The 60,948-nt window shown below is 39.8% G+C and overlaps 2 protein-coding genes across 2 annotated transcripts in view; one reads left to right on the plus strand and one right to left on the minus strand.

The window, feature by feature from the left end:
* rnf7 (ring finger protein 7) overlaps positions 1–3,946 on the minus strand; it is a 5,474-nt gene extending 1,528 nt beyond the window's left edge. Inside the window, exons 1-2 of the mRNA XM_017701966.2 lie at positions 3,712–3,946; positions 1,121–1,168 (exon numbers count right to left, since the gene is read on the minus strand). Of these exons, the coding sequence (XP_017557455.1) occupies positions 1,121–1,168; positions 3,712–3,901 (238 nt within the window). The 5' untranslated portion in view covers positions 3,902–3,946. The remainder of the gene's footprint in view (positions 1–1,120; positions 1,169–3,711) is intronic.
* An 11,264-nt stretch (positions 3,947–15,210) lies between these two features.
* trpc6b (transient receptor potential cation channel, subfamily C, member 6b) lies at positions 15,211–52,301 on the plus strand. Its single transcript, XM_017701947.2, has 12 exons — positions 15,211–15,441; positions 23,616–24,381; positions 31,489–31,674; positions 31,869–32,033; positions 34,988–35,204; positions 36,742–36,969; positions 38,653–38,917; positions 40,232–40,427; positions 43,156–43,359; positions 47,312–47,368; positions 47,477–47,552; positions 51,446–52,301. Exons 1-12 carry the CDS (start codon positions 15,308–15,310, stop codon positions 51,580–51,582), a joined length of 2,631 nt encoding a protein of 876 aa, XP_017557436.1. The 5' UTR covers positions 15,211–15,307; the 3' UTR covers positions 51,583–52,301.
* The last annotated feature ends 8,647 nt before the right edge of the window (positions 52,302–60,948 follow it).

Raw genomic sequence — 60,948 nt, forward strand, 5'->3', positions numbered from 1 at the left:
TATTAAACAAAGAACAAATTATGCTGGTGTTTATAAACTGACCAACCCAGGGCTCAGACTTGTGAGGAGCAATGAATGCAACCAACTTCTAAGATTGAACTTTCGAAGTTTGTAAAAAAGCTGTGCAGACTTCAAGCTTTTTAACTCCTTGGAACCACAGTTGGTTCCAAAACGCACTTAGTCATATTCTTTACTTCATAACTTTCATTTTTTATAAGCTTCATTCAAAAGGTGGGGGTCACATGAGGCTGTAACTGTCTTCTTTCCAGTCAAATAGATGGTGATGTAAATTTTAACCCTCATAATAAAAGAAGCAGAACTCGCTTTTTTTTCTACTGAAAGTCGACCCATTTTTCCACAAATCTGGGCTATAAACTGCAAACAGATGACATCTCTTCAGTGTTCTGCTCTGTAAAAACTCTGTATTTATATATATAAAAAAAAAAAAAAGATTTTGGGCTTTTAGCAGTAAATTGTAAGCATATAGCAATGTGTATGATCATAAAACACATGTTCTGTTAATTTGAAGGGAACATTTAAAGAAAACCAAAAATTTTATTTTATTTTTTTTCATGCAGTTACTGAGTAATTTACCTTACAATTCGGGCATGTAACTTTAGACGGAAGAACCGAAATATACCCACAAGCCTAAGAAGTTAAGCTGAAAAAGTGAATCAAGTCTCCTGAAAGAATGGAAGCTGTAGTAAGGGTAAAGGGTGAAAGGATGGACTACACACAGAACAATGTGATATTTAGTGGTTGAGGCTTCGGTGTAAACATACAGGCCTAGTTTCTGTTCTTTTCCTGAATTTGAAAAATGAATATCTTAATAGCGGTTCCGCCTGAATATTAAATAATTGAAAGGTGATTTCTGGCTCTTGCACCGCACCTCTATACGCAAGTTAGCCGACAACAAATATGGAAAGAACATGTGCTCTGTCACTGAACGAAACAAATTAGTGTTGCTTACAGCTCATATAGTTCCAAGTCAGTGTAAACACACCAGCTGAATCATATGGACATCATCATGTTGGTCACAACCACACTGCAGCAGATAATCAGTCAATCTGTGGCTCACTGTAACTGTTCTGCTACAAGCCAGATTAACTGTGATACTTACCAACACAGTCCTCTTGCTTATTTTCCGCCTGACATCTCAGACATGCATCTGAAAGATAGAGAGAGTTAATGTAACTACACAAATAATAAGCCAGAGGTCATTGAGCCAAGCCAGCAATATGTAATCACATGAAATGGCTTTGAATGTGCTGCACAATGTCTCATACATTGTTTTATCATTGATGACAGAGAGGTACATTAAAAGGCGTCATGAAGGTAAAACAGTCTGCAAAGAACCCCCACTTGCTTGACTAATAAATAAAATGGTTACAGACACTGCTACCCCTGGATCCAATCACCACCTCTGTGAGGAAATGAGTCAGTACATTTCTCTACAATGCACCAATTTACCTCTGAAGGACACTGTTAACTTCTCACTGACTGAAACACATGGAAATTTAGACAAATCGGTGGAGTTCCCCTTCATTTGTTGGGAGTGACAAGGATGGACAAGGACGGACAAGATTAGAAATGAGCAGATCAGAGGGACAGTGAAGGTGGAGCAGTTTGGAGATAAAGCCAGAGAGGACAGGTTGAGATGGTTTGGAAATGTGTTGAGGAGGAATAGTGGATATATTGGTCAAAGAATGTTGGAGATGGAGCTGCCGGGCAGAAGGAGAAGAGGTAGACCTCAGAGAAGGTTTATGGATGTAGTGAAGGTGGACATGGAGATGGTTGGTGTGAAAGTAGAGGAGGCAATAGATAGGGCAAGATGGAGGCAGATGATCCGCTGTGGTGACCCCTAAAGGGAGCAGCCGAAAGAAGAAGGAGGAGGTGGAGTTCCCCTTCATACACAACACACATCTACTATATGCGCTTGTGTTACGTATACTCATTTGTTGTTTTCAGTTACTTCTGTGCAATCACAGGCAACGAAAGAGCCTGTTTTGAACTGGCGCAGACATGCTTTCAGAAAGGCAAACGGGCAAAATTATACACTTATAAAAGATGGTTCTTTAAGGGTTCTTTAGTAAAGGAAATAAGTCTATTTAGATCCACGATTTCTGTATAGGACAATTTAATGAAGAAATGTTTCTTCAGAGCTCAACATCATAAGAATAGTAGAACCTTTTTGTGACGACGTCAAGCTTGTTACAACCAGTGGTGGACAGTAATGAAGTAAATGTAATTCGTTATTGTACTAAAGTAGTTTTTTTGTGTGTCTGTACTTTACTGAAGTATTTCTATTGTGGGTGACTTTCACTCCACTACATTTCAAAGTCAGATATCTTAATTTTTACCCCACTACAGGTTTTTGAGAAACGTGTCATTCCTTTTGGTTTATGTGTGTATAAAAACAAGAGAAGCACGAACCAAGAACACCAATCAGGGCACAGCACGCACTTTGTTTTGACCTGTTGGACACACCGACCCAGTGCAGCAGCGTAAAATTTTGGGAGTGTCTATTAAACATAAACGATGAACTAACCTAACTTTGTGTAAATAGACCACATTATAGAAATATGTACACACAGGCAGTCGTGACTGACGTGTCTTTTCTCTGAATTTATACAAGCTTAAATTTAATAAAAAAAAAAATACATTCAATGACGACTTCTTCTTTCGGCTGCTCCCTTTAGGGGTCACCACAGCGGATCATCTGCCTCCATCTTGCCCGATCCACTGCCTCCTCTACTTTCACACCCACCATCTCCATGTCCACATTCACTACATCCATAAACCTTCTCTGAGGTCTACCTCTTCTCCTTCTACCCAGCAGCTCCATCTCCAACATTCTTTGCCCAATATATCCACTAAAAAAGACAATCTATTAAAAACACTGGCGTTACAACAGAGACACGAGTATTTTCACCCAAAATGGGTTGATGAAGCGAGTCTTGTTCCAAAAACGATAAGAGGACATCAGTCATACTTAATCTTTCAGTACTTTTACTTTTGATTCTTAAGTACATTTGAAGGCAAACACTTTAGTACTTTTACTCAAGTGGAGGTCTAAAAGGAGAAACGTCTACTTTCACTGGAGTGACATTTAACTCGAGTATCTCCACTTTAACTCAAGTAGCGCTACACGGTTTGTGTACTTCGTCAATCACTGGTAACAACAGAGGAACCCGTTCTGGTGCTAGGTTATACAGAACCGTTTTCAAAAAGGGTCTAACGTTAACTATATAGAACCATGTAGCTACAACACAGTCCCCATCAACATGAAGAACCGGTTCACCACGCGAAAACAATGCACTTACGCGTGAAGTGGTTCTATGTAGAACAACTGCCTTTACACAGAACCCCTGAACACCCACCTTCTTAGCTAGGTAACTAGAAACGGCTGCGCTAGCTCGGCTGCCTTAAGAGCAGCGCTAACAGGAGTTGAGCACTGTGGTCAGCTCTGCCAGCTATTTCGGTAAGACAGTACCTTCTTCGAAACACGGAGTCCTACCAGAAATAGCAACCAGCGCGTCTGCTATGCGAACAGCTACGCTAGCCAGCTAGACAGGAGCCAGCTGGGCGCTGCGGCCAGCGCTCCCGTCAGTGCGGAGGCTGCGTGGTTAGCGGGCTAACCAGCCGGATTAGGCGTGTTAGCTGGTTCCCGGGCGTAGCGACGCAGCTAACCGGCTAAAGAGCAGCGCCTACCCATTACTTGGACCCTGCAAATGGCACAGGTGTCACATTCGACGTCCCAGCTCCACATGGCCACAGCGTTCCACTTCTTCAGAGAAAACATCTTGTCTCCCCCTGACTTGGACCCCGACGAGCCGCCCTGCGTGTGAACCAAACCCGGCTCGTCTCCGTCATCCATCTCCGCCATGGCATAAAAGGGCATATACAAAATGGCCGACTTCTGGAGCGCGTCCACCCCCTCCTGAAACTGGACCCGGATCAGTCTGTCCGAATCAGACGGCACCGTTAACCGCTGCAAGAGAAGCGCCCGACTGATCGCAGGTCAGCGTCAAAAGGCGGCTTCCGCCTAAATCTCCGGCTGCGGAAAGAGACGAAAAGGCACAATCAAAAACACGGCATTTTTTTAGATCAGCAGATTCGTTGATTTTCTAAAAAGAGCAGTGGTTTAAAAATATACAGGTAACGACATTGCGTTCCATCGTAATGTCGTTAGCACAACGTTAACATAGCTAACGTTAAAAACAACCTATGTGATTTAATTAAATACATTTTATGGGCGTTTTATGGGCCCAAACGCCACTTTTGTTGGTGTCGCACATGTCAATGATGAGATATGCAAAAAGAGCTTATTCAACCACAATACCATATTATATATTACAGTGCACCATATTAAAATGAGATTTTTTATCAGTCATCATTTATTTTTTCCCCCCACACATACCGCAACACTCAACAAATGCCATAGTAAAATATCTCTCTCACTGTTTTGTTTTCTCTAAGCAGTAAACCGAACATGTATCAGGATTGTTAAATTGGCAGTGAAAAAGCAAAATGATCATTGCAAATAAATGTTGGGTCTCTCCTCAAAGAGACGAGAGTCTGGTCTTTTATGACTGGAAACAACTGACAAGATCGCCAAGATGGCTGTCGAGTGGACAGACCTTCCTATAAGGTCTTTGGATGTAAACAGTTTTTCAGAGTGATGTGAACTCATACATACATTGAGAAACCAATGACTGATAGGGGGACGCAATGTCTACGAAGCAAATATAAAGCCCATATATACATAGGCTAATCACATATAGCCATTTTATTTACTATCCGAAACCACCAGTGAATCCTCTGATTTTTTATGTGTTGATAAAAATGAACATGAACAAAAAATCTCATCACAGAAACAATATCCCAGGCATCAGGCAGTGTATTTGTACTTTGTAAGGGAGCTTAGCGTCATTAATTGCTCTTGATGTTGGGTTCCTATCAACACCACTGTGAACAAATTTGGGAAGTTATTCTGGAACAGAGCATTTCACATCAAACTGGTCTGAACGACTTTGTTTACATCTTAAAAAGTGAGTTATGCAGAATTCCTCTTGCATTTTGCTGTCTCAGCCTGACAACAATATATTAATACTTATGTGGATGTATAATTTTGCCTGTTTTTCAGATGCATGTTTTTAATACATGAGAGACCATGTCCTGCACTGAGTGAACAGGTCATGAATGATTGGCTTCAGCGTATCCTTCCGCCTGAGAAACCAGCAAAGGTCACAGTGACACAGACAGTTAATAAATTAAGTTGTTTGGACAGCCTTTTCCAGAAAACGGCGGTTCGGTAACACAACGACAAGTGCAGCCTTAATGGTTTATTCCTGTAACCACAAATGAGTTGAGACTGAATAACACAGAAGGGCCGTAGTTTACCTGAACTACACATAATGAGTCTGATGTAGGCAGTTGCCCTTTGAAAATGTAAACACTAAGTTCTGAATGAAATAGATTAGATAAATGCTTTAATAATCACTGATCAGCCAGAATATTAAAACCACTTGTTTCTACACTCACTGTCCATTTTATCAGCTCCACTACCTATACAGGAGCACTTTGTAGTTCTACAATTACAGACTGTAGACCATCTGTTTCTCTGCATAACCTGTTAGCCCCCTTTTACCCTGTTTTTAGTGGTTAGGACCCCCATGGAGGTCCTCACAGAGCAGGTACTATTTGGGTGGGGGATCATTCTCAGCACTGCAGTAACACTGACATGGTGGTGGTGTGTTAGGATGTGTTGCACTGGTCTGAGTGGATCAGACGCAGCAGTGCTGCTGGAGTTTCTAAACACCTGGACTGTCACTGCTGGACTGAGAATAGTCCACCAACCAAAAATATCCAGCCAATAGCACCCTGTGGGCAGCGTCCTGTGACCACTGATGAAGGACTAGAGAATGACCAACACAAACTGCGCAGCAGCAGATGAGCATTCATCTCGGATTTTACTTCTACAAGGTGGACTGACAAGGTAGAAGTGCCTAATACAGTGGACAATGAGCATTAGTACCATCAGCACTACTGTGTCCGATCTACTAGTACGAGCACAATACACATTAAAACTGCTGAGAATGATCCGTCACTCAAATAGTACCTTGTCTGTGAGGGTCCATGGGGGGTCATGACCACTTAAGAACAGGGTAAAAAGGGGCTAACAAAATATGCAGAGAAACAGATGGACTACAGTCTGCAATTGTAGAACTATAAAGTGCACCTATATAGTATGTGGAGCTGGTAATATGGACAGCAAGTGTAGGAACAAGGAGATGGTTTTAATATACACTACTCACAAAAAGTTAGGGATATTTGGCTTTTGGGTGAAATTTCAGGATGAACCTAAAATGCACTGTAACCTTTACAGGTGAACTTAATGTGACCTTCTCTAAACTTTTGAATGCACATGTCCAAATGTTCAATGTTTCGATACTTTTTGCACAACTTGCTGTTCTCTAACAAGCAGCTTAACGGCAAGAAGGTGGTGTTGGCGTGGTGGTGTTACAGTGTGGGCAGGTGTGTCTAGTCAATACAGAACTGCCCTACACTTTGTGAATGGTACAGTGACAAGCCCATACTACTTGAATAACATCATTAACCCAGTCACTCTGCCTCTGCATTAACAACACAGGTGTAATTTCATCTTCGTGGACGACAAAGCTCCAGCTCATCGAGGTCGCATCATTAGGGAACGGCTGCTGGAGACTGGGGTACTTCAAATGGAGTGGCCTGTACTTTCATGAGACATTGACATTTTTTGTTGGGGTATCCCCACCACTGTTGTTGGCTTTTGTTTCAATAAATTGTTTGAGATGAGGAAATCATCATTGCATGCTTCTACTTAAATGCCCTACTTTCATGATATAACATCACTGTAGCATGCACTTTTTACGTTTTCCATAAATATCACCCAAAAGCCAAATATCCCTAACTTTTTGCGAGTAGTGTATAAATGTTCTAAAACATTTATACCTAACAGGTTTGTGGCTCAGGGAGTGTTTATGAGAAGTGCTAATATTTATGAAGGACATTCTAAAACACTAGTTCAATATCTGCACTCGTGTTGTCCGATCCTCTCCTAGTAGTGGCTAGAGCAGGTAAGGTACACACAATGTGAATGAAAGGTACCCAGCCGATGTGCTCAGATTCAGACCAGTTGAAGGAGTCTGCTTATCCACTTGGGTCCATAACCTTAACCTTCACATCCTCCTGCTCCTGAGACGTCTCCAGCATGTAGTCAACCAACCAGTTGCCATCATATACACAAGCACTGTACTGCCCTACATGGACATCCTGCTATTGGGCTTGGGCTTGATCTGGTTACACTGTGAAACATGTGTCATCACCCACCACCCTGTTTCTCCTCACAGTGTTGTCATTTTGAGGCGCTGAGTGGTTTTTGTCCCTTGTGCCATGAATGGTCTTGGCTGCCTCATAAAATGGCTGCAGCTTCTTTTTGGATGCCTTTACTGTTTGCTTTTTAACACAGAAGGATTTGATGTTATTCACATTGTTATTTACATAGCCTCTGGGCTTTGTACTCTTTCCCTAGCAGCTACACGCTTGACACCAATGCCATCACTGGTGCTCTTGCCGTGAGGAATGTCAAAGTAATATCCCAGCAGTATTTGTTAGTGTTTGAGAACATTTCCAGTATGTATAGCCTGCACAGAAGATCTTATCACTGTTGGAAGAAAACCTTGTATCTCCATTTTTGTTGTTTTTCAGTTTTTGACATAATTTGAAGATGCGTTGTCCTTTACATTGTTTGTAAATTTCATGATGATTTGACCAAAAGAAATGGCCCAAAATGACTTGGAAAAACTCTGGTTCCATTGACTTACGTTAAAGGTAAAGTAGTTTTTTTTCTTCTCCTGTAATATTACCATTTTGGAGATATACGGTTTTCTTCTGACAACAGCGATATATTTGCTTGCCTTTACACCCGTTTCCCATTAGTTCCACTCATCATATAGGCGAAGATTGTGTGTAACCCCTCTGAACAACCATAGGATGCACATTTCTCTTTTACATGGCAATGAAAGTTACACATTTACCAGCGTTCTAATCAACGTTCCAATTCATTTTAAAGATGATCAGTGGGGTTGAGGTCAGGGCTCAGTGCAGGCCACTAGAGTTCCTCCGAACAAAAAAGTGAGGCCATTAAAACTACCCTTCAGTGGAACCAAGTGGCCTATATCTCTAAATGCTTCAGCACGTGGCATAGTCTACATCTTCATGGCTGAGCTGTTGTTAGTCCTCGATGCTTCCACTTCACAATATTAGCACTTACATTTAATCAAAGCAGATCCAGCAGGGCAAAAATTGTGGCAAAGATGGCATCCTGTGACTGTGCCATCACAGCTTTGTGGCAAAGGTGGATTGATTTTTAGAGAACCCCAGATTATCAGAACCGAAAGTTTGCTTAAAAAAATACATGTATATCTATTTATAGCATTGACTGTGGTTAGTATGCTGGAATTGTGCTGCTGCCTCATGTAACTTGCTGTGATATCATAAATTCCCTGACCACCAAAAAAGTAGGGCGAGGTAGGGGTCCACAAACATTTGTGCTCAGGGGCCCATAACTTCATGATCTGAGCCTGCTGGTTCTGAATGCAGGTTGAACTTCTACCAGAAAAATCATGCAGTTACATCAAGGTGGAACATGACCAGTAATACAGAAACCAGGCTGACATGGATGTCCTCCAGACATCCACAGAGAGTATGTACTGGATAAGTCTGGCAGTCATTCCGAACTCACAGAACCACAGTTAAATTCATAAATAGCATTCTGTTTCATTCTAACTAATTTCCAGAGTTGACGTCAGGCACAAAGGAAGACAAATACCAACCAAATTGAAGGCAGAGTCAGTTCCATGGAAGCCAATTTAACACACTTTACTTTTTGTAAACATGATGTACCTACTGAGGGGATCAATTCTTAGGAAGAAATACCATAGCCACTGGGTCAGAGTATGATGCCAGAGCCAGAGACTCCACTGCAGGCATAGTGCTTTCCAGTAAGGCTGCATGATATGAACATAAAATGCAATATCTGATAAAGCTGTTGGATATCATAATGCCTAGATTATAAGCGGTAAATTATTATTAAAACAGTGTGCCTCTGCTGTGTAAATCTAACCTCTGCTTTAAGGAAATTGCAAAAATACATTTATATGCCAAATTACAAAGGCACCTTTTTACTATTGTGCCAAATAAAAATAATGAAATGCTAATAGCTGGAAATGCAACCATATTTTAGGATAGAAATAAGAACCATTTGTCACTGTGTAATTAGAACTCTGCATTTAACCCATCCATGCAGTGAAACACCCACATGCATGCACACTGGTGAACAAACACTAGGGGGCAGTGAGCACACTTGCCCAGAGCAGTGGCCAGCCCTATCCACAGAGCCCAGGGGGCAATTGGGGGTTAGGTGCCTTGCTCAAGAGCATTTTCAGTCATGGACTGTCAGCCAAGGGGATTAAACCGGCAACCTTCCGGTCATAGGGCTGGTTCCCTAACCTCCAGCCCACAACTGCCCCACAAATTTTTATTTGACTTCACCTGAAAAAAATTAATTGTAATTTTTTACTCTATAGTGCAGTGTCTGTGTTTCCTAAGTACACTGTAACATCTTTAAAGATATTAATTAAAAAATAAAAACTTTAATCAGCCTGAACAGGCACTACAAATGATCGAAGACTTCCGTTTGTTGCTCTTTGTGTAAAATCAGTGGTGAAATGTAATGTAAAGTGCAGGCAGGTGAGGTGTGAGTATATGTGTGTGGTTGAAAAAGACCTGCAAAAGTTTGTGCAGAAAGTGGATTTCTTATTGGGAATTACACAAATTCTTAAATTTTCTGCAGAATTCAGTCACTTAGGGTTGTCTGATGTGGAGTGTGGTGTAGAGAATTCAGATTTTAACAACAGTCTAAAAATTAACCAGGGGTCACACTGTTTACAACGCAGAAAGTGCTGTTTTATTTGCTGTCTAAAATAACCAGTAAACATACTGTCGTGTCCACCACAGGCCACGCTGCTGCTAGTGTTAATGCCTGTACGTGCTATGTTTTTGTGTGTTCTTCAATGCTGACAAGACATTGGTGTTGGAAGTGGGACAGCGTGAAGCGGAGTGGTGCATCAATTCAAAAGCAAATGGTAAAGAAGCATGGTGGAAAGGGTTACTGAGCGCTACGCCTGCCACCTCCGAACACTGATGGATTGATCCACAAGGGGATAAGCGGCACTCATGAGCAGGACCTTTCCTGGTATTGACAATGCAAAAGATGATAAAGAGCACCATGGTAGCACTGGACTTGATGCTGCAAGCTGGGAAGTGTTCCATTGTGTCCAAGAGGAGGGTGCAGAGCTCAGTCTCTCTGCTCTGCTGCACCGATGAAGAGGACATTTGCAGAGCTGTTGTTCGGCTGCCCGCCAGGACCAGAGTAGGACGGCGCACCTGGAGCATGGTACGCCATAGAGCTGCTGTGCCATAGACACGGCCCCAAGGAGTGGGCAGGAGTGCCAAGGAGTGGGCAGCTGGCAGTGCTTGTCCTGAACTGGACCCTGGACCCACCATGTGTGTCGTGCCCTACCTTGTGGCTTGTCGAAATAAAAGTTATTATTATTAAAATAATAAAGGCAAAAAAAGCAGTAGTGTATATACATTATATATATATATATATATATATATATATATATATATACACACTACTGGTTTTTATATTTATATATATATATATATATATATATATATATATATATATATATAAGCAGTAGTGTATATATATATATATAATATATACTATGTATATAATATAATGTATATACACTACTGCTTTTTATATATATATATATATATATATATATATATATATATATATAAGCAGTAGTGTATATATATATATATATATATATATATATATAATATATAATATAATGTATATACACTACTGCTTTATATATATATATATATATATATATATATATATATATATAAGCAGTAGTGTATATATATATATAATATATATATAATATATACTATGTATATAATATAATGTATATACACTACTGCTTTATATATATATATATATATATATATATATATATAAGCAGTAGTGTATATATATATATATATATATATATATATATATATATATACACACTGCTCAAAAAAATAAAGGGAACACTCAAATAACACATCCTAGATCTGAATGAATGAAATATTCTCATTGAATACTTTGTTCTGTACAAAGTTGAATGTGCTGACAACAAAATCACACAAAAATCATCAATGGAAATCAAATTTATTAACCAATGGAGGCCTGGATTTGGAGTCACACACAAAATTAAAGTGGAAAAACACACGACAGGCTGATCCAACTTTGATGTGATGTCCTTAAAACAAGTCAAAATGAGGCTCAGGATTGTGTGTGGCCTCCATGTGCCTGTATGACCTCCCTGCAATGCCTGGGCATGCTCCTGATGAGGTGATGGATGGTCTCCTGAGGGATCTCCTCCCAGACCTGGACTAAAGCATCCGCCAACTCCTGGACAGTCTGTGGTGCAACGTGGCGTTGGTGGATGGAGCGAGACATGATGTCCCAGATGTGCTCAATCAGATTCAGGTCTGGGGAACGGGCGGGCCAGTCCATAGCTTCAATGCCTTCATCTTGCAGGAACTGCTGACACACTTCAGCCAGGTCTAACATTGTCCTGCATTAGGAGGAACCCAGGACCAACCGCACCAGCATATGGTCTCACAAGGGGTCTGAGGATCTCATCTCGGTACCTAATGGCAGTCAAGCTACCTCTGGCGAGCACATGGAGGGCTGTGCGGCCCTCCAAAGAAATGCCACCCCACACCATTACTGACCCACTGCCAAACCGGTCATGCTGAAGGATGTTGCAGGCAGCAAATCGCTCTCCACGGTGACTCCAGACTCTGTCACGTCTGTCACATGTGCTCAGTGTGAAACTGCTTTCATCTGTGAAGAGCACAGCATGCCAGTGGCGAATTTGCCAATCCTGGGTTTCTCTGGCAAATGCCAAGCGTCCTGCATGGTGTTGGGCTGTAAGCACAACCCCCATGGACATCGGGCCCTCATGCCATCCTCATGGAGTGGGTTTCTAACCGTTTGTGCAGACACATGCACATTTGTGGCCTGCTGGAGATCATTTTGCAGGGCTCTGGCAGTGCTCCTCCTGTTCCTACTTGCACAAATGCGGAGGTAGCGGTCCTGCTGCTGGGTTGTTGCCCTCCTACAGCCTCCTCCACGTCTCCTGGTGTACGGGCCTGTCTCCTGGTAGCGCCTCCAGGCTCTGGACACTACGCTGACAGACACAGCAAACCTTCTTGCCACAGCTTGCATTGATGTGCCATTCTGGATGAGCTGCACTACCTGAGCCACTTGTGTGGGTTGTAGAGTCCGTCTCATGCTACCACGAGTGTGAAAGCACCACCAACATTCAAAAGTGACCAAAACATCAGCCAGAAAGCAGAAAGGTACTGAGAAGTGCTCTGTGGTCCCCACCTGCAGAACCACTCCTTCATTAAGTGTGTCTTGCTAATTGCCAATAATTTCCACCTGTTGTCTATTCCATTTGCACAACAGCTGTGAAATTGATCATCAGTCAGTGTTGCTTCCTAAGTGGACAGTTTGATTTCACAGAAGTTTGATTTACTTGGAGTCATATTGTGTTGTTTAAGTGTTCCCTTTATTTTTTTGAGCAGTGTATATATATATATATATATATATATATATATATATATATATACATATACATATACATATATATATATACACACAACCTCAATTCCAATGAAGTTGGGACGTTGTGTAAAACATAAATAAAAACAGAATACGATGATTTGCAAATCCTTTTCAACCTATATTCAATTGAATACACTACAAAGACAAGATATTTAATGTTCAAACGGATAAACTTTATTGTTTTTTGCAAATATTCATTTTTTTTTTATTTGATGCCTGCAACACATTCCAAAGAAGTTGGGACAGAGGCAACAAAAGACTGGGAAAGTTGAGGAATGCTCAAAAACACCTGTTTGGAACATTCCACAGGTGAACAGGTTAATTGGAAACAGGTGAGTGTCATGATTGAGTATAAAGGGAGCATTCCTGAAAGGCTCAGTCAGTCAGCAAGGACGGGGCGAGGTTCACCACTTTGTGAACAACTGTGTGAGCAAATAGTCCAACAGTTTAAGAACAACGTTTCTCAATGTGCAATGTTTCATCATCTACAGTCCATAACATCATCAAAAGATTCAGAGAATCTGGAGAAATCTCTGCAAGTAAGTGGCAAGGCAGAAAACCAACATTGAATGCCCGTGACCTTTGATCCCTCAGGCAGCACTGCATTAAAAACCGTCATCATTCTGTAACGGATATTACCACATGGGCTCAGGAACACGTCAGAAAACCACTGTCAGTGAACATAGTTCGTCGCTCCATCTACAAGTGCAAGTTAAAACCCTGCCATGCAAAGTGAAAGCCATATCAACAACACCCAGAAACGCCGCCGGCTTCTCTGGGCCCGAGCTCATCTGAGATGATTGACGCAAAGTGGAAAAGTGTCCTGTGGTCTGACGAGTCCACATTTCAAATTGTTTTTGGAAATCATGGACATTGTGTCCTCTGAGCCAAAGAGGAAAAGGACTGTCTGAATTGTTTTCAGCACAAGGTTCAAAAGCCAGCATCTCTGAGTGTATGGGGGTGTGTTAGTACCCATGGCATGGGTAACTTGCACATCTGTGAAGGCCCCATTAATGCTGAAAGGTACATGGTTTTTGAGCAACATCTGCTGCCATCCAAGCGAAGTCTTTTTCAGGGATGTCCCTGCTTATTTCAGCAAGACAATGCCAAGCCACATTCTGCATGTGTTACAACAGCATGGCTTCATAGTAAAAGAGTGTGGGTACTAGACTGGCCTGCCTGCGGTCCAGACCAGTCTCCCATTGAAAATGTGTGGCGCATTATGAAGCGCAAAATACGACAACAGAGACCCCCGGACTGTTGAGCAACTGAAGTTGTACATCAAGCAAGAATGGGAAAGAATTCCACCTACAAAGCTTCAACAATTAGTGTCCCTCAGTTCCCAGTTCTTACTGATTGTTGTTAAAAGGTGATGTAACACAGTGGTAAACATGCCCCTGTCCCAACTTCTTTGGAGCGCGTTGCAGGCATCAACTTCAAAATGAGTGAATATTTGCAAAAAACAATAAAGTTTATCCATTTAAACATTAAATATCTTGTCTTTGTAGTGTATTCGATTGAATATAGGTTGAAAAGGATTTGCAGATCATCATATTCTGTTTTTATTTATGTTTTATACAATGTACCAACTTCATTGGAATTGGGGTTGTGTGTATAAATATATATATATATATATATATATATATATATATATATATATATATATATAAACAGTTGTTGGAAGAAAACCTCTATTTTTGTTGTTTTTAGTATTTTAAAAGTGTCTGTTGCCATTTACATTGGGTGTGAATTTAGTGATAAATGGACCAACAGAAACAGCCCCAAATGACTAGGAGAAAATTCTGGTTCCATTGACTTACATTAAAAATAAAATTAGGAGATACTAGGTTTTGCTCTGACACCAGTGATATATAAAACTGTATTAAACTTTGTCTGAAGTAGCTTTTAGAGGCACTGAACATTTCAGATGTCTGGTTCCTATCATCAACACTGTGAGCAGTTCTGACTCCAGTTTCACTAGATGATTGGGTATTGCAGGAATTTTGAAAAATCCCCTGTAATCCGACCCTGTCAAAAGCTTTTACACATGATTGTTTCCTAATTCTTCCTCATCAAAGCAATTAGTGATGAGTTCACTGTTGTTTGGTCAGCCGCCCATAACTGGCAACCAGAGTAAAGCTGAATAAATTTGGTCGGCAAGCAAAGGAATTATTCTCATTTGCTGCACATTCATATAAAAATAAGTAAGAAAGGATGAAATCTTCCAATCACTTACACGTGCTCTTCCACCTGGACCGATGTATTCATATGTATGTTATGCATTAATTTTCCCACCCGTCTTCCGGAAAACCCCGCCTCTATGATTGCTATGATTGGTCAGCATGTCAGGCTCAGGATTGGTGGACAGCGTGTCAATATGAACCCCTAGCCAGTCCTGACACAGGAGCTGCCGGTCCTCGCGCAGGAGGTGGGATTTGTCCGAATGCGGGTGGAGGAAACAGTAACGCGGCTGGATGAGCTTTAACTGAAGGTGACCACCAAGTCATGAGGAGACCGGTCTGCACTGACCACTGCGCCTCAGAAACTTCTGCCCGAACAAGCAGCGTGAATGAAGACCACCGACCAATGAACACCGAATGTGAGGAGGGAAACTCAGTTTACCAAGGGTACTACCTGAGGTAAGTTCTTTTTCCTCACGGAGTATTATTTCCTCAGTCTAGTCTAGTTTTAATCCTAGTCTAGGATTAAAAATAACGGCTATTTTTTCAGTCTAGTCTAGTTAGGTATGATAGGATTAAAAATAACGACCTTTTTTGCCACAATTCATGATATCATTAAAACCGTGTCCTGTATTTGATGTCACACGTCTGTCCATACGAAGCTGTACAAGTCAATTGTCCCGTTCCACCTTAAATGGTGCAGCAGTTACATTGTAACTGAGGCGCCAGAATGTAACTGCTGTAACATTTAAGGTGGAACAGGGAAATTTGGAAAAGAAAGCTGGCAAATAGGAAGTCAGCTTCAGCTTAATTCTGTCCATCCATCGTGGCTGTTGTGGAGAGCTCAGTCCCTCACCTCCCTCACACTAATAGGCACAAGAGCAATAAACTACATTTCAGGAGCACAGCGGCTCCCAACTGTCAGAGGACTGACTGTAACTTGTTAAAATAATCAGTACATATGGTCCATAGTAGTCCAAATCATTCAAGAATGCTAGTCCCTTCAACAGTGCCTGGTCATCTTAATAAAGCTAAATCTACATGAGAATAAGCACAAGGCTTTCTCCTTCTCAAACAATGTTTTTTAAACTGAAGAGTATACAGAGGCCAATCTGTTACTATATTGCGCTTATATTTGTTTCCTGTGGCTCTTTCTGTACTCATTGTAATGATAACTGTACAGTGAGCAGGACTAACAGATGTGGCCTAGCTCTGGCCCGTATACTGTACAGTGAGCAGGACTAACAGATGTGGCCTAGCTCTGGCCCGTATACTGTAAAGTGAACAGGACTAACAGATGTGGCCAAGCTCTGGCCCGTATACTGTAAAGTGAACAGGACTAACAGATGTGGCCAAGCTCTGGCCCGTATACTGTACAGTGAGCAGGACTAACAGATGTGGCCTAGCTCTGGCCCGTATACTGTACAGTGAGCAGGACTAACAGATGTGGCCAAGCTCTGGCCCGTATACTGTACAGTGAGCATGCCTAACAGATGTGGCCAAGCTCTGGCCCGTATACTGTACAGTGAGCAGGACTAACAGATGTGGCCTAGCTCTGGCCCGTATACTGTACAGTGAGCAGGACTAACAGATGTGGCCAAGCTCTGGCCCGTATACTGTACAGTGAGCAGGACTAACAGATGTGGCCAAGCTCTGGCCCGTATACTGTACAGTGAGCAGGCCTAACAGATGTGGCCTAGCTCTGGCCCGTATACTGTAAAGTGAACAGGACTAACAGATGTGGCTTAGCTCTGGCCCGTATACTGTAAAGTGAACAGGAGTAACAGATGTGGCTTAGCTCTGGCCCGTATACTGTACAGTGAGCAGGCCTAACAGATGTGGCCTAGCTCTGGCCCATATACTGTACAGTGAGCAGGCCTAACAGATGTGGCCTAGCTCTGGCCCATATACTGTAAAGTGAACAGGACTAACAGATGTGGCTTAGCTCTGGCCCGTATACTGTACAGTGAGCAGGCCTAACAGATGTGGCCTAGCTCTGGCCCGTATACTGTAAAGTGAACAGGAGTAACAGATGTGGCCTAGCTCTGGCCCGTATACTGTACAGTGAGCAGGACTAACAGATGTGGCCTAGCTCTGGCCCATATACTGTAAAGTGAGTAGGACTAACAGATGTGGCCTAGCTCTGGCCCGTATACTGTAAAGTGAACAGGAGTAACAGATGTGGCCAAGCTCTGGCCCGTATACTGTAAAGTGAGTAGGACTACCTGCTGTGGTCTAGATCTGCACCACGAATGTAAAATGAGTAGGATTAATAGCTGTGGTCCAGATGTGGCCCACACGCTGTAAAGCGAGCATATTTGATAGGTGTGGGCCAGATCTGGCTCATATATGGCTCACAATAACAGCCGAGTGCTCACCTTGGCCCCCAGCCCAGATGTGGCTCTGAGGATGACAAACTCATTTACTGCAGAACATGGAAAATATTACCAATATTTCTTCTTTACAGTTAATATGCGTGAAAAGCTAAATTTTGATTTTGGTTGAATAAATAATAGATAATTTTCTGCAATCTTGGTGTACATCTTTAAGGAGATATGCAGCTGGCCAGACCACAGACTGCCTGCCTTGAATCAAAAAATATGTTTTCTACAACCATATATACATTTCTTACAGTTACTTTCCTGATCATATCTTTGTTCAGTTAGAGACGCAGATTATTGTCCAATTATATGTCCAAACTAAATTAAACGTATAAAATGAATTGTTTTATGTAATATATTATGGGCCAGTCTCACAGACATGGATTAAGCCTAGACTTGAACTGAAGTGCAATGTGTTTTACGGTGGTTTTTATTTTTATTTTCTTTATTTTATTTACTAGGCTGCTAAGATCCAGTAGGGGCTTAATTAGGGTCTGAAAAACTGGCCCTTAATCAATGAAATGTGCTAAGACTCTTTAAATGATTTAACATTCTTAATTATTGTTTCAAGAATACGGAGAAAAAATAAATAAAGAAAGTGAAAAAAAATGTATCTTTACTGAATGTGTTATTTACTCTGCTTACATAAGATGCTGCACAGCAGATATTCAGAATGAATATGGTTGGAAAAGTCACACATCTCAATAACAGTGGCAACACGAAATAAAGCTGACATTTATTGCCACAGAAATGAAAACCAATTTATAGACGTGGTCCAAAACCTTATTGCTTCGTTAGCTGTCCTCGAGGGAATCAATAGCATGAAATGTAGCATCTTTAGCAGGCAATTGTGTGTGTGTGAACAGACCACAACTGACCTTTCCTTTTTTTAATGATGTGCTTTCATGCACTGCCCGGATTGAAGTGCGCTTATTTCATTTTTATTTAATGTTGTGTTATAACCTAAACTGGCCATTGTTTATTCAAAATATGCAGAAACCTCAACAGTAAAATACAGACACTTATAATAGACCTTGAAATATAACATGAATATTTGAAATATTCAATATAAAAATGTCCCCAGGAGCTCAGTCTTTTAAACCTACCTATCTGCTTGAACTAGACACCTGACATCTTTTCTTTGCTGCAAGTTTATGAGCAGCTGAGTTGATGTTAGGTGTTTACCGCTGTTGTTGGAAGAAAACCTCATATCTCCAAAATGGTAACTTTACAGGAGAAGTAAAAAACCCACTTTACTTTTAATGTAAGTCAATGGAACCATTTTTGCCAAGTCATTTTGATCCATTTCTTTTGGTCCAATCATCACGAAATGTATACGCAATATAAAGGGTATCATGTATTTTCAAATTATGTCAAAAACTGAAAAACAGCAAATATGGAGATACAAGGTTTTGATCTGTAAGCAGCGATTTGTTGGTTGAACTGCGGCTGAAATGCAGCTAGTGCATTTAGTGGTACATTATGATTGGTCCCATAGACTGTTGTTGGGGTATGAGTCAAAGCGCACTTTACACTGCAGTGCATGCTGGGGACTGTAGTGCAGCCTATTGTAAAACGGGCTAATATTAATAGAAAATTAAAATACTTTTGGGTGGCCGGATGGGATTGTGTCACGGGTCCGGTCTGACGTGTGTTTGACACATGGGTGTTAAGAGTACAGACATATATGGGATTTCCAAGGACCATTAAAGGGAAATAGAGGGAAATAAATGCACCTCGTCATCTGGAATGATAGCATTTCTTTTCAAACCCATCACAAACTATGGGTTAAGGTTTGTGAACTGTATTCTCAAAAGGCAGCATGATGACAAGGAGGTATGTTGTTTTTCGTTTTGTTCTCTCATGTCTTCGTCTCAAAGCTGACTGAGCTACCCAAGCTCTGTTTTCCCCAATTAGGAGCTCACTTCAGCCAGGCCTGCCCAGTATGTGCCAACTGTCATTATATAGCCATGGTTTCTGTCTTCTGCAGTTCTGGTGAAAAGCACTCTCACCATCGCTTTCCTTGTTTATTTGCTTCATGCTCAGTGAGATGTGCTGGCCGTCAACATCACCCCATTCAGCACCCCATGTCATTATCTGTTTGTTGTAGTGCTACTACACCGACATTTGTTTTAAAGTTTCAGTCTGTAGACATCAGAGGCCGTGTGTTTACATGCACTCAATAATCAGAAAATCAGATTAAGTCACTAATCTGTAACTCTTGGTCTGTATGAGTCAGGCAGTAATCAGATTTCATCTTTGCAACCAGCCAATAAACTCACAGAAGAAGACGTGACGTAAACATAGCGTAAATCTCAAACTTCATGAGCGGCTTTTTTAAACACCGTGCTGCTGAAAATATGAACATACATCTCTAGAAGATGAAGAATATTTCAATCCTTCATGTCATGTTTTCTGTGCTGCTCCATCAGTATCGTGTGGCATCCACCGTCTGATCTCGCACATGCGCAGACTGAGAAATCCAATAGATATCAGAATAAGAATTCGCATTCACTGAGAAATCTGATTACTGAGCTAAAATCCAACCTCTTTATCAGATTTCTAGATAGGAGTGTGGTGTTTACATGACCATTTGAGTAATCGGACTTCAGAGATCTGCTTATGATCAGATTACTGAGTGGATGTATACACGCTCAATATCACCACATAAGCACATCTATTTAAGATTAATTTACCCCTTGATGCAGTTTAAAGCATATGTGATGATTTGGCCAAGCAGTTTGCTCAATGCTAATGGTAACAATGAGCATCTAACCAAGCCAGTCAGTTCGTAAAGGAACAGGCGAATGGAACTCAAGCTCAAACAACATATGGGCTGACGTGCTTTTATGGGAGAAAATAAAATGGGAAAATCTGGTCACAGCAAGGATGCACTTCGGAGAAAAATGTAAATGGATATTATAATGCAGACATGAAACGTATGACAATGTAATTTATAATTGTAAGCAACCTCATGATGTGCCTTAACTGTGGTTGGTGTTTGGAACAGTTGTCAGGAATGCTTTTCATCAACAAGGACAGCGTTTGAGTAGGAGGGCCCATCAATCACAGCTTCATGACTGCTGGACTGATGGAAGCAATAGTAACACCTCATTCTGACAATCTAAATAAGGTCATTCTCGTGTTTGGCCACATGTCCTTCAGCTATTCTGTTTTTGACGCGAACATGTCCTGTCATTTTAGTAACTAATTGAATAATTTCTTAAACGATTCACAGATTCATTTTTCCATTCATAATTGATTGTCGGTTCGGCAACCCTTGGTGTAATTCATATGTTATTTACATATGCATATATGTTTTTTATGGTTTATAGACTATTTATTTTATGTTTGTGTTCTGTGCTTTTATGTCTGCTTCAAAAAGTCCTGCAGGCATAGTTAAAGTTGAATGAAAATGATGTCTTGCATCAGATTTCAATTGAATGGATCCTTCATTCTATTGAGGAATAAAAGCATTCAGCGAACAGTAATGTTGCCTGTTGAAGGTCTGTGTGTGAGCTTCTCATATACATGCTGCATATGAAAGCTTTTGGGAAATCAAACCCCCCGCTGAGAATACTCCAGAAAAGAGATGCAACACTTCTGACACAGTGATGGAAGGATGAACATTTGTGGCATCATTTGGACCCAGAATGCTTGTGGATAATTGGACACAGGGCAGGTTATTAGCAGTGACTCAACCAGCAGGAGCGTTTCCCTTCTGCGCCAACAGCCTCTGAAATCTGTGGACACTGAGTCACTGTCCTTCACCATGCTGTCTCTTCTGTGCGCAAGACATCAGCCAAGAAGGAAACAGTTCTGAGAAAAGATCCATACCTCCCAGTCATTTCATAAGAACAGTCGGTAATGACAAATTAGTGCAGATTCAGCCAAAAGACGAATTTTCGTCCATTAGTGCTATTGCCTTAAAAGCATCGGGTACTCCTGATATTAAAGCCAACCTGAAATCCAAATGGACCTTTTTTCCTTGTTTATGTTCATGTCCTCGGTCATATTAACCTCTTATTCTCCGGGGTGTAGTTTGGTTTGTCCATCTGAATTTGCATCACCAAATCGTAAGGCAAATTATTCACTGCATGAAACAAATTGACATTTGTAATTTATTTATTTATTTATTTTTCTAAAAGCTTCCCTCAAATGAACAGAAAATGTGTTTTATGATCACACATATTACTATATGCTTACAATCTACTGCTGAAAGCCAAAAATCTTAGACGCTCTTTGTATTATTTTATACAAAGAACTTTTACAGAGCAGATCACTGAAGAGACGCCATCTGTTTATAGTTTATAGCCCAGATTTGTGGAAAAATTGGTTGACTTTCAGTAGAAAAAAAATTGTGAGTTCAGCTACTTTTATTATAAGGCATTAAAATTACTTCACCGTCTATTTGACTGGAAAGAAGACAGTTACAGCCTCATAGGATGCCCACCTTTTGAATGTAGCTTATGAAATATGAAAATTGTATGACGAATATGACAGTGCGTTTTGGAACCACCGGTGGAGAGGTTAAGCACAATTCATCATATTTGTCACATAAAATACTAAATTTCTTGGTTTCAAAATATAATGACTTTTTTGACCACCTCAAAAATGTTGACTGATGTTTGGGTATGTGTCCCAGCGGGCGGCTAAAATGATGTTGTGTTTCACCTCCCCCTCCAACAAGCCTATCACCTATCGTCAAGCAAAAACATTCAGCTATCTTAAACCCCCTCTTTTACCACGTTTCACTTAGAAGTCCAGTACTGTACCACCCGTAATTTGTTTAATTCATAGTCAAATATACAGATATTACTCTGGCGATAATATAAGCAAAATAATCCACTTCCGTATCACTGCTTTCAGAAGGAAAACTCATATCTCCATTTTTGTCATTTGGAAATGCCTGTTGCTCTTTACATAAAAGAAACGACACAAAATTGCTTGGAAACAAAGTCTGCTTCCAATGACACATTAAAAGTAAGATATGTTTTTTCTGCTCCTGTAAAGTTACCATTTTGGAAATATGAGGTTTTCTTCCAAGAACAGCAATAAAGAAGGTGAAAGTAAGTGAAGAATAAGCAAATAAACAGCAGTTTCCAAATACTGGAGGTCTCTGATATAGAAAAACCAGGACTCTTGACAACTGTTCAAGACCTGATGGACCACCAAAACTGTCACTATCAGATAAACAGTGCTTCACCTTTAAGAGTTTGGAGAAAATCAAAAGCCACTCTGTTTTCACATCTCACAAAATCCACAGGTGTTTCTGTCCATCCTTCCACTGTGAGAAGACAACTCTATGGGTCTGAAAGGATGCACAGCTGTCAAGAAGCTGTTACTGTTGCTGTAAAGGAAATGGACAAAAAGTAGAAGCTACAAAGAAGCTGCTAGTATTTTTAGAATAACAGACTGGCCATCCCTGAGTCCAGCATTTAACAGCATGGACTGGATCATATGAAACAGAACATGTAACCAATTTCATTAATGAACTTTACAGGTGTGGAAAAATATCCCAGCAGATTTCTTAGACAAATTGCAAACAAGTCTCTTGAAAAGACTGGAAGCTGTAAAAAAGGCAAAGGGAAGACACACTAGATAATAATACTGAAAAAATGAAGTTTAGTTGTTTAGGCTTATTATGAATGTAAAACTCTAATTTTAAATATAACGGTTCCTAACTGTAAGGATTGGTCATAGATTTCTAGTGAAAACATTTATACATTTACAAAGCGGTTACATTATGCCTTTAAAAAATGTTTAGATGTCTAATCTACAAAAAAGATTAATCGGCATCCACAGGAAGTCCATAATTTTGCTTCAGCTCAACCGAGGGTCAGCTTGAGAATCACTGCTTTAAAATACAAAAGGTTTAAAATATAGAAATGTTTTTTTGGGAATCTAAAGTAGTTATTCTGTAGCATCGTTCCAAAGATGTTTTTTATATAAGTAGAATCAAAATTAGTCATTTAACATGCACTGGCCGATTAACTACGTTTGGGTTAAGAGTGAAATTGTGTGAATTTGTTTCTTGGCCATTGCATTTAAGTCATTACTATCTGATTGGTGATCACACGTAAATTGAGACATCTTGGAGACAATTGAACTTTAGCAGCTTAGACAATTATTGCAGTCATTAATTTACTCTGTCACAGTAACGACTGCCCTGACTTAAATAATGGGACTGATTTGAACTGTGACCTTTGTTACAATTGATCCATTGGCTTTTCTATTTATCTGTCCTAACAGGAGGAGCAATGTTGACAGACGAGTCTTCCAGAGGCAGGCGCTGGCTAAGAGCCGCCGCTTGGCCATGCGGGGACCAGCCTATATGTTCAGCGCTCGTTGCAACAGCCTGTCCCTTACAGAAGAGCGCTTTCTTGAGGCAGCTGAGTATGGGAATATCCCTGTTGTCCGTAGGATGCTGGAGGAGCTGCCGGAACTTAATGTCAACTGTGTGGACTACATGGGCCAGAATGCTTTGCAGCTGGCAGTCGCCAATGAGCACTTGGAGGTCACAGAGCTTTTGCTGAAGAAGGAGAACCTGGCCCGGATAGGGGATGCTCTGCTTCTGGCCATCAGCAAAGGCTACATCCGAATAGTGGAAGCCATATTGGCGCACCAGGCCTTTGTTGATGCTTCCAGACTAACCAACAGCCCCCTCCAAACAGAAACAAGTGATGACTTCTTTGCCTACGATGAGGATGGCACACGTTTCTCCCATGACATTACACCCATTATCCTGGCCTCTCACTGCCATGAGTACGAGATTGTACACATCCTGCTACGGAAAGGTGCTCGCATTGAGCGGCCCCATGACTACTTCTGCAAATGCAACACCTGCGTCTACCACCAGAGGCACGACTCCTTCAGTCACTCCCGTTCTCGCATCAATGCCTATAAAGGGCTGGCTAGCCCGGCCTACCTGTCACTGTCCAGTGAAGATCCTGTATTGACTGCCCTGGAGCTAAGCAATGAGCTGGCTGTGCTGGCCAATATAGAGAAAGAATTCAAGGTAAGGGCCTAAAAGAAGTCCTACATTTGAGGACTATACAATCTTGGGTACTGAGTCAACTCAGCCTGCTGATGCTGCTGGATGGGAAAGTGGTACAGATTTAAAGAAGAAGCTGTCTGCGACAGGGGAGAAATAATGTGACATCCATAAATAAAATTAAAACTGGTGGTTAGTTAGATTACAATAGGTAGATTAGCCATTGAACTCTGTGGACCACAGGCTCTGTATGCAGTGACTGTGTTAATTGGTATGTTTTGATGCTTTTCTACACTTAATATTAGTGGTTTTAGTGATGTTAATGAATATTCCTATTAGTATTAGTATTATACACATCTTCTAAGCCGCTTATCCTTCTGGGTCGCTGGAGCTGAAGCTTACAGGATACACCCTGGACAGGTCACCAGTCCATCACAGGGCAAACAGACAGACATACATTCACACACACACCTAGCATGTCCAATTATAATGACTGCTTGTCTTTGGTCTGTGCCCGGTCAGGGAATCGAACCCTGGCCTTTCTTGCTGTGAGGGGATGGCGCTATACTATATATAGTAATATTACTGATCGAACACTACAGTAATTAACAGCTGGTTAACATTGGACACTGTACAAAACAATGTTTATACTACACAAATGAAAAAAATTTAAAAAAAAAATCACAGCATACAACCAAACAATAATTAAGTATTTACCTAAAGTGTGTTATTCCAAATCTAATGAAGCAAAGATTAGACAGCTAATGATAGCTAACCACATTGGGTAACTCGTCATTAAATCCTTAACTTACCTTTGTAGTCAAGCAGGTACTTCTCAAAGACCTTGTAACATCAGACATTATAAAAAAATGATTTGTAAATTTTACAATTTTTTTTTTTTACAAATTTTTAAAAATTATTTGTAAATACCGCCACTACTGCAATGTTTTCCCTGCCATGAGGATAGCCATGAAACCCCAACCCCCCCCCCCCCCCCCCGCCCCCGATAATATGTGGTCCGTGTTAACTCACTCCTTAATTTCACCAAATTACTCAAACCAGATGGTATGTAAGCATCAGAACACAGTGGAAGTGTGCTATTGCTAATAACATCACAGCTGTGCCTTGGTCAAGTTCTGCAGGAAAAACAAAGAAAAAAATAAAGCAAAGAAGCACCAAACTGTATCGAAAGTGCTTTAATGTTTGCAATTCCTCCTGCCAAAGGAATCATAGGATTTTGCATTACAGATAGAGCCATAACAGCATCACAACATCAGATTAGCTCTTTTTTTTCCACATTTGCCAGATTAAACTCAATACCATTTTGTTCTATCCTGTTGGTAAAACTAAACTGAATTGTATTAAGCTCTAAGCTGCTGACTGAAAAGTTTGCTTAGGGTCAATGATAAATTCAGAATAGGATGTTTGCTGTTGTTTTTTTTCCTGGAGGCAGATCTAGTAGAAATAGTAATTGCTAGCTGCAGCATAAAGCAAGTGGTTATTTAGCAACCCATTGCTTAGTGGAATAATATGAATCAGATTAAGCTTACTGTTATATAAGAAATATAAAATAATTTAAGCAATGACACAGTAGCCATGTTTACATCCAGCCCACTAATCCGTTAATAATCTAATAGCTAATAGACTAATAGCGCAATCAGAATAGGATCCGTCCATCTATAAACCTTAGTCAGAACAGTCTAGTCCGATTGAAGCCATTCAGAATACAGTTTTTCTCTGATTAACGAGGTGGGTAATCCTGTGAATAATCTGTTAAATAAAGGAGTAATATCCGTGTAAACGCCTGTATCTGATTACATTCCCTGTCGGAAAGTTTAAGTACGTTCTGATCATGTGTGTCGTGTCATAGTGACAGTTTATACCGTTCAACATGGTGGAGCAGAAACTGCTCTGCAGAGGAGACAAAGTTTATGCTCTGATCTTTAAAAGACGGCGGTGGGATGGATGTCCAGCTTATGTTTCTCAGGACACGACGTCTTCCTCTTCAACCTTCTTTAATAAGGACATGTGAAGGACATTTTCCTGAGTCTGACTTCATTTTAAAGCTATTAAAACACAAGCACTGCTCACTGCTGCTCATCTCACTCTGACTGGACTCATGGTTTTCATGGTAATGCCTACACTCAGTGGTTCTCTGTGCATGTGCGTAGTTTTGGATTGGATTACTTGTAGTGAGCATTTAAACAGATTTTCCATCAGATTGTTGAGTAGTGTGAGGATAAACACCTCAGTCAGAATGTGTTTAATCAGATTGGCAAAAATGCATGTAAACACAGCCAATGGTATCTATTCTTTTCTCAGATTAGTGGAATTTCAGGAATACTATGAACCATCTACAGATAATGTGCATAGAACTAGGTTTGTTAACTGTTGTTACTGTTGCTATGGTGGAGATAACAGTCAACATTTAAGTACTTGGACAAGTTGAAACTGTGCAGGTAAGTTTAGAAGTTGTTGCAGCGGGGAGAGCATGAAGTGGCGTGGGTGTATGCAACCCTGCCCAGTATCTAGCTAGTCTGTAGCCTTTGACCAAATGTGGGTGGTGCAGCTTTCAATTCTGAATGCAAAGCAGAATTTTATTGCAGTTTTTTTCATGAACAGATGGCAGGAGGCTTTTGCCATGTTGAATTCTCTAAGGTTATTAATTTGAAGTGCCATGCTGATTATCACATGAAATTGCAGTGTATTCAGATCTTGTGCTGTGGAATTATTATGGGTGACAGATCTTTGTTATAAATACACTTCTGCTTCCATACTGTTATGTGCTAAAACTCTTCATTTAGATGCTAAATGTGATCTGATAAAATGCAAATAGTATTTAGAATGTTCAACAATTAAACAGTATTAGTTTATTACATGTAAGGTACGCATTTCAGGCCACAAGAGATTGGAAGCCACAGTAACTGTAAAAGTGTGTATGGAAATTGTATTTTACTCGATGTAGCATCTGTCATAAGCATCTGGCAGTAACGACCTCCGAGTGTTAGAGCTAGGCCTTTGGTCTAGTCCAAAAACGTTTCAGCTAGCAACATGTGATATTTCTAATTGTATGTTAGCAGCTGGTGCGCATGAACATCTTTTGGCAGTTCTATATTAAACATGAACATTTGAAACTTGTTAAAATATTTTAGGAATTTTTATTTGAAGTTTGTGACTGACATAACCAAATATTTTATTTTCTATGTAAAGAGTCCAGAGGTTGTATTGCAGAAACATCCTAACTCTGAAGGCTTATTTGTTTAGTCACCATCTCTAAATTGAGTGTAACATGGGGGAGCGTCCCAACGGAACAACCACATACCAGAGTCTCGCTCTCTCGCTGCATCCTTGGTAGGCTGGTCTTTCTGTATCGCGGGGGAGCGATGATGAGGCGGATGCATGCGCTGAAAGAAGCAAGATTTATTAGGGCCAAATCCATAATCAGAGTCTAAACAGTCCAGGGTCAAAGAGCCAACAACGAGAGATCGATGGACAGACATTACGAAAAGGAACACAGACTAGACACACAACAGACGCCAGAAGAAATAACAACATACAAAGACCAGCCACTAACAAGGGAAAACACAGGGCTTAAATACAAGAACAACAAGGGTTAACAAGACACAGGTGAAAACAGTCAAGGGCAGAGTCTAGAAACAAGGGGGCAGAACAGGGAAGAATCAAAACAAGGAAACACATGGACAAGACCAGAGGTAAAAAAACGCACATGGAGAACTGGGAGGGGCCAATTGTGACATTGAGTTAGGATTGAATTTAGGACAATAGCTATTACAGAAAAGCAGTTCCTAACTTCATAATCTTATCCTCACTCCAGATAAGAAAACAGTATTACAGAAGCATTAACTAGACAAAATGAGTACTGTCCACACTTTAGGACAAACCCAGTGGTGTCCCAGCATCTGATTCAGCACATCACTATTACACTATAACTGGCACTGTAAAGTTACATTTATTCATATTGCAAATTGGTGATTTCACATATGGGAGTGATGCATTTTTTTCTCAAAAATTTGCATTTCAAAAAATCCTGGACATGGATTGCTCTCCTCCATTCCCTCTTCTTACCTGAGTGTGTGAATGGGGGTCAATAATGTGGCTTATGCCTGGTTCACACTACACGACTTTTTCAGTCGTCAGGTTTTTGTGCTGTTCACACTACATGACTGGTTGTGCTGTAATCGCAAGTCTTTCAGTTGTTGTGGCTTTCACACTACATGACTGATCAGCGACACAGGCTCATGAATTAAACGACTTTCACCCTGGGGAATCGCCGACTCATCTGACTGCTGTCCAAAAACACGAGAACACACGAAAACTAAACTCTCGTGAGAACTAGCAATACCACGTAGAAGATAGGTCATTTCCAAAATGGACATCAAAAAACAAGCAATCCGAGTTGTCACTGCGCTGATTTGTAGTGAGACTTGTAGTGACTCTTGCCAAAGCTCTATCAACTGTTCCTCCATTTTTTGTGTCCAAGTAGAGTGAGAACCTCTTTTAGCCATTTTTCTGTTTGTGTACTCCTCGACTGTCGCGCAGAGAGATCTTCAATGGTAACGCGGTTAGGGTTAGGATTCCCATTGGCTGTAGCTAGACACTGCTGTTGACTCACAGTCGCCGACTGGGCTAGATATTAAACATGCTAGATATTTGCCAGGTGTCTGCGATTAGTCGGCGACCACTCGGCGACGGCTCGGCGAGCATGTTTCAGCCGTTCACACTACACGACTGAGCGAGCGCCAAGTGATCGCCGATTTACCTCCGACCACAGGTTTCTGTCGGCGATCTACAAAAAACAGTCGGCGACTGAAAAACCAGGCTAAAATTGTGTGGTGTGAACTAGGCATTAGTAGAAAAACTCACAGCCCACCTAAATCTTTTGGGAACAGCTGTTTAGCTAACTGGGCTGCATGGTAGCGTGGCGGGTAGTGCTGTCGCCTCACAGCAAGGAGGGCCTGGGTTCGATCCTCCCTTCCGCCTGAATACTGCTGGGATAGGCTCCAGCACCCCCCCGCGACCCTGACGGAGAAGCGGCTTAGAAAATGGATGGATGCATGGATGTTTAGCTACCTAGCTTTACATTTTATTTTATTTTGATTACATGTATCAGTTGTGCGTGCATTGAATTTTTCATTTTCCCGTTCCACCTTAAATGGTGTAGTAGTTACATTCTGGCGCTTCATGCTATTAGCAATGTTTTATGCTTGTTATGAAGAAAACGACCATCATACATTATAACGACATTAAACTAAGATAATTGGATAGTTATTGTAATTTGTTTAACAGAGAAAATACTTACATTTGGGTTTCTTTATTTGCTCTAACAGCCATCATGGCTGATTGGGACACATTATCCCTAGACGTGAACACGCGAAAGAGAGAGCTAAGGGCTAAGTGGTAGGGGTAAGGGGTGAAATGGGATTTGAGCGTTTGTCTTGAGAAATTGGTCATCGATCATAAGTCAAGTTATCACTGGTCGATTTCAATTACTTTCTAAGTATGTTATTTGTTTTGCTGCCTTTAAGCACATATTGGGTGGTAGTTTTTAGCAACTTTGCCTAACATGCATGTTCATGTGGTTTATGTGAGTAAACAAAACTTACAAAATGGTTGCTGTGGTTTTTGGCCCATTTTAAAGGTGTTGTTGAACTCAAATGTAGTAGCATTAATATATTGGATGTATTTATAAAAATTTTTACATTTATTTTACAGTTTTCTACAGTTGTACATTGTTATCTCATTGCTTTTTGTAGGTGAACGTTTGCTCCTTTTCTTGGCAAAACATAATTTTGCCTGTACATTCCACATAAAGATTTCTGATGTTCCTGCAAGGCCTCCTATTTGTTTGATAAAAGAGAGACCATTTAAAAGCAGGATTAATCTAATACAGGGGCATTTAATTAAATTCAATGAGGTCCTGAGGAAAATTTCCTCAAGCAAAGGTCCGGAAAATCATGTCCAACTTGCATCATGATTCAGTGCCATATACTGTTCACTGAAGAAGCCTAGTAGGTGTATCAACATCTTATATAGTCAACAACTGCATGTCAAATCAAATAAAGTACAGTTCAGTGATATTTCAGCAACATTTATTATCAGTTTTCTCTTTTTAGATCAAGCCATGTGAACTGACCTCCCCCTGACTCACTTTCTTCTCTGACTGCTGCGTCTCGCCTCGTCCCTCCCCTGTGTGCGCATCACTCACTCAGGTCTCAGTGCTCATTGTAATGCACAGATCTGATTGGCTGAGTAGTGTCATGTGTGATATGTACAACACATGTGATTGGTCTGTGAGTTTCCCAGGCTGCTAAATCGGTACCATAAAGGCTAGAAAAATTAAACGCAGATTAAACTAGGAACACCCTGTCGAAATGGAATAATTCTCCATAGTTTATCGATTATAGGTCCTGCATAGGACAGCGACTGGGCCTGCCTATTAGTGACCTCTGATCTAATGTATAAGGCCTTCTGTTCAGCTCTTGAGATTCTAAATAATGAGGGAGCTTGCTTGGCTGTATTTGCTCAGATCCCACGCAAAATAAATCTTAATTAGAAAATTTTCCATTGGCTGATCCAAGATTTTAACCCTTTTGTTTCCAAATGGAAATTAACATTTTTAGTAATGCTTTTATTTTAGAGTTTCAATACAATAATAATGATAATTTTATTAAATAAAAGTAAACAAAAAATGTGACTTTTCTTTCTTTATTCATTTTTTTGTTCCCAGAATTGATTAGGCCTTCTATGAAGGCCTTGAAGGCCTTAACCGTTTCCCACTGTTATTAAGAATAACAAAAGGTTATGACTAAATGTCTACAGCTCAATTGTACAATGAACTGAACTGAAATGTCTTTCTCCTGCTAGATCAGCTTTATTGCAGCTCTTGGACATTGGATATTCACCTGATTACAGTCCTTTACACTGTAATCAACGAGTGTGAAGGGTTTTTCCTATATAATACATTAGTGTAAGAGTGCACACTATATCCCCAACATAAAAAAATGGATTAAACTGGATGCCAGTAAACAAGCGTTGACTTCTTGTTAATGTTCAATTGGTCTGAGTGCCGTCTTAACGTTATAATGTTATGCTCTTCATTATCATTCACAGAATGATTATAAGAAGCTGTCTATGCAATGCAAGGACTTTGTGGTTGGGCTTTTGGACTTGTGTCGGAACACAGAAGAGGTGGAAGCCATTTTGAATGGAGACACCGAATTAAACGACAACTTTGATTCGACAGGGAGGCCGAGTCTTATTCGCTTAAAGCTGGCCATCAAATATGAGCTTAAAAAGGTGAGGCTAATATATGGTGGAGCAATCTTGTTAATGGATGCTTAGGTAGCTTCGGCCTGAAAGCTGTTTTATGAATGCATTCATTCGGTTTAACTAGACAAATGAATACCAACCACCAGTGTAGCCATTTTCCATGGATTGTACTGAACTCTTTCTCTGATGGTGGTCTGTCTGTCCCAATGCTTCCCACACAGTTTGTAGCCCATCCAAACTGTCAGCAACAGCTCCTCTCCATTTGGTATGAAAATCTGTCAGGGCTCCGGCAGCAGACCACAGCCGTGAAGCTGCTAGTGGTGTTCGGCGTGGCCGTTGGACTGCCCATCCTGGCCCTGCTGTACTGGATAGCACCCTCAAGCAAGGTCAGTCTGTGCTAGCATAGACCAGTTGTTTTCCAACTGTGGGAGTGGGTCAGTATACGAGGGATGAGTGGGTCATGAGGAAGCTCCATCAGTGCATATCGCTGTTGTTGGAAGAAAACCTTGTATCTTTAAAATGACAAAAAAGCAACTTTACTTTCAATGTAAGTTAATAGAACCAGACTTTTTTTCCAAGTCATATTGGATCATTTCTGTTGGTCAGTTTGTCATGAAATTTACACAAAATATATAGGACCATGGGTACTTTCAAATTATGTCAAAAACTGAAAAACATCCAAAATGGAGATACTAGGTTTTCTTTCGACAGCAGTGATATACAGTATTGTGCAAAAGTCTTTAGCACTTAAGTCAGAGGTGTCCAAAGTCCGGCCCCTGGGTCAAATGATCAGGTCCGCAGACAGGGTTCAATTGGCCCCCTGCTTCTGTTTTACACACTATTATAAGTGGCCGCCAGCCAGTTTGTTGCAGTTCTTGCTTTTGCCTGATGGTGGCAGCTGACAGACCTGCAGCTTCATTTATTGAAGTACATTTAGTCCAGACTGCATACATAAAGTAACTAAACATTAAGAACTGACTATTTTGGTGACATGGATCATTTCTTACCCAAGCAAATTCAGTCATTCAGTAAATATTAACCCTTTAGGGTTGAACAAAAACGTGGCTATGCTGCATTTATTTGATGTAAAGAACATCACCCAACAAAACCAAAAATGAATGTGTTTTTGTTTAGTTGATCTCACAAAGTATATTTTTCAACAAGTAAACACTTTGAATAGGAATATGATATGTTACTCAAACAATTTAATTATTTATTATAAGCACTTATCGATCCACACTGCTCTGAATGAACAATCCAGCAATAAAAGAAGCCTCATGAATCTTTTATACAGTGATAGGAAACACAGTACCTCACAGAAAGCTTAAATTCTATGTGCTGGTATAGTTAACAAAACATAATATTTTGAATCATTTGTGAATAACAGTTCCGCCCTCGGTGTTTTGACACAGTACGATCTGGCCTTTTTTGAAAAAAGTTTGGCACTCCTGTCCTAAGAACATTATTTAAAATGCTTTATCTTGGCAGTAAGTGCATTTTTGTTTTAGAAACATGCTGTACCATTAGAACAGATGCCAAAAAAAGTTAAAAATAATAAAGTATAAAAAACAAGATATTTTTATTTGAAAATGCAGTTGATTTCATGAGCTCGTTTTATAGATCACCTTGCGTGTTTTAGATGGTGACTAACTTTTTATCAAGGGAGCTTGTGAATTAAAACTGCTTCACTTCCCAGCAAGAAACTCTTCTAGAAGTCAATGCAGGTCCTTCACAACCAATTTCTGAAAGAACACTTTGCAGGGAAGCGATTTTTATTCACATGTTGTGAAACATACTGTAGACTACGATTTTGGCCACTGCTGGTCGACCCGTATGACCATATGCACACACATAGTACTTCTGTTTCTATTTTCACTATTGTAATTTATAATGTATTACATTTTTAATGACAAATTATATTATCAGCATGACAATTTTAGTGAAACATCCATTTTAAATATTTTTTAATAAAAACTTAATCTTAAGCTGGCATGGAATACATAAGTTGCAAAAGCCTCCAATGAGAACATCAAATTTACCTGAGAGTCGTCTGAACACAACTGAATAGAATAATAATAAATAAATAAAAATCAGACCTTTTTTTAACAAAGGCGTTATCAAGGTCAATGTCACAAATTTGCTGAAGTTTGAATGCTGAACTAGAAAAAGTGCAGAATCTTGAGTAGTTCCTGAATATTTTGATTATTCATTTTACTTTTAAAAATTTTCAAAATTAGGATGTTTATTATTCATTTTGATGTTTATTTTTCAGGTTTACATGAAAAAAAAAATCTCAAATTGTCAACCTGGTCTTACTTTTTGACAGCCACCCCCCTGGATTTTACTTTGAACTCTCAGGCAGTTATGCTGATTTAAAGTTATGCATGGCTGATGCGGTATAAAAACTTCAGAAGAAACTGTAAAGCTTACAGAACTTTTTCTGAATGAAATACATATAGGTAATTTTGGTGCTTTATTTTTTAGAGATTTTTATCCATCATATTAGCTTGGTTTTATATTCATTCATTTCATATTCGCATGATCATCTAGTGACCATTTGGGTAATTCATAATAGATTACACAGAAATGCTCAATCTATTAATACTCTTAGGATTTGGAGTAGATTCAGGTTTAGGGTTAAGGTTAGGATTAGGAGTAGTGTTAGACAGGAATAACTTCCAACATATATTTTTGACTTCCACTAACTATACTTTTACTTAAAGGAGACGTCTGCATAGTTACATCAATGAGATGTAAACAGAGTCATTCAAATTGGCTTGATGTAAAGTGGTTAATTGTAGAGAAACTTATGGACTTCACGATGTCTACAGCAAAAATATAGCCATTAACTATCCAGAATGACCCATGAACAGATATATGCCCTCTGAGCTGATGATAATTAGATATTAAAAAATCTGGAAAAAGGAAACTTTTAATGGTGTAGAATATTTTGCCTTACAATGGCCTGCATGTATTTCTCTGTCGTGAAGGTATTATAAAACGTATGTTTTAAGCCAAAAGCTAATCTCAAAATGAACATCAGACAGTGTCTCAGACATCAAGCAGCATATTAATAACCATTTCAGCTTTCTGTGAGGGAGCTTTCAGAGGCATTAAATGTTTGTCTGCTATCATCACTGAGCAAATCTGATTCTGCAGTTTTCTCTAGACCAGAGCATTTCACTTCAAACCTTTTTGAATGACTTTGTTTACATATATAAATATGCTAAAATTGTAAAAATCGTTGGAATTCCCCAGTAAGTCCACTCTCTATGTACTTTTTCCACCATGATGGTCATTTTATGTGAATAATTTTTATCTCTGTTTATGTGCTTTGCAGTTAGGGAAGATCATTCGTGGCCCGTTCCTAAAGTTTGTGGCCCATGCAGCCTCGTTTACCATCTTTTTGGGTCTCCTGGTCATGAATGCAGCTGACCGCTTTGAGGGGACGACTCTCCTTCCAAACATGACTATCCACGACCACCCTGCCCAGCTGTTCCGGATGAAGACCACTCCATTCACCTGGATGGAGATGCTGATTATTTCGTGGGTCATAGGTCAGAAATAATTTCTAAATTGCTCAATCAAAATCGAACTCTTCTATTTTGAATGTGTTTTTATAATCTAATGAGCACTTTAAAATCAAATGGGCATTGGCTCTTGAGCTGTCAAGGAATGGATGAAATTCTCGTGGACCATTTGGGTTTATTAAGTTGGCTTGACAAAGCAACCACGTGAATACCTTTGCAATGGCCAAGCAACACCTTAGCAACCACCTGGGACACAATAACAAAGGCTTGGTAATAATTTAGAGCCACCTGGCATACCATAGGAACAGCCTTATAACACCTTGTCGATCAACTGAAATACCATAGCAGTGGCCTAGCAACACTTCAGCAACCATCTAGGATTCCATAGCAATGTCACTATTTCAACCAGATTCAATAAAATAGCAGTGGTCTAGCAACACCTTAGCAACCACCTGGGATACCATAGCTCTGTGGACTTTCTCAGTAAAATGCACATAAAGTTATTCAAATCTGTCACACTATAGAAGTCATAACTATTCCAGAGTACCTGCTGTAAACACCTGATATTATTAATTCATTTATGAGAATTAGCTGAGAAATTAAACTTGAGCTGGTAGGCCCTAGAGATGGAATTGAGAACTGACAGGGAGAAAAATTAAAGGTCAATATGAGGCCTAGTTGCTTGAAAGTGACCATGAAAAAGGAAATAATTTTCATTTTTTAGCCACAGTATAAAACAACCAAATATTCATAGATACAGATACAGTGCTAGAGATACAGATTTCTGTCTTTTTCCTTGTGACATGAATTGATCTTCTTAATTTAAAATTTAGATGAAGCTTTAAAAGGTAAAATGTTCAAATTTAAATGACAGAAGACACCAGCCTGTCTTGATCATCCAACTGGTCACCCCTCTGTAAGCTTTCTGTCTTGTCGCCACAGCCTGCTTTGCTAGAGGACATTTCCCACACTGTTGGACTTAAATAACTTTTGTCTCAAGGTCAAGGACAGTGCAAAACACAGAGGAGCCATAACTCCTCAAGCCTTCTAACATCTGTTATACCAGCAGGTTGCATGAAAAGCCTTGCCTAAAAGGACAGAGGGCAGCAGAGGCTCTTAGATTTTAGATATTCATCACATCATAAATGTTTCAATTCCCTTAATGGTGCGAGCAATTTGCAAAGATGGGAGAAGGTCAAGAATATTTCATGTAAAAGAATATTTCAGGTAATATTTCATGTATTGCTTGTCTTGGAATTGTATGCTTTGTGTGATTTGTACAATTGCATTAAATTGCAGTTACATTTCATTATAGCTGTATAAGAAGCAGAGACATTTTCGAATGAGGGTAAATTAGATTTACCAGCCCTCCACTGTCTTGAGAATGTCAAACTCCATTTATTGCATATCACCCTAATGTCTAATTTGACATTTCTCTTTGATAAGCAGCTGTTTGTGTATGTGTTTTTTCTCTAAACCTCTTTGCACAGTGACCTTGGGTACATTCAAAGGCTGTAATAATTTTTGTCATTCTTCTTATGTGCCATGTTTCTCCATCTCAAAGGAATGATCTGGGCTGAATGCAAGGAAATCTGGTCCCAAGGCCCTCGAGAATATCTGCTGGAACCTTGGAACCTGCTGGACTTCGGAATGCTGGCCATATTTGTGACCTCATTCATAGCTCGATTCATGGCTTTCTGGCATGCTTATGCTGCTCAGAGCTATGTGGACGAGCGATACACAGACCTCTCGAACATAACATTGCCCTTCGAGATTGAGTATTACCGCCTGGGTAAGTTTGACCACACTGGGGAACAAACATTTGTTCCTTATGTACAAAAACATTTGATACCTGCTGGACTCCTGCTGTGACATACCTGTTTGAGTTCATGAGAGGCATGGATTAGCTGGCAAATTGAATACTATATACGTATATAGTATTGTGTGTGTGTGTGTGTGTGTGTGTGTGTATGTGTGTGTGTGTGTGTGTGTGTGTGTGTGTAAACAATCCAGAAAGGGTCAGCCAAAGTCAAAATACAGAACATAAGTGAAACGCAATGAGAGGTCAACAGGTGTTACAGATCTGTGATTGGAACATGCTGGAGGGTCAGGAGTCATGCAATCTCTCAGAGGAGAGTCCCAAGGAAACCTCTCAGCTATAGGGATGTGTGACAGACATATATATATATCTGTCTGTCACACATCCCTATAGCTCACACATCCCTATGGCATGAGTGCAAATGCTACAAGTTGTAATCCTGTGTTACAATGAACCCAACTGTGTTAAGGACTGTACTTTAGCCCAAAAAGCTATATTTATAGCTAGTCAGGCTATATATATATATATACATATATATATATATATATATATATATATATATATATATATATATATATATATATATTTGGCGCAGTTTTTTTTCCCCAAGTCATTTTGGTTCATTTCTTTTTGTCCATTCAACATGAAATTTACACACAATATAAAGGGTAACAGGTATTGCCAAACTATGTCAAAAGATTAAAAACATCAAAATTGGAGATACAGGGTTTTGTTTTATATATATATATATATATATATATATATATATATATATATAGCATAATTCTTTGCCCCTTTTTACCTTGTTCTTCAGCAGGTATTATTCATTTTAGTGTGTGTTGTGCGGGTATCCGAAAGTTGTGGGGTTGAGGTCAGGCCTCTGTACAGATCACTTGAGTTCCTCCACACCAAACTCATCAAACCAAAAGTCTTTATGGAGTTCACTTTGAGCACTGGGGCTCAGTCATGCTGGAACAGGAAAGGGCCTTTTCTAACCTGTTGCCACAAAGTTGGAAGCATATGACTGTGTAAAAGGTCTTTGTGTGCTGTAGCATTAACATCACCCTTTACTAAAACTAAGGGCCCAAACCCTGAAAAACAGACCAGACCATTTTCCCTCCCCCACCAAACTGTTGGTACTGTGCTTTCCTGTAAGTAGAGTTATCCTGACATCCAGCAAACCCAGATTTATCCATCAAACTGCCAGATAGAGATTTTAATATCTCAGCCATGGAAACCCATTTCATTAAGTTCCAGATACTCAGTTCTTGTGCTGATCATGCTTGTAGTTGGGAACTCTGTAGTGAGTAATAAAACAGAGAATAAGAGATTTTTACACACAGCAAATGGCAGTCCTGCTCTGTGTTTGTGTGGTCTACCACTTAATAGCTTCTCTGTTGTTGAACGTGAACCTTTTCATTTGACAATATTCACACTTATAGTTGACTGGGGTAGCTCTAACAGGACAGAAATTTCACAAACCTACTTGTGGCACGTCAAATCAGTGTAATGGCTTCATCTGAATTTCATATACATATATATATATATATATATATATATATATATATATATTTATATGTGTCCTGTCTTACTTCACTTGATCCACACTTCTACACTGATCACATTTGACTTACCAGAGTCTTGTTTGTTATTTAGCACGTGTCTACTGGGTGCCTTCTGACCCCCAGCTGATTTCAGAGGGTCTCTATGCCATTGCTGTGGTGCTGAGCTTCTCCCGGATTGCATACATCCTGCCAGCCAATGAAAGCTTTGGCCCATTGCAAATTTCCCTGGGCAGGACTGTTAAAGACATATTCAAGTTCATGGTGATCTTCATCATGGTGTTCGTGGCCTTCATGATCGGCATGTTCAACCTCTATTCCTACTATCTTGGAGCAAAGCAGAACAATGCCTTCACAACGTAAGTAGGCAGAGGAATTTCTTTTATTTAGCACTCAAATTAACCTATTTATCATGAAATATTTGTGTATTATACTAATCAATAAATTCCTGATGTGACAGTCATAAGTTTACATACCCTTGTATCAAGGGTCTTCAGTTGTCTATGTTTAATCTACAGCAACCAAATATCATTCATGTGTACCAGCCTTAGCTTAGTGCTAACATACTGGGCTGGACATCCCATAGGGGTGCTGTGGGATTAATATCACTGTTAGTCAGAGATTAACATCTAAGGTAACCTCTGGGTTTTGTTTCTCAATTTTTTAATAAACCAAATTCCAAAAACATATGGGACAGTAGGTGAAATGTAAATTAACACACACCCACCCACCCACACACACACACACACACACACACACACACACACACACACACACACACTGTATTGCCAAAAGTATTTGCTTGTCTGCCTTCACACGTATATGAAATTGAGTGATATCCTATTCTTAATCCATAGGGTTTAATATGATGTTGGCCCACCCTTTACAGCTGTAACAGCTTCAACTTTTCTGGGAAGGCTTTCCACAAGGTTTAGGAGTGTGTTTATGGGAATTTTTGACCAAATGTGAGGTCAGGCACTAATGTTGGACGAGAAGGCCTTGAAGAGTTGTTTCTTAGGTTTTGTGAAAAAATTGTAAGATATGTTAAGCTATTGCAAAAAGACCAATAAAACCTGCTCAATTAGTAAACACATTTTAAAAGGTACTTGTCCCCAAAACTTTGACAGGCAATGTACATGTTTGTTTCAACCCCTTAAGCAGCCATGAAATGATAACTGAAGGCTGAGGAAGAAACTGACCCAGTTGCTGGTATTTTCAAGTACCAAGACTTTGATGAATGTTTTCCTTGGTGGTTTCCTAGCATGGTCATGCCTTAGTTTGTCACATAGATGCACACATCAGAAAGTCATTGGCAGTGAGACACAAAGACATACTGCCAGTGGGCGTCTGGCAAATTGAATGACTCACAGTAAGTGGACTGGAGAGAGGAGGCTAGATATGTAATAGCACAGCAGACAGAAGTTTACAGAAGTTTTATAAATACAGTTTTGGCATTTTAACATCATGCAAATCCTCATTAACCATTTCAGATAATCGAGTCACTCTGTTGGTGTAAAATTTACTGATGGATAAAGGTCACACATTCCAAGGTGTTTTCTTTTACAAATAACTAGAATCATCTTCTTTGAGAGAGACAAACAGCAGAATCCTGTTATAGAGTTCACTCTTGTAAAGGCACACAGAATAAATGACTCTTCATTTTCTCTCTCCAGTGTTGAAGAGAGCTTTAAAACACTATTCTGGGCTATTTTTGGACTTTCTGAGGTCAAATCTGTGGTCATTAACAATGGGCACAAGTTCATCGAAAACATTGGCTATGTCCTGTATGGAGTATACAACGTTACCATGGTGATTGTCCTGCTCAACATGCTCATTGCTATGATCAACAGCTCGTTTCAGGAAATTGAGGTAATCTGGACTGCACACACACACACACACACACACACACACACACACACACACGTTTATCTTGCTATACATATGAGGACTCCCATAGGTTTCTATTGGTTTTTGTGTTACTGTAGCTGAATAATATTACACTAACCTTAACCTCACTATCCAAAGGGCAATTTTTCTGCTCTTTTAGTTTTCAAATTAAAAAAGTAATTGTGGTGAAAACAACATGCTCAAGTGAGGAGCAGCAAAATGTCCTCACTGGAGCGAAAATTTCATATTGTCATAGTGAGGACATGGGGTCCTCACAAGTATAGCACTATAAGATCACACATACACACACACTATCCAACTCATTAAATCCTTAAAACCCAGTAAGACTGAAAGTTCCTGGTAAGTATCAGTCAGTAACTCATGATCCTTCTCAAGCAGTTCCACAACATTCCTAAAAAGGTTCCTAATTCATCACTGTCTTAAAGAAAGAAATAAGAAATAAAAACTCCATCTTCTTGGCCATTTTTAGTTTTCTGCATAATTTGAGCTCAGCAGCTGTCATTTACGTTGACTGTGCAAAAAATTAATGACAATTAGACCAATAGAAATCATCCAAAATTACATTGAATAAAATCTCCTTACTTTCAAGGTAAGTTTTTGCCCTCTCCTGTAAAGCTATCATTTAAGAGAGAGTTGTTTTTCTATGGACAGCGACAAAATGTTTTTTTGGCTACATAATTTAAGTATAATTCTTGAAAAAAAAAAAACAATGGTAAATGTTTATTCCACTGCATGTCTTTATTATTAAAACAATAATGTAAACATTTTACACCCAGTTGACCTTTAGAGAGGTTTGGTCAGAGAACTTGTAGAGAGAAGAATTTGCAATGTCCTCCGGGTTTCTCAAACGCTAGAGGGCGCTCCCGAACTAGTCCAAAATGAATGTGATGATATGGAGCATTTGAGCAAAATCATAGTTTAGAAATGCTTAAACATTTTTTTATGTAAAAGAATGCAATCATTTCCTGAAGACAGAGCAGCATAAAACATTTCAACACTGCAGTTTTATTTTTAAGAGCTTTTAAACTTAGTTAAAAAGTTGTAGGAGTTTTAAGCCGCACCTCATGTACGTTCATGATGTCAATAAACACGAACAGCCAGTGAGCTGCTCTGCTCACCAACAATCAGCACTCAGTAGCTGTAATGTCAGCGTCCTCCTGCCCAAAACCCGTTTGCTGTAGAAAAAAAGAAACATACAGGGGAGTTTGCTTTTTTATGTGAAATACATCCTTCTACTTTCTAAAATTAAAGGAAATTTCTGGACAAGTAATTAGAAACAATTTAAAATTTTTGATTTTAGCCGTTGCGCTCCATTTACTCTCATTCATTGAGGACACACTCACGGATGCCCTCTGCTGTTTAGCAGTCCTGTTTTTGATATAACGGGCCAGGCTCCTCATAAACCGACTGTGGTTTGGTAACACATTCTTTGAAGCCTGAATTTAAAATCCACTCTAAATGCACTTATAACTCTTGCAACTTGGTAGCGATCCATTGTAAGCATATTTATGAATTCTAAAAACGCTTCAGAATGCTCTACTTATGATCTGCAGCTAAGTTTTTAGTTACTTATCAGCATACCATAGTACCACTAATGTCAACATTCATTATGATGCCTTTTAAATTAATAGATAATGAGCTGTGCATAATTACAATGCACTTGCACCAATCAGGCAAAACAATATGACCACCTCCTTGATTCTACACTCACTGTCCATTTTATCAGCTCCACTTACTATATAGGTGCACTTTTTAGTTCTACAGTTACAGACTGTAGTCCATCTGTTTCTCTGATACTTTGTTAGCCCCTTTTACCCTGTTCTTCAGTAGTCAGATCCCCATGAACCCTAACAGAGCAGATCATTGGTGGATCATTCTTAGCACTGCAGTAACACTGATGTGGTGGTGTTGTGTTAGTGTGTGTTGCGCTGGTCTGAGTGGATCAGACACAGCAGTGCTGCTGGAGTTTTTAAACACCTCAGTGTCCCTGCTGGACTGAGAATAGTCCACCAACCAAACATATCCAGCCAACAGTGCCCTGTGGGCAGCATCCTGTGACCACTGATGAAGGACTAGAGGATGACCAACACAAACTGTGCAGCAGCAGATGAGCTATTGACACTGACTCTACATCTACAAGGTGGACTGACAAGGTAGGAGTGTCTAATAGAGTAGACAGTGAGTGGACACCGTGTTTAAAAACTCCAGCAGTTTTTTTTTTGCTGTATGAAATATTTCTAAAAATGTCATATTTTATTGACAAAAAGCTTTGATGGTCAATTTGAAAGTTGGTCATCAATTCACAGCAGTTTAATCCTAATCTGTTTTACCTGCCATCTGGGGATTTTGTTATTTTAGGCCCCAAAAATAGGAAAAGTACAGAGCACAGAATAGGACAGAATATTTAATGTTTTTTTGTAGTATTATAGTCTTCTTAGTATACTATCCAGTATGATTGATTGATTTTAATATAAATTGTCAGCATATTTATTTATATGAAGTGAGAATGCTGTTCACTCTGTTGTGCTGTAACCACCAAGCTTCTCCCACTGGCCAGCCGTGACTAAGATAGATCAACTTGCCAGTAACGTAACATTTAATCACCATTTCAGTTACTGATTTTACAGTAAGTGCATCTGTACACATTGCAGACCACATCTCTAAACTAGTCCTCCGTTTTGGCTGACAGGATGATGCAGATGTGGAGTGGAAGTTTGCCAGAGCAAAGCTTTGGTTCTCATACTTCGAGGAAGGGGGGACTTTGCCTGTGCCTTTTAATCTTGTTCCCAGCCCCAAGTCTGTGGTCAGCCTGGCCATGAAGATCAAGCAGGCCCTTCTGATGCCTCTACGCGGACACAAGGATGGAGGAAAGGAGGACACAGAGCTCAATGAAGTGAGACACAGGCATACCAAACTAAGCCTGGGTGTTAAAACCACAGGAATTGTTCGAATATTTTCTTATATAATGAAATGAACAAGTCAGAATAATTCACAGCAGTGATAGCAGGAACCTACGGAGCCCCGGAGGGGACAGAGGTAAAAAACAAAATAATTTTTTTTTTGTGAATGTTTTACACATTTTCTTTTATTCGTGGTTACGATTTCTTAAATCATCAAGTCCAAGTCAACTTTTCAACAAACTCAAACACACACAGAAACATTAATGTAGGATGAGGTTAAATGGCGAGAGAGCTTAATAGATGGATTAGATGTAGACATACACCGATCAGGCATAACATCATGACCACCTCCTTGTTTCTACACTCATTGTCCATTTTATCAGCTCCACTTACTGTATAGGTGCACTTAATAGTTCTACAATTACAGACTGTAGTCCATCTGTTTCTCTGATACTTTTTTAGTCCCCTTTTACCCTGTTCTTCAGTGGTCAGGACCCTCATGGACCCTCACAGAGCAGATACTATTTGGGTGGTGGATCATTCTCAGCACTGCAGCAACACTGACAAGGTGATGGCGTGTTAGTGTGTATTGTGCTGGTCTAAGTGGATCAGACACAGCAGTGCTGCTGGAGTTTGTAAACACCTCAGTATCACTGTTGGACTGAGAATAGTCCACCAACCAAAAATATCCAGCCAACAGTGTCCTGTGGGCAGTGACCTGTGACCACTGATGAAGGACTAGAGAATGACCAACACAAACTTGTCAGTCCACCTTGTTGCTGCTTCAGATCAGCCTGTCGTCTCTGACTTTACATCTGCAAGGTGGACTGACAGAGCAAGAGTGGACACAGTGTTAACACATTAACACACCACCACCATGCCAGTGTTACTGCAGTGCTGAGAATGATCCACCACTCAAATAGTCCCTGCTCTGTGAGGGTCTATGGGGGTCCTGACCACTGAAGAACAGTGTAAAAGGGGGCTAATAAAGTATCAGAGAAACAGATGGACTACAGTCTGTAACTGTAGAACTACAAAGTGCACCTGTATAGTAAGTGGAGCTGATAAAATGGACAGAAACAAGGAGGTGGTCATAATGTTATGCCTGATCTGTGTATTAATGTGAGGATGTTGAAACGCTGATTATTTCTTCCTGTAATTGTGAGATGGTCTCTAACGCTGACTCAGGAGCAGAAATACTGTGGGGCTGTTTGCTGAGAAAAGGAGCTGCAGTGACCTCATAACCTCCCCAAATCAAAATCAGACCAGATGAGTGTCTCCGTCCATTATCTCATCAATCTAATACACCAAAACTGTCAGAGAGCTGTTAGCAGCCTGTATCTACTACATTTATGTTGTTTGCGCCCAAATAAAAAAACAAGTAAGTTCAGTTAAAAATAAAACATGACCACGATTAAAAGAAAACGAGAGAACGAATAAGAAAATCGTGATCATGAATTAAAAAAACTTACCCATGAAGTAAAGAAAACGTGCATGATTAAAAGAAGACAAGTGAACGATGTAAGAAATCATGACCACAAATAAAAGAAAACATGCATACTTACTGCAAAACATTCACTTGTATTAATTCTGTTTTTTACCTCCGGTGCGCTGTAGGAACCAGATGTCTTGAGAAATCTTTCTAATATCCTCCTCACAGAAAGCTGGAATGCTCATACACTTCCACATGTCTGAGACATTGTTTTACAATAATTTTGAGATTAATTTTTGACCTAATACATATTTTAAAATTCATTCATGGCAGAGAGGTGGATGCAGGGTGTTCTACTCTGGTAAAAAAAGGGGGGTTTTCTTTTGAGCAGTGCCACTGAAGAACCACTTTTGGTTCCCTGCTTGCAGGGAGATTTATAAGTAAATAAGTAAGTGAATTATACTTATATGGCACCTTTAATCCAATTAATGAATCAGGATTAATGATCAAATTTGTCCCACTAACAATGTGAAGAACCTTTTAAACACTGAAAGAATCTCCACTTCCTATTGAAATTCTTTACCAACTTATAGATTCTTCCTAGAACCTTTACATTAGTTTAAAAAGGTTCAACTCACACATCATTTCTAGAAATATCTCTCTTAAGCAAAATACATCCACTGAAATGAACCATTTATGGTAGCAGACCTTTCTGGCACCTGTTTCCCCAAAGAAAATGTATTTTTTCAGTTTTACCACAAATTTACTGCTATCAGCAGTTTCAATTTGCATAGTAAACAAATGGCTATCCTATGGTTGACCCCTGGTTCTCATCAACACTGTGGGCCAAGAAAAGAACACATTGAATCACTCTGGACTGGGTTTCCCACTGAGCATCACTGTGAATGCTCTCTTTACCAGTTAAAGATCATCTTAACACTAAAGTGCTTTGGAGAATGACTTTGATTACATCTTAATGATTCAGTTATACAATAAATATTGAATATGTTCCCTTTAAAAGTTTATAGGATCTGTACCAATCAGGTTTAAGAGTGCATATCATCGCTGCCCAGAAAAACAGACAAATACACAAAAAACACATAACTCAATTTTGGTGGCAGTCGTGGGCTGGAGGTTAGGGAAGCAGCCTTGTGACCAGAAGGTGGCCAGTTTGATCCACTGAGCTGGCAGTACATGACTGAAGTGCCCTTGAACAAGACACTTAACTGCCACCTGCTCCCTGGGCGCTGTGGATAGGGCTATGTCTTCACTGCCCCAGTGTGTGTGTGTGTTCAGTAGTGTGTTTGTGGTGTTTCACTGCATGGATGGGTTAGATTGTGGAGGTTAAATTTCCCCTTTGTGGGATAAATAAAGGTAAACCTAACTAATTTAACTTTTTCCCCCGCTTATATTTTTCTCCATCATTTGAACAGACGAATGAACCAGTAGAAATGCTACGAAATTACTTGGAATAAAATCAATTTAAGTAGACTGGGCCTCCGCATTGAGATGAGCCAGTTGAGGTGGTTCGGGCATCTGATCGGGATGCCCCCTGGACACCTCCCGATGGGGCGTATCAGGCACGGTCTACTGGGATAAGATCCTAGGACTCGCACGAGGGGTTGTAGCTTGAAGTTGGCCTGGAAGCGGCTCAGGGTCCCCTGGAATGAGCTGGGGGAAGTTGCGGGGGACACAGTCATCTGAGATTCTCTGCTCTCCCAACTGCTACCACGACCTATCTGGACTAAGCAGTTAATGATGATGATGATGATGATGATGATGATGAACACTGGGCCTAAAAAAATCAGTTTAAGAACACTGGGCCTCATTCACCCATATATTCCTATTTTATTTCTTAAAGTGGTTCTTGAGAAAGGTCATAAGAAAAAGTCTGCGTCAGATTCATGATGTGTTCTTAAAGTGCAGAACTGTTCTCACCTTCATTCTCAAGTGTGTGTGTAGATTCTGTTCTTACCTAAGAACAAATCCCATGTAAGAGAACACTGGTGAGGCAGAATCTTTGTCAAAACTGCACAAGTAGGTTTTAAGAAGAAATGTATTCTTAAGAATGGTTGGTGAATGAGGCTCATTATTACCTTCTACTGTAAAGTGACAGTTTTGGAGATACTTGATATTTTTTGACAGTGACGATATGTCAGATGTTTTAGCAGATGCTGCTGTAAGGCTGATATTCTAAAACCCAAGAAGTGGTCCACCAGTCGCCGTTACTCCAGAAGGGTACATAAGAGTATACAGTTGCTTTTGGACTTTGAGAATTTGTTCCACCCTCAAATCAGAAGCTGTGCACAGTGTGACTCATCAGTGTAAGAAACAGCTCATATAATCACTTCTAACACTTAAGCAAACAGAGCACAGGTCTGTAATCGACCACTGCCACTGATTGTAGGTACATGGCGCCCCATAGTGGCTTGTTAATGTTATAACAAGGAAAGTCGCTGACAGTGTATTCATACTGAAATACTAACAGCAGTAATGTGTTGCTTTCATTTCAGCTGGGCAAACAAAAAGTTTCAAATTACAGAGGATCCCCCCGATCAAGTCGCTATCGGGTAAATATTCATGATGAAAATATCCTTATTCAGAGAGGGCCTTGTTGAATGTATTCGTGATTGTACACTGTACACCTTTGACATTATTAGCATCTGTTTCCTCCACAGAGGATCATGAAACGACTCATCAAAAGATATATCATCAAAGCACAGATGGACAAAGAGAGTGATGAAGTCAATGAAGGTATGGTGTTTTATGTTGTATTGGAAAACATCCAGAATGCACTTTATGCTATACTTTCCTTTTCAAGCAGAATTTCAAAAATAGCTGCCCATAAAACGTATATAATCAGTGGAACAGAGTTGCAAGTTTCTTTGTGTTTTATCTTTGTGTAACTTTTGTAGATGTAACTAGGCCGAGACTTGTATATTCAGGCGATTTTAAGCTGCATGTAAGATAAAAAAAAAAGTCTTTCTTTTTAGATTCTTCTTGTAAGACCTGGGTTTCTAATATTTTCTTTAAAGAAGTGCTTTGGCAAAAATCTAATGTAATGTTTTCCCCGTACCACAGATGTAAAACACCAGTTCCATCTTATTTGTAGCTGGAGATAAAAGCCTGACATCGCTTACAAACACTAGACGTCAATAGTCACCCAAATCTGTTCTTTAAATACATCCCCAAGGTTCCTTTGACTCCACTCAAACCAAATCCAGGTGTTCATTAATGTCACACAGACTTGATGTGGTTTAGGACACCATATAAATGACTGTGAACTATGAAAATTAACACAACGTCTCCATGTAGCTGATTACCTTGCAGAATCCGACTCCACATATACGTACATTACATTAAATGTAATGTCAATATAAATGGACACTAAATTAGTTTTGTATTTTCTGTTGTTCCAAAAATGAAAGATTAACAGAATCTACAAACATTGCAGATGTAATGTGTAGCATCCATAAGCCTACATGGCATGCATGCACGCAAAGGGAAGACAGAATTCGACACAACACCTGTGTAGTTTAAAGCCCGGTCCCAAATGGCACATTAAGCCCTGTTTACCTCTTCATAGTTTACACTTTAAAGACATAAACAACATGCACATCTGTAGAGCTGGAAACTTTGAGGGTTCTAGGTATAAACCTTTGCATTTGGGACAGTGTCTGTGATGAATAAGCTCTTTATGTGCCTCGTCATTGGTGTATCAGTTTGATAGGACTAAAAGCTCACAGAAAGCTATTAAATAAAATGGCTATGAAAACCCTGCCTGATATATGATAGCTTTCAGATTAGATTTTGGCATAAAATGTATTTTACAGAGACATACACTGATCAGGCATAACATTATGACCCCCTAGGGGGGGATATTAGGAAACTGCAGCTCCTCTTCACAGCAAATGGTCCACGGTGTTTCTGCTCTTGTGTCGGTGTTAGAGACCATCACACAATTACAGGAAGAAATAATCAGCGTTTCAATATCCTCAAATTAATATACCGATCAGGCATAACATTATGACCACCTCCTTGTTTCTACACTTTTTATCAGCTCCACTTACTATATAGTTTCTCTGCATACTTTGTTAGCCCCCTTTTACCCTGTTCTTCAGCGGTCAGGACCCCCATGGACCCTCACAGAGCGGGTACTATTTGGGTGGTGGATCATTCTCAGCACTGCAGTAACACTGACGTGGTGGTGGTGTGTTAGTGTATGTTGTGCTGGTACGAGTAGATCAGACACAGCAGTGTCCATTCACTGTCCACTCTATTAGATGCACCTGCATTGTTGGTCCACCCTGTAGATGTAAAGCCAGAGATGACAGCTCATCTCTTGCTGTACAGTATGAGCTCAAGCAAGCAAGCAAAATTTATTTATATAGCGCTTTTTACAACAGGTGTTGTCACAAAGCAGCTTTACAGAACAATCAGTATTACAGAGAGAAGAGAAAAGAAGAAAGAAAATCCGGGTCCGAGCCCCCATGAGCAAGCCAGCGGCGACGGTGGCAAGGAAAAACTCCCTAAAAGAGGAAGAAACCTTGAGAGGAACCAAGACTCAGAAGGGGAACCCATCCTCCTAAAGTCGACACCGGATAGCAAACATTATTAGTATGAAGTATTATAGTAAAGTGGGAAAAGAAAGATCTGAGGGTGAGGACTGCACAGCGCTGTACAGCAAGAAGCTCAGTGGTGGTCAAACCGGTCCAGAAGGCTGGTGAGCAGTGGCACCAATCAAGGCAGTAGAGGCAACAGCATCAGACGCACAGGATGGGCAGCTGATCAGCTCGGCAGAGAAAGGAAAGAAAAAAACAGAGTTAGTACTGTAAAGAGTGGCTGACCACAGATTACAGTAAAACAGAGCAGTGTAGACTCCAGCAGGTCTAGACCAAAAGACTTGACTGTACAAATAAGTTTTTAGCCTAGACTTAAAGATTGGGGCTGTGTCTGATTCCCGAACATTAGCAGGAAGATTATTCCAGAGCTGGGGGCTTTGTATGAGAAAGCTCTCCCCCCTGATGTAACTTTATTAATTCTAGGTACCAGTAGTGAGCCAGCACCTTGTGATCTAAGTAGGCGTGATGGTTTATAGTGGGAGAGGAGCTCACTCAGGTACTGAGGGGCGAGCCCGTTTAGAGCTTTATATGTCAGTAATATAGTTTTATAATCAATGCGAAATTTAACTGGTAACCAGTGCAGGGCTGATAAAACTGGACTAATATGGTCAAACTTCCTAGTTCTTGTGAGACTCTGGCTGCAGCGTTCTGGACTAGCTGAAGCTTGTTAAGGCTTTTGCTGGGACATCCAGACAGCAGGGCATTACAATAATCTAGCCTTGAAGTGATAAATGCATGAACTAGCTTTTCTGCATCCTGTAGAGATAATGAATTTCTTAATTTAGCAATATTGCGGAGATGCAGGAAAGCTGTTCTAGTGATAGCTCATCATCCTCTAGTCCTTCATCAGTGGTCACAGGACGCTGCCCACAGGGCACCGTTGGCTGGATGTTTTTGGTTGGTGGACTATTCTCAGTGGGGTGTTTAAAAACTCCAGCAGCACTGCTGTGTTTGATCCACTCAGACTAGCACAACACACAATAACACACCACCACGTCAGTGTTACTGCAGTGCTGAGAATTATCCACCACCCAAATGGTACCTGCTCTGTTAGGGACCTGTTATGGGGGTCCTGCCCACTGAAGAACAGGGTAAAAGGGGGCTAACAAAGTATCAGAGAAACAGATAGACTTTGATTGTAGAAACAAGGAGGTGGTCATAATGTTATGCCTGATCAGTGTATATGCAGGGTGTTGTAAAGCAAAGTAGTACTTAAAGAACTCACTTTTTTGGAATTGATCACCAACCAGTATCTACATTACATATAAAACATCAGAAGATACTTGTAGGTGGTCAACTTGTTGAGTTGTGTTGTGGTGATCACAGTTCCTGGATCCTATTTTCACCAGCGTAAAAAAAAACAAACTATGGAATTCTCCACTTTGAGTGGGTTGAGAGGTTTTGAGGATGTATTTACAGAAGGTTTGACATTTGACTTCTAGTGGTTTTAGCAGTGTTTACCTCAGTTTTAGCTTGAATCAGACTGGGTAAGAGGAAAACTATGTGTTTTTGATTTTTTGTTTGAAAAGTTTTATTTGCCAAATTTTTCCTCTAAGCTTGTGGTTTTCATCCTGTGGGTCAATGGCTTCCAGTGGGCTCCAGTAATACTGCTAATGGTACCCTTTTTTAACTACAAACATTATTTAAAAATATTTATAAATATTTAAACATGACAAACCTGTTGTCCAAAATATGTAAGCTGACCTCATCCATGGTAAATGCTAGCTATGATTACATTATTAGTGTAATTAATTAGTGTGTCAAAGTGCAATGTTTCTCTTTTTGTTCATCTGGAATTCAGTCATGGATAAATGGTTACAAACAGGGTAATTCCAAAATAAGATCCCAGATAGTGAGTGCCAAGCCTTATCTCACTGCCACAGTGTGGGCTGCAAATGAGAAAAGGTTGGGAAACACTGTTTTAAGCTATCTAGGGATTATTTTAAATCATGACATACACACTGAGAATAAATCTATTACCCAGAATCTGTATTATTGTCACTGACATTTTGCTTCTGTCCACAGGGGAACTGAAGGAAATAAAGCAGGACATCTCAAGTTTACGCTACGAGCTCTTGGAGGAGAAGTCTCATGAGACAGAACAGTTTGCGGAGCTGATGAAGAGACTGGGGGAAGCACTGAGCAGGCAACAGAACCACTAGTCAGGCCCAATCAGAGGCCTTATGGCTGAATGCTGCAACTGGCAGGCCAGTTTGTGGGACTGAAACAGCAGACGATTTAGGAGTTGTGCAGATTAGATCATCGTAAATTCGAAATCTTTGATAACAGGACATGTTTTATCGCTGTAAATAACTAGAGAATCATTTACAGAATCACAGAAAGAAACCTCGATAACCTCTATGTTTTCGCTCTGTGGCTGTGTGAACCACTGAATTCTTGAGTTCAAATTCATCTTGATTGATTTTATTGAGTTGGGGTGAATAATTTTAGGGGTGATCACTTACAGGGGTGGAAAGAATACTGAAAATGCCTACTTAAAGGGGAACTCCACCACTTTTTCAAACTTCGTTTGAAAGAAACTTACAGAGTCTACAGCTAGAGTCAGAATTATTCATAGTGGTGGTGATAGGAACCAGACATCCACCTCTAAACGCTCCCTCTCAGAGAGTATATGAGACATACAAGTCTGAGACACTGTTTTACTTTAGATTTTTGAGGTAAAGGTTCGGCCTAAAAGTAGAATTTTAAAAGCCATTCATGGCATAACTGTACATGTAATCAATCGAGGAGCAAAATAAATCCCATAACCTTTTCAACTCCTTGAGACCACCGGTGGTTCCAAAAATATTCTTCATATCTTTCATATTTCATAAGCTACATTCAAAAGGTGTGTGATGTATGAGAGCTATAACTGTCTTCTTTCCAGTCAAATAGATGGTGATGTAATTTTAAACCCTTATAATAAAAGAAGCTGAACTCACTTTTTTTTTTTTTTTCTGAAAGTCGACCCATTTTTCCACAAATCTGGGCTATAAACTATAAGCAGATGGCATCTCTTCAGTGATTTACTCTGTAAAAAATATTTTTATAAAATAATACACAGAGCATCTTAGATTTTTGGCTTTCAGAAGTAAATTGTAAGTGTATAGTCATGTGTGTAGATCATAAAACACATTTCTTTTAATTTGAGGGAAGCTTTTAAAAAAAATTTAAATAAATATTTACATTTATTTCATGCAGTTACTGAATAATTTGCCTTACGATTTGTTCATGTAAATTCAGATGGAAAAACCAAAACATACCCTGGAGAATAAGAGGATAATAAAATGTATTTTTCCAGTGATCCCTGTGATCCCTATTTTACCATCATCAACATTACATTAAAAACTCTGAAGACGAGTAGGTTCACTGGTGGTTTTGGACAGTATATAAAATTGCTGTGTTTGTTTTGTAGAAACCACTGGTTCATATCAACATCACTGTGAAGACACCTTATTGGCAAGTTTATCTTGAATCATTTCACATTAGATCACTCTGAATGACTGTTTACATCTCAATGACTGAACTATATATAGATTTTAATTCCCCTATATTTAAAAAAGACTGTGTTTACTTGAGTACAAGTAAAAGTAGTAATAAAGGGATATACTCCAGTAAAAATAAGTAAGTCATTTATTGGAAAACTACTTGAGGAATTATTTTGAATTACTTTTCTGTATATGCACAAACAAAAGTCAAAGAAACTAGAAAAAAGGGGAAGAACTTGAGGTCTGAGACTGTGTAGTGTGACCTGTGTAAGCAAAAGATTTACATAAATCTAGGTGATTATATACCCAAGTTTATCTGTTTCCAATAAAGTAACAATAAAATAAAAATAATTTTGTGATAATAGCAGAACCATTTTTAGTGCTTAGAACCCTTTTCAGAAATGTTTTGTATAGAACCATATGAAATACATTCTCCATCAGTCTGAAGAACCATTTCATGATGCAAAGATCCCTTTAATCATACAACTTGTTCTTTAAGTGTTCATGGTTCAATATAGAAGCAAAAAAGAACTCTTGAAGAACCGTCTTTTTAAGAGTGTACAGTAATGAGAGTAAGCATATTTCAGTACTTTCCACCTCTGCACTTAACTTAGCAGCTACATACAACACTCTTCACACTTGAAATACAACTGCTAGAATAACTGTTGCAAAATGTACATTTTTTTCAGGTTTATACTGAAAATCATATATTTGCTGAATCAGGTTCACATTCATGACTTTATCTTTGATTGTGTTGCCCTTATAATAAACCTGCCCTTAACATGTACCAACAGAGAGGAACTCTACACTGTGTGCTGCCGTATGTAAGTGAGTATGTTTTGCTGCATCAGTGTATCAAATGTTTATCAGGGTCTACACCAAATGCTGAAATTGACCTTTACTTACGCTTCAGGACATGGAATTATGAAAATAAACTTCTATGCTGCAAACTTTGGACATGAAGTTGTCATCCAAGTGTCTTTCCAGGACAGACATTTATTACCAACAGCTATAAAGCTAAAAATTCTGTTATTTCTTTTATTCCCCCCAATTTTCTACCCAATTTAGTCATCTCCAATTCTACCCACTAGTTAGGACTCCCCCACACGATACTACCAGCATTGGAGGGTGAAGGCAAACACAGACTTCCTCCAAGATTAATGAAGCTCCACCTCATCTTTTCAAACTACCGCTCACGCAACGTCATTGAACACCTAACGTGCTCGGGGGAATGCGCCAACCGCGAGATCTGCTACGTCAGCTCTCAGACGCCTGCACTGGCTAGCGTCGCGCTGGGTGGCAGGGGGAGACAGGGTGATGGCTCCCACCCAGAGATCAAGGCCAGTTGTGCTCTCTAGGACTCCCAGCCATTGATGGTTGTAGCATCACCAAGAATCAAACTCGCAATCTCCTGCTGACTTGGCCAACGTTTAAGATGGTTGCACAACTCGTGAGAACCAATCCTGTTAATTCTTCATAATGTCTACATAATTCAATCACTGAGATTTTTATGTTTATTGTAGAGAACTTCACTGACTTAGATGTCTTTAAGGGTGGTGGTGATAGGAACCAGAGTTCGCAATGCTTATACAGCCATTTTATTTAATATCCAAAATGAGCAGGGAATCAACGCATGTAGTCGGAGTTTTTATATGTAACATTTATAATGTTAAAATAGTGGTAAATCTGGCTATTTTGCCTTAAAATGCCTATCGTGTGCCACTCTGCCATGAATGTCTGCAAAGCTGCATTTCAGATGCACCCACTGTGCAAGTTCAGTTCGCGTACATAGGCCGAAGTTCTCATATGCCGGCCTTGAAACATCCAATATTAAATCTGTTTTAAGCCTTTGCTTCACCAAGGTGACAGTGCATTAGGTATGTTGTACCTACACTAATTGGCCATCACCCTTTTACACTCTTTTACTGCACTGTTGCGACTCCAAAGCAGAATTAGATTTGTAGGTAAAAATAAAATAATCTTTCTTTACAGTAAAATAAAGCTCTGCTAATCGTTCAGCACTGTGTAACAATAAACGGTCTTAAACACTCAAGTTAATGTAGAACTGCTAATTCACCCTTTAACCCTGAAGATCAGCGCAGACTGCTGGTCACCACAGCAACGCAGACAACAATCTGGCCTAGCTAGTAGCTAACAGAGATTTAAGATGAACAATAATTCTTATAATTTGGAGACGAATAGACTCATTTGCATTCATAATCACTCCAGCTGGTTTACTGATACGTTCAATCTGCAACTCAAACATTAAAGAGTTGCGAAACTACAGCTTCTCATTCAAATATGACCAGGGAACCTACACATGTAGTCTAAGTTTTTATATGTAACATCGATAATGGTAAATTAAATGCCTATCTTATACCACTCTGCCATGGATGGATGTAAAAAGTACATTATAGGCCATATCAAAACTATCATAAAACAATATCTGAGGCATTTGGCTGCATATCAAACATTTCTTGTAATAACTTTCTATTGAGCCAGATACCTGGTTCCTTTAAGCACCACTGAAAACAATTGTGACATGGCTCAAACCACTCTGAATGGTTTTATTTACATGTTACATTTCACTTAATTATGCAAGAAAAAGTAACTGGAATTCTCTCATCACTGAAAAAATAATGCAAATGTTATGTTTGTATATAAAGAAAGCTAATAATTTTCATGTTGAATCTTAAACACACTTGAATGTCCGTGTGCAGTGTGATCTGATCTTCCTGCTTTCGGTAACACTTTATTTGAAGGCTACCTACATAAGGGCTTCATAACACATTCATAAGCACTGAATAATGTGTTTATGAAGCACTACTTGAACATTTATTAAGTGCTTATGTCAGTTCTCGCAACCTGGCATAAGATGTTTTATGAAATAAATGACATTGTGCTGACATAATAAGAATAGATGTACATATTTACAGCACTAAACATATTTAAAACACTATACATAACTATTTATGTCAGCATTCGTAAGATGACGTTGTATTGATATCAGGTGAAATATGCCTGGAAACCACCCCCTCTTCCCTCCATGGCATGGATAAGATGATCGATGCAATTTTATATCACATCAGAAGGTAGATTATGACAGAGAACCAAAAGGGATAAATACATAAAGGTTGTTTTTAGTTTATGTATGAAGTATTGCTTTTGCTTCATGTCATTATTCGCCTCTCTTAAACCACATATATGAAGTCTTGGTCTTGTAGTAGTGTCATAATATAAGTGTATAAGTGAATGCCAGCCTATCGTTTAAGTCCCTCCAACCTAATATAGTTTATATGCAATTCTCCAAGGTTCTACTTCCTCTTTCCCATTGCGGTCGCTCAGCGTGCAGGTGCTCTATAGTCGAGGCAAGACTTAAGCTGTAGATGCACAGATAACATGAAATAATGTACTAAATAAATCCTGAATCATGTCTTAAAATACCTTCCGTAGGATCTACAACTCCCACTTCTTCTCTGTGCTCACCAGTAGAAGAGCTTTGGTCAGGTTTTACTGTATTGTGAGACCAGGTAAAGACATCAGAGCATGGAACTCGTTTGAACTGTCCATGAGCTTAGATTATCTTGATTCCTCCTGTAAGGGGTGGCGAGCCAGTCTAGAAAAAGAAAAGACAATTGCATGCAGAAGAAATAAAATAGAATAGAATAGAATACTGAACCATTTGTCACTGTGTTTGCACACTGTAGAATTAGACCTCTGCATTTAACCCATCTGTGCATTGAAACACCCACATACATGCACATTAGTGAACACACACGCTGGGGGGCAGTTAGCACACTTGCCCGGAGCAGTGGGCAGCCCTATGCACGGCGCCCGGGGAGCAATTGGTTGAAGAACCAGACTGCGTCAGGACTTAACAAGTAATACTCACCTAGTGCCTCACTGGTAGGATTGAAACACAAAGGAGCCACACGGGAACTGAGAAAGCAAATTGCACTCATTCTCACACACACTAAAGCATTTCCCTTCTCCACTTCTGTATTGTCTTTAATTTATTTATTTATCTTTGCATATTGTAAATTTGTGAATTGCATCTAAAATGCAACCTTAATTAAATGTGTTTGTTTTTTTTTTGCCCCTTGGTCTCAATCAAACACCTTACAGCCAACTCTGTACCGAAACTAGACATGGTCCGCTAGTAAAATTATACTAACAAGGGTCAGACTCGTTACACCTACCATATACGGTACTGTGCAAAAGTCAGAGACCACCCTTCATTTACTTAATTTTCAGTCATTTTTCATGTCAGGAGAAGAAAAACAACTAAGCATGATGTGACATTTTTAGCACTTATTTTGTCCCCCGTTTGTCTTTATTACAGCTTCCATTATTTTTGGGCGATGGTTGCATTTTATGTGTTTTATGATCCGACTAACTTAAACACATTCTATGATATTGGGGTCTGGACACTGGTGTATTCAGTTCATTGTTCTGAGAACACCAGCAGCTTCTTTGTCTGGTTTCCACTTTTATCTATTTATTTATTTTTTGGGGGTCTAACATCCTTTCAGATTCAGAGCATTGAGTTGTCTTCTTTCAGTGAAAGGATAGACAGAAACACCTGTGCTTTTTTTTTGCAGATCTGAAACAGGAGTAGAGTTTGATTGTTGCCCACCTCTCAAAGACGATAGCACTGTTTTATCTGTGGTGACAGTTTTGATGGTCTAGCTCTACCAGATCTTATATGCTGTCTCCTCAGGAATATCTCCTTAAAAATTAATAACTTGATTGCCAACAACTTCAACTGTACCAACTACACCCACTTCATCATGTAAAGCTGTAGTTTTCAAACTGCTCCTCAGGGACCCTCAGACAGGCCATGTTTTTGCTCCAACACAACTCACAACACGTATAGCAAAAATGTGGTCCATCTGGGGGTCCTTGAGATCTGCCACTGCTGCAAAGCACCATGCCTATACCATTTAGCATAGACATGTGAAGTTGTGACATCAGTATAGTGGGCACTGAACTGACATGATTGGCAATTGCACCAAAATACCCCACACAAACCACCAAGCTTTGTCAAATGTGGATTAGAGCTCTGGCAGTATTTGACTTTTGGTAAATAAGAGTGTCTAATAGTAGATTTCATGTCACGTCATTTCAATGAACAGGAGTAATGGCATTATTCAAATATTCAACCCCTTATTGACCTCCTATTTCAGCAGATCCAGATGGGAAATTTCCACAGGAAGCATTTATTAGGTTGGGAACCTTTTTCTTTACTACAGGGAGCAATACCAGCTATTTTCAAACAGTAGTTCATTTTTCTTCAGCTTTGGCAAGAAGGTCCTAATATGAGCATGGCTCATATGACTACGGAATAGCCCATAACATCAGAGGCCATTTATGGAGTGTTGCTTTGCTAACAATAGATGTTGCTTACCTTCCTTCCAAAGTTACCTCATTCATCATCTGCTTTTTTAATGCTTTGTCCAGGTGGTCAGCCTCGTAATTACCCTTGACACCAAAACATAGTGGAGCTGTCACATCTATACTCGTGGACCTTTACAAAGACTAGCTTACTTCCATTAGCAGATTTTGGGTTTCATCCACATGGATTAAACCTGATCTCAGACAAAAATGCAATGAAGTCTTGACACTAAAATTTTAAAATTTTTTAGTCTAGGCTTATTATTAAAGGGATTCATTATCATTCCCACTTGATAAGGCATCCCAAGTTAAACAAGGGAACAGAGACTCTCATTCCCATATGACGTCTTCACATCCGTGACCCCCATGTTGAGAGTGACTAATACTTCTGGAAATGCTTCCTAGACACTTTCACATGCATATTTATGCACTCCTGGGGGTTCTTTGGTTCCAGGCACTGATCTCATGGATTTAATGACTTTTTTTTTGTTAGACGTAGTCTTGAAAATACACTATATTGACAAAAAGTATTTGCTCATCTGTCTTCACACACATATGAACTTGAGGGACATCCCAATATTAATCCATAGGGTTTAATATGACGTTGGTCCACCCTTTGCAGCTATAACAGCTTCAACTCTTCTGAGAAGGCTGTCCACAAGGTTTAAGAGTGTGGGAAGTTTTGACCATTTGCGCATTTGTGAGGTCAGACACTGATGTTAGATGAGAAGGCCTGGCTTGCATTCTTCACTCTAATTCATCCCAAAGGTGTTCTATCGGGTTAGGGTCAGGACTCAAACCAAACTTGCACATCCATGTCTTTATGGACCTTGCTTTGTGCACTGGTGCGCAATTAAGGTTGGAAAAGGAAGGGTCCATCCCCAAACTGTTCCCACAAAGTTGGGAGCATGAAAGTGTCCAAAATCTCTTGGTCTGCTGAAGCAATAAGAATTCCTTTCACTGGAACTAAGGGGCTGAGCCCAACTCCTGAAAAACCCCCTGCACCAAACTTTATACTTGGCACAATGCAGTCAGATAAGTACTGTTATCCTGGCAACTGCCAAACCCAGACTCATCCATAGGATTGCCAGACGGAAAAGCATGATTCACTACTCCACGTCTCCACTGCTCTAGAGTCCAGTGGCGGCACTTTACACCACTGCATTGAACACTTTGCATTGCACTTGGTGATGTAAGGCTTGGATGCAGCTGCTTGGCTATGGAAACTCATTCCATGAAGCTCCCTACGCTGTTCTTGAGCTAATCTGAAGGCCACATGAAGTTTGGAGGTCTGTAGCAATTGACTGCAGAAAGGCGCATTATGCCACTCAGCATCTGCTGACCCCTCTCTGTCATTTTACGTCGCCTACCACTTCGTGGCTGAGTTGCTGTCGTTCCCAATCGCTTCCATTTTGTTATAATACCACTGACAGTTGACTGTGGAATATTTAGTAGTGAGGAAATTTCACCACTGGACTTGTTGCACAGATGGCATCCTATCACGGTACCATGCTGGAATTCACTGAACTCCTGAGAGCGACCCATTCTTTCACTAATGTTTGTAGAAGCAGTCTGCAGGCCTAGGTGCTTGGTTTTATACACCTGTGACCATGGAAGTGATTGGAACACCTGAATTCAATGGTTTGGATGGGTAAGTGAATACTTTTGGCAATATAGTGTAGATCCTCTGAGTTATCAAACCACAGTACAGTATACTGTAACGTCAATACACACATAAGTTGATGATTGCAGTGATGTCACCTCTTTCCAATACAACCTACTGTTAGATTTAAAAAAACTCTACTGTTAGATTTAAAAACATAGAACTCAGTGGAACAATGCAGCATTGCTTTAAATTCCTTCTGTTTTTCCTCTGTCTTCTCATTGGCTTCTGTCAAAAATGTTCACAAGTTGCTTCATGAGTCCAAGGCCCAATCCCATTTCTTCTTTTTACTCCTACCCCTTGTTTTCAAGTGTCACCCTAACCCCTTGGAACTGAGTTACAAGGGGTAGTGGTTGAAATCTTGCTCTACAAAATAGGACCCTCAAAAAAAACCTTACTAGCTAGCTACTGAGACATTAGCATCGTATTAGCTATTTTTGTCCTTGTTATGAAAAAATGACCATAATACGTTAAAACTAAGATAATATGATGGTCATTGTAATTTTTTTAATGGTGAAAATTCTCACATTTGTGGGTTTCTTTGGTCTTTTGTGCTCCAACTTGTTGGTTTTTGTTTTTTTCTCACAACACTCCATTTGGAGCCTCTGTTAAGGTCATGTAGCCCTAACACTTCGCCCCACCCCTCCATCGTAACAAAAATTGAGACACCGTACCCCTAGAGGTGAAAGCACAAAACAGAGGGCTACGGGCTCAGTGGTAGGTGCGAGGGGTGAAATGGCACTGGGCCTCATTAATAGCTGTATGCATTGCACCATTTAAAGGTAAACCCCTACTGTCAGCTTCAAATAACAAGTCTTTTAAAACTGACCCGTCAGACCACCATGCATCAGTCCATTTCAGATGAGCCTGAGTTCAGAGAAGTTGGCAGCATATGGCCATATTTTGAAGAAAAAAGACAAATTTTTGTTCAGTTTTAACTACAATAATCTATACAGGACTATGGAATATATGAATTAAATGAC

The sequence above is a fragment of the Pygocentrus nattereri genome, chromosome 7, assembly GCF_015220715.1.
Source record: "Pygocentrus nattereri isolate fPygNat1 chromosome 7, fPygNat1.pri, whole genome shotgun sequence".
Taxonomy (NCBI): domain Eukaryota; kingdom Metazoa; phylum Chordata; class Actinopteri; order Characiformes; family Serrasalmidae; genus Pygocentrus; species Pygocentrus nattereri.

Coding starts and splice junctions, on each gene's coding strand:
- trpc6b (XM_017701947.2), top strand. CDS start 15,308: ATGAGGAGACCGGTCTGCACTGACCACTGCGCCTCAGAAACTTCTGCC. Junction 32,034..34,987: donor GGATAGCACCCTCAAGCAAG/GTCAGTCTGTGC, acceptor TGTGCTTTGCAG/TTAGGGAAGATCATTCGTGG. Junction 38,918..40,231: donor CAGAACAATGCCTTCACAAC/GTAAGTAGGCAG, acceptor TTCTCTCTCCAG/TGTTGAAGAGAGCTTTAAAA.